General features: G+C 38.1%; 2 protein-coding genes and 1 long non-coding RNA gene across 5 annotated transcripts; 2 read left to right on the forward strand and 1 right to left on the reverse strand.

The window, feature by feature from the left end:
- Nucleotides 1-2,462: 2,462 nt before the first annotated feature.
- LOC100492274 (Y+L amino acid transporter 2-like) lies at nt 2,463-25,944 on the forward strand. 2 transcript variants are annotated; one of them, XM_018094903.2, is made up of 10 exons: nt 2,463-2,959; nt 7,613-8,166; nt 9,035-9,160; nt 10,696-10,840; nt 12,405-12,528; nt 13,209-13,312; nt 14,026-14,122; nt 17,743-17,892; nt 21,372-21,555; nt 25,413-25,944. In XM_018094903.2, the coding sequence occupies exons 2-10, from the start codon at nt 7,659-7,661 to the stop codon at nt 25,484-25,486; spliced, it is 1,512 nt and encodes a 503-aa protein (XP_017950392.2). In that variant the 5' UTR covers nt 2,463-2,959; nt 7,613-7,658; the 3' UTR covers nt 25,487-25,944. The 2 variants fall into 2 exon arrangements, with proteins under 2 accessions (XP_017950392.2, XP_031760337.1); XM_031904477.1 differs by lacking the exon at nt 21,372-21,555 and having other exon boundaries at nt 2,464-2,959.
- A 6,329-nt stretch (nt 25,945-32,273) lies between these two features.
- Nucleotides 32,274-48,244, reverse strand: LOC100494106 (cytochrome P450 2D20). Of its 2 annotated transcripts, XM_018095157.2 has the most exons (10): nt 47,856-48,244; nt 45,224-45,386; nt 43,415-43,567; nt 39,302-39,462; nt 39,037-39,210; nt 38,088-38,229; nt 36,599-36,786; nt 35,359-35,500; nt 34,019-34,074; nt 32,274-33,925 (listed from the first exon to the last, which is right to left on the reverse strand). In XM_018095157.2, exons 1-10 carry the CDS (start codon nt 48,060-48,062, stop codon nt 33,896-33,898), a joined length of 1,416 nt encoding a protein of 471 aa, XP_017950646.2. In that variant the 5' UTR covers nt 48,063-48,244; the 3' UTR covers nt 32,274-33,895. The 2 variants fall into 2 exon arrangements, with proteins under 2 accessions (XP_017950646.2, XP_002934472.3); XM_002934426.5 differs by having other exon boundaries at nt 32,274-34,074; nt 47,856-48,241.
- Nucleotides 48,245-50,434: 2,190 nt separating this feature from the next.
- Nucleotides 50,435-60,116, forward strand: LOC116411578. The gene is made up of 2 exons (XR_004223216.1): nt 50,435-50,583; nt 59,565-60,116. It is a non-coding gene; the product is annotated as an uncharacterized LOC116411578 (long non-coding RNA).
- The last annotated feature ends 832 nt before the right edge of the window (nt 60,117-60,948 follow it).

Consider the following 60,948-nt stretch of genomic DNA (forward strand, 5'->3'; position numbering starts at 1 on the left):
CCCATTTTATCACAATGGTCGCTGCAGGGATATCAACCATCATTCATATGTTAAAGAATTATATTATGTCATATTAAGACACACCCTTAAATCCATATACCTCCTCCTCCCCTGTGTATAGCACAGCAACCCCCAGCATATAATTATACACCTTAGGGACCATTTAATAGCTATTTCCAACTGCTAACAAACTCCCAGAACAAACCCCTGCCAGGTCAACCTCCAACAGGCAGCATAGGGTATGCAGAGTATGACACACACAGGCATCACTCTGCCTGTCCTATGTTGCCTGTGTGTGCCATACTCTTCCTGTCCTATGCTTCCTATGTGTGCCATACCCTCCCTGCCCTATGCTGCCTATGTGCCATAATCTGCCTACCCTATGCTGCCTACACACAGACAGAATAGGACAGGCAGTACATACAATGTCTGAGGTGTGAAGAGGTGAACAATGTGGGTGATTACAGCCTGAGCCTGAGGTGTGAACACTGCAGGGGGTGAATAATGCAGAGATTAAAAGGTGTGAACAACACAGGGGATTACATTTTTAAACAATAAAGGGGGATTACAGCCTGAATCTGAGGTGTGAGCAATGCAGGGGGGCAGTTAATCTCAGTATGATACCATTTAAAGCTTACACAAAGTTAAGCCATAAAAGCAGCCAGACAGGTGGGGGGCCACACAGAGGGGGGTCGAGGGCCGCCAGTTGGACAGCACTGTCTTAGAACATGTGACCTTTAAGAGAAGAGAAGTGGAAAGAAGAACAATGAACATGCACCACCAGAAGAAGGTTTTCAGGCAGAAGGAACTGGCATTACAGAAGATGTCTGATTTTATCATGCAACTGGACAAAGAAAAAAGAGGAACTGTTGTACATAGCCAACCCAGGAACTGTCTTGCTCAGAGCAGGAGTGGATCTAACCATGAAGGAAAGTGCGTAGAATAATGCCACAGATGATACTCAGGTCATTGATACAGCAGACCATGATGAGGTTTTTATGGCAGTGACCTTGCAGAAGAATTTAGAGGATATCATGTCTTCCCAAGCTGCAAGAGGTTTGTATGTACAAGAGGCATCAGACTTGCTTCTAGATGAACACACGGCCTCTAATGATATAGCACTTTCCGGTGATATGAAATCTCCCACCTGCTCCCTAATAAACCTGCTCCGTCCAGAATCCACGGCAAGTTTTGTGCATTATCAGGTATTAAGCACCGAGAGTTTTACCTCTGGGCGTTACTACTGGGTATTTAAATGCAATCAGGATAGGTACTGGAGAGTGGGGATAACCTATCCCAGTGTACAAAGAATGGGCTAAGAGTCCTGGGTAGGCGACAATAATAAGTCATGGAGTTTGCGTAGGTTTAACCATAAACTCACAGCATTACAAAGCTGTTGCTTCCCAACTTGCACACCTTCCGAGCCACATTCACTGAGCCCCTTCATGTTGCATGCTGGGTGTGGTGATGGGGGGGGGCTGGATAACAATCCGCAGCTAAGGGGCATTAAAGCAGTGTAGGCAGAGGATGATGGGAAGAAGAATGGGGAAATGGTGCTCATTTAATTATTCAGCCCTCACTTTATCCATGTATGCTCATACTGCATTCCCTAATGTATTTCACTGTGGCAGATGGTTTTAGCCTGAAAATGTACATTTGAGAACAATATATATTTACAAAGAGTTCTTATTCTGATTTTAAAGATGGATTTTTCTTGCTTGATATGGATGGACTTGCCGGGTCTGTGTGTTTAACACTTCAGCTGCATTCTCCTGCCATAGACTCCCTTGGGTTTGGCACTGCTGTTTTTTGTTGAATGATTGGGAGCTCACCTTAGGGATACTCTACCTAACATGTGACTTTTGATGGGTGGTTGTAAGCTGTGCTCTGAGTCTGCTATGTAACCTGTGACTTTTTTCCTTTTTTCAGTTTAATTGGCTGCCCAAATGGCTACACAGCATTGTTGTTTATATAAAATATAGATGTGATTCCAAAGCAAACACACAACTTTTACCAGTGTAGGGCATTAGTACATAATATAATAATTGCTTTGATACAATTTCATTTTTTGGTGTTATTGTTCCTTTAACTTTTAATATGTTATAGAATAGCTAATTTTAAGCACCTTTTGGTCTTCATTTTTTTCTTTTTTATAGTTTATGAATTATTTGCCACCTTCTTCTGCCACTTTCCAGCTTTCAAATGGGTCACTGGCCCCAGGTGCCAAAAACTATTGGCCTGTGAGGCTACAAATTGCATTGTTACCATTAGTTTTTATTGCTTACCTTTCTATTCAGGTCCTCTCCTAATCATACCCAGTCTCTCATTCAAATCAATGCCTGGTTGCTAGGGAAATTTGGACCCTAGCAACTACAAAGCTGCTGAAATTCCAACCTAGAGAGCTGCTACATAAAAAGTATAATAATTCAAAAACCACAAATAAGAAATAAAGACCAGTTGCAACTTGTCTCAGAATATCACTCTCTATATTATTTGAAAAGTTAATTTATGACTTATAATTAAAGAACAAGTAAAACCAAAAGTAAATATAGTAAGAAAAGGGCCACCCATTGCCTAAGTGTCATTGTCAGTGGCCCTTGTGCCTATATTTATTACTATTTATGTTATTTATATATATTTTAATCATTATCCTTGTGTTCCCAGCACCTAGGTCACATGTTTATTACCGACAAATCTTTGTACACAGTAAATTTTGTCGTGCTTAACATACAGTACATCCTGAATGACAGAAACAGATGCTGAATCATCCTGTCCCCGTGGCACCCTGACAAGAAAGTAATAACCATATCAAGTATATCAGCTGCTGGTTCCACTACGTCCCATGTCCCATCAGAACTGACAGCAAGTGTTGCCGTACAGATGGAAAACTAAAGAAACAAGAGAAGAACTTGCGTACAATACCGGCATATAAACCATCCCTTTACATAATAAATAAAGGGTAAGTATTTTTTATAATTTTAAGTGTGTTGTCCTTATAGTTCTAATTGCATAAAGACTGTAATGTACATATTATGCCATCCTAAAATTACTATAATGGTGTCCTGCAGCGTCCATAGGCCCCTCAGGACCGAGATCTGCCTACCTTGGCACAAAGTACCAACTATTTAAACAATGCCATGTGTTAGTGTTCTTATATGCACAGTTACAGTGCAACAAGGCTTTATGGATAGGACATAGATTATATCTTAAAACAGTGCAACATGGTGCAGAGGAGTCCAGCTCACTAGAAGGAAAGTATTTGCAGTAAATCATGCAATTTTATTGCTTTTACCAAACCAAGGAATAAACAGATAATGTATTCCAAATACTCACCAAAGTATGCAATGAAAAGCTCTGTCAAAATGCTTCATAGAATTTACCTGGTTGGTGTTCTCCAGTTCTCTAGATGCTTCTGGGCAATCCATATCCCAGTGTTGTGCTAGCTGAAGCTCAGTATAGGTGTCAAAAAGTATAAATATACTATATACAAATATGACATAAATACAAATATGACATGGTTTGTTAGGTAGCTATTATGACTGTAATTTTAAAGGTTTTAACAGTCATAAGGACCTATTTACTAAGATGTAATTTGCAAATCATGGCAACCTTCACTTGATCTAGTGCAAAGTATATAATGAAAGCAACTCTCTAGTTGCTATGGGTTACTGCAGTGGAACAGTTTACCACCTGGCTGATTAAATAGTTACATAGTTACATAGGGTTGAAAAAAGACCATTGTCCATCAAGTTCAACCCATCCGAGTAAACCCAGCACACAACCTATACTAACCAATCTATACACTCACATACATAAACTATATATATACAACCAGTAATACTAACTGTAGATATTAGTATCACAATAGCCTTGGATATTCTGCTTGTTCAAAAACTCATCCAGGCCCCTCTTAAAGGCATTAACAGAATCTGCCATTACCACATCACTAGGAAGGGCATTCCCCAACTTCACTGCCCTCACCGTGAAAAACCACCTACGCTGCTTCAAATGGAAGCTCCGTTCCTCTAATCTAAAGGGGTGACCTCTGGTGCGCTGATTGTTTTTATGGGAAAAAAGAACATCCCCCATCTGCCTATAATCCCCTCTAATGTACTTGTACAGAGTAATCATGTCCCCTCGCAAATAGCCCCAGTAATTGTTTGTAAAAGGCCAGTTGAAGTCTCTAGCATCCTACAAAATGTCTAGATGCTTATGGCTTGGGTCAATAAGCAAAAGTTACATAAAGGACCACAATTGTGGTTAAAGTGTAGCATTCTAAAGTATGAGTATGTTCAAAATGTGCTATTTGCATCTAATACAGTATTTCAAAAAAACGCTTGCAATATAAAACAGAGAAGCTATTTTGATACTTGGCCAGATCTATGTTTTAGGCTGATGCCACAAGTGGCGTTTTTACGCTGGGTATTTTCTAATTCTCTCAGCGGCTGAAAAACACCTGATATCATCATCCATAGAAATAACTTGAAAAGACTCGAAGCAAACCACACAATGCGGAAATACGCTAGAAAACGCCTTAGCACGGATTTTTCAAGCGTTGGCTGAAATACGCCAGTATTTGCAAAGCAAGCTATTCCTATGTATACACCAAGGCAGCTGTCAGACCTAGCTGAAATACGCAGCGTTTTTTACTATTTTGTACTATTAGCACCATGGAAACGGGATTTGCTACGTCACCAGTACTAGGCTGAAAAACGCCATAGTCAGGGGCTGTGTGGCTTGTGCGGCGTTTTTAGGCTGAGTTAAAACGCCACGTGTGGCATCAGCCTTACTGATATGTATCACTATCTGCCAGATACAGTATACAGCAGTCCTAAATACTGAGTTTACAGTGTTGCAACATCATTGAAACACAGCACTGGAAAATTCAGGTTGGTTTATAAAAGATTAAGATTGTGAGCATGAAAAATCTTGTGTTAATGGGTATTTAAAAAAGGCATTTCTAACGGAGCTCAAGATTTTTGCTCATGTTTTTATGCTAAACGATCATATGTTTTTTCTTCATACACATGTTTACAAAAGTTCCTTGATGCCTTGATGCTCACACTGGGGTGCTAATGTTGCTTAGCTCCAAGTTTGCCAAACCACTTTTTGTGTTTTGTCCATCGCTACCATCTGGCTGCAAAGATGGACGAACACCCCTGTCCACTTGTATTTGCTTCTACTACTGAATGTAATACATCCCACATAATGCATAATTAATTTTAATTCTTTATGTCCATAGTTGTGCAATCAGTCCTGTTCACTAAAAGCTCCAGTACTATGCACCATGTATTTCTGTATTAAATATATATATATATATATATATATCTTACTGTGATACATATAAGTGATATCTTTGAAAGATTTGTTTCAGCTGGGATTCATGTTCTGGTATAAAGATAAAGCACAAACTGGAAGTTATGCTGCTTTTTTTGATATAGCAGGGACCCCACCCCCAAACACACACACTTACACAAGCCTAAAATGTGGCTCTAAAACTAAAAATTCAAATTAAATCAAAATTTTCCAGTCTTATTCAGCCTGCAGTCCAGCATGTACATACCGTACCATACCACAGTGTTATTTAAGAAGCCTGCACATATAATTATAGAAGTGGGATATATGGGTCTGGTTTGTTCAACTCGTATTCCAGGAACTGCAGGGCAGTTTTATTCGAAGAAGCATTAGTTAGAAGTGCTGCCCATTAACAAATATAAAAATAGACACTGACACGCTCAATAAACACTGCACAAAAATGTTAACATATATATTATATTAAAGGTGATATTGTGGTGCTGTAATCTAGGTTTCAGTCAATTAAATAAAGAATAATTATGGGCACCTAACATTTATTTAAAGGAAAACTATACCCCCAAACAATGTAGGGCTTTATAAAAATATATTGCATAAACAACCTGGGATCATAGGATTCACAGTGCACACAAACAAGCCAAGGCACACATACATGCTAGGCCCCATCAGCCAATTAATGGACAGAGTTCACTTTTTGCTCCCACACTACTTCCTGTTACAGTCAGAGCTGCATTATTTCCTGTCAGCTGATCTCTGAGGGAGCACACAGCCCATCACTAAATGGTGGATCAAGGGAAAGGATATAAAAGGGCAATATTTAATGACATATATATATATTCCAGTTTGGCAAGATTCTTTAATAGGCCACTTAACATAATATAAACTTGGTTGGTTAAGTATTCATTCTGGGGGTATAGTTTTCATTTAAATGGAGTGAAACATTGCTCCATTTGTTTATTTATAAAATGATTAACTCATACTGAGAAGCCTAATTAATGCAGACTGAGGGCAAAAAAAAATCCTTCATCCTACATGAAACTCCTGCATTTCTAAAAGGACAGCCCTGCAATGAAGAAAAAAATGTACAGTATGAGCACTTTAATAGACTTAATCAACTGGCTTTTAATAGGTATGGGCCCACCAATTAAGGCAAGAGTAAAATAACTGATAAAATTGGGCACTACAATTGTCTTGTATATGTCAGGGCCACTCAGACTAGTGAGTGAAAGTGAAGGCCAAGGAGGAAAAGAGGCCAAAAGTCCAATAACGCGGCATCCTTGAGACAGGTAACAAGTAGGTTAGTGAGAAACAGGCTATTTATAAGCTATTTATTTTCAGTTTAATTGAGGAACACTACACTACGCTGATGTGATAACACTCACCGGCGAGGTTACCTCACAGGGAAGGTGCTTAACAGTGGCAGCCATATTCTAGTTTTATATATATATATATGGGCACTGTAGCTCTTTTTACTGTTTTTCATTATCTGTTTTTTATACACACATGAATGGAAGAGATTATCTATTGTAGGTCACATAGGCCATGTACATCATACATTTATTCTTGTTAGGACTCCCCCTTTGGATCACATTGATCATTATGGCCTTTCCCCTGATGGAGTATATACTCCAGAGCTGCTGGGATTACAAAAGAATCTGCCATGTTAACTGAGATGTATATAATATAAGACCACTTTTATGTGGAAGTGTAGCTTGTGAAACTTTGCAGTTATTTAAATGTAATTAATAAATGTAATAGCCAGAGCTGAAATCTTTAGTGGCTACTGCTTCTACACAAAGAGAAATCATTGGAGATCCAAAAGGGGCAAATGTCTATGATTCTTAAGATGACATTAATACCCAAAAAACTGAAAATCATCATTATGATAGGGTCGCTAGTTCTTCCGTGGCCCTATATCTCATTGCACTGCATTGCTTCAATTTTGGTGTTATAAATACATAAAATAAAGCAGAAACAGCTGAATTGGATTTTTTTCATCACTAGGTAATCATATTATTACAGTTTCTAGTGCTTTCTGTACTTTTAGAGATCCGAATAACTTCTAAAAAGCATGAATTCAAATTGCTTCTATGTTTACTTTGTAGCCCTACCCAAGGGACCGATATCGTCAGCTACTATCGGCCCGTGTATGGGGACCTTTAGTTGGTTGCACCACTGCAATTATGTTATCTTTATCCTCCCTGGAATTAACTATATTGTGCCATTAACCAATTAGACCCACCAAGCAAGATAACTGCTGTATGAACACTAAAATCCTGTTTATTCTATTCCTCTACAGGTTTATATCTTCAGAGGTCAAGTGAGGCAATGGGCATAATCTGAGGATGTCAACATTGTGGGATTTATTTTGCTCCAGGAAAATGCATACAAAAAGTAAAGAAAAGAGAGCAAATGGAGGACCGGGGAAAAATGAACCTGAAAAAATGCAGATGAAGCAAGAAATCACGCTGTTTAATGGTGTTTCTTTAATTGTTGGAAATATGATTGGCTCTGGGATATTTGTATCCCCCAAAGGAGTTCTTATGTACAGCACCTCATTCGGACTCTCTCTCATTATCTGGGCACTTGGAGGAATGTTTTCCATGTTCGGAGCTTTGTGCTACGCGGAGCTGGGTACCTCTGTTATTAAATCCGGGGCAAGCTATGCATATATCCTTGAAGCCTTTGGCGGTTTCATTGCCTTCATCAGACTCTGGTCTTCCCTGTTAATAATAGAACCCACAACACAGGCCATTATCGCCATTACGTTTGCAAATTATATTGTGCAGCCAATTTTTCTATCCTGTCAACCACCTTATGCAGCTGTTCGACTGATTGCAGCAGCCTGCATTTGTAAGTATGGCTTTGAGTTTGGATAAGATTTCAGTGAAAATGACGTGTATAGATCAGCCTAGTTATATTTCATATAAGTTTATAAAATGTAATTACACTTTATACAGGTATGAGATCTGTAATCCAGAATGCTTGGATCTGGCAATAAGGAGTCTTTCCAAAATTTGGATTGCCTTACCTTTAGTCTGCTAAAAAATCATTTAAATGTTCATTAAACCCAAAAAGATTGTGTTGCTTTCAGTAAGGATTAATTATATCTTGGTTGGGATCCAGTACAAGATACTGTTTTATTATTACCAAAAAAGAAATAATTTTTTAAACTTTTAATTATTTGATAATAATGGAGTCTATGGGAGATGGCCTTACCATAATTCAGAGATTTTTGGATAATGGGTATACATTTGCAGGTAGTATCTTGTCAAACTATTGAGAAGAGCATTTTTCTGCAATTGCTATTAAACTTCCAGGCCTATTTATTGAAATTCAAAATGTTTTTACATTTTTTTTCCACAATCACAATGGAAGCATTTTCCAAACTTTTGTTTGCCAAGCTCATTTTTCTGATATTTATCAATCAAAAAAACTCTTGAAAATTGAATTTTAAAAGTTTAGCATCTGAAACAGACAATCTCCTGTATAATTTATGGGAAGAATAGTTTTTTGAACAGTCACATTTGTAAAAAAGAATGTACCAATGGCAGTTTCATTGGCATCAAGTTTTTTTTTTTGTTTGTAAAGAAAAAAAAAGATGGAAAAAAACTCTTGTAGAAAATGTATAAATAAACCTACTGTTTTTTTTAAGAATTATCTTTCTTTGAATGTTTTTAATACCTGTTATTATTATTCACCTACTTTATGTAATCATTAGGCACCTTAACGTTTATTAACTGTGTCCACGTGAGATGGGGGACGAGAGTACAAGACGTGTTCACCTATGCCAAGATAATGGCTCTCATTATGATTATATCAGTGGGTCTAGCTAAAATTGTGCAAGGTAAGTTTCTTTGACTTTTACACTTTACAATAACTGCATACTCATTTTGCAATTTTCTATATATATTTACCAAGCAGGGAAAAATCCGATCCCTGTTGCCGCTTCCCCTGACACGTTTCACTTACGCTCAGGGGAGGACGTCGGGCAGGGGCCACTGCAGGGTGTTAGGGGGGAACGGCACAGGCCCCTGCGGGGTGCAGGTGACACAGCAGGCGGGGGCACCTTGGGGGGTGTGCGGTCCATGGGGCGTCAGCCCCGGTGGGCTCTGCATCCCCCAGTTCGACCCTGTTACCAAGCACTGGTATAATTTATATTGAATCCATTTTTAGGGTTGATCTTTAGAAGACTTTAATTCATCAATTATACTGAAACAAAAGAAGCTAAGGTTTATAACATATTCATCAAGAAATACATTGTAATTATATTGCTTGCTACTCACAAAAATCTAATAATATATTGTGCAAAATTGTTCCCCAACATGTTTTTTTTTCAGGAAAAGGAGGTTAGTACAGGTATGGGATCTGTTATCTGGAAACCTGTTATCCAAAATACTTTAAATTATGGGAAGGCCATCTCCCATAGACTCCATTATACCCAAATAATTCAAAATTTAGCTTGTACTGGATCCCAGCTAGAATATAATTAATTCTCATTGGAGGCAAAACAATCCTATTGGGTTTATTTCATGTTTAAATAATGATTTTTTTAGCAGACTTTAAGGGGTTGTTCACCTTTAAATTACATTTTAATATGCTGTAGACACTGATATTCTGAGACAATTTGCAATTGGTTTTCATTTTTTATTTTTTTGTGTTTTTTTCAGTTATTTAGCTTTTTGTTCAGCAGCTCTCTAGCAGTTTGGTATTTTTTGGGATACATGTAGAAGTGGAAGAGAAATAGTTTAAAAACTATAAAAAAAATAAATAATGACGACTAATTGCAAAGTTGCTAGAAATTGGATATTCTACAACATACTAAAAGTGATTGCAAAGGTGAACCACCCCTTTAAGGTATGGAGACCCAAAACACAGAAATCACAGCAAACCCCAAGTCATAAGCATTCTGGACAATTGACCCCATTCTGTCTGACTCCTTTTCTTGTGTGTTTTGCCTTTTCTTTCAGATTAACACAATAATATTTCCTGTGTTATTTCTGGAAGATAAGGAATATTATCAAGACCCATGCTTTGATGAACCAAGAAGGGATGGTACCTATTGTAGACTTTTTTTGACTCATGTTGAGACAGTTGTATATTGCCCTCCTAAGAAATAACTATGTGCCAAAGAGCCTTTTTGACTAGCACTTTGCTGAATTTCATGTAAAAGAAGTAAAAATGTTTATCTATTTTTGCTATTTGGAAATGAAGTTATTTAGGCTAATTTCTTAATATTCGTTTATATTTAGGACTCGAGAAAAATGTAAGTTTACAGATGAATCTGCAGAGTTTTAAATTATGAGGAGTGACTGTGAATTGTTTTATAAATAATGAAAGAAAATGTAGACCAAGAAAAGTGATTCTGTTATTATGTTGTAGGTGAAAGTGATAATCTAAAGAATCCATTTGAGGGATCAACTACAAACATAGGCTCTATGGCTCTTTCCCTCTATTCTGCCTTGTATTCCTACTCTGGGTGGGACACTTTGAATTTTGTTACAGAAGAGATGAAACATCCAGAAAGGTTGGATTATGCTCATATTTCTGTTAGTGATTTAAAAAATAAAAACACTGTTTACACTTATTTTGAATGTAAAGTGTTCTATAGGCTTTAAAGGAAAACTATACCCCTAAACAATGTAGGTCTCTATAAAAATACATTGCATAAACAAGCTTATATGTAAAAATATGTGTTTTTAGTAGTATGTGCTATTGGATAATCCTAAATAGAAAATGGCCATTTTAAGAATTAAGGGCCGCTTACTGGGATCATAGGATTCACAGTGCACACAAACAAGCCAAGGGCACACATACTGTACATATTAGGCCAATCAGCCAATTAATGGGCAAGGTTCTGTCTTTTTCTCCCACGCTACTTCCTGTTACAGTTAGAGCTGCATTATTTCTGGTCATGTGATTTCTGAGGGAGCACCCAGTCCATTGCTTAATGGTGGCTCAAGGGAAAAGAAGGAAAAAGGGCAATATTTTATTGAAATATTGAAAATATATATATATATATATATATAAATCTATATATATATATATATAGATATAGATATATATAGATATATATATATAGATATATATAGATATATATATATTCTCCTTCAGAAAGCACTCACGGTATTTGCAAAAACAGCAAGTATGTATTTATACAAAAATGTCTACCCGTTTCGATCCATATAGGATCGTCATCAGGACCTGATGACGATCCTATATGGATCGAAACGCGTAGACATTTTTGTGTAAATAAATACTTGCTGTTTTTGCAAATACTGTGAGTGCTTTCTGAAGGAGAATATGTTTAGTTATAGTTAGCACCCGGTTCTAATTCGCTATTTTGGTGAGTGCCGATTTTGGGACTGACTAGATATATATATATATATATATATATTCCAGTTTGGAGACATTTTTAATAGGTCACTTAACATAATATAAACTTTCTGTTAGTTAAGAATTCATTCTGGGGGTATAGTTGTCCTTTAATATAACCTTATTTGGCATGTACAGTGATACACGGCAATACATAGTGACGCAATGCATATAAGTAAGAATAGTAACATAGTTATATAGTAGTTGACAATAAAAATGATTTATATTTATTAAGTTCACCATTTTTTAACCCTACCTAATTTCTAGAAAAAAAAGTCTATATGAAACTCTGTTACTATGTTGTAGGTCAAAGAATCCATTTGAAGATTAACTTGATACACACATAAATAACAACTAAAGACTATGGACTAAAGTCCACTGGGGTCTGTCGCTCTGGCTAAATACTAGTTGCAACTTTTGTTGTTGTTGGGGTGTGTTATATGTACAGATGGTAGGACAGAGATTGGCTTTAGAGAAGATGATAGTTGTTGGAATTTATCTTTATTTAAATGTTATTTCTTGCCAACTGGGAAGCCAGTTAAGGTATTATTTAGACATAATAGATAAGAGATACTTAGATACTCAAGGGCAGGTATAAGTATAACAGATGTAATTGTCTAAACAGGGAATTTTTGTTGCTTTGTGTTTGCTTTCTTTAGTTTCAAATCATTCAAATGTTGCCCTTGAAATACCTTCTTTTTCTGGATTTTATGCAGGAATCTTCCTCTAGCTATTGCAATTTCAATGCCCGTTGTTACTATAATATACCTTCTAACAAACGTAGCTTATTACGCAGTACTGGATATGCCTGATGTTCTTGCAAGTGATGCTGTGGCAGTGGTAAGAATTTCCTTGGCCGGAACAACTTGCTTTCTGTAATATTGTAAGCTTTATGTGCCAAAATAAAAAATGTTAGTTTGACTTTACATTCCATCAGTACTGACTGGAAAACTAGGACATATCAGTTTAAGTAAAGTGAATGACTTGGGCCACTAGATAAGGATCCAACCAAACTACCTGGGTTAAACCCTTTATAGCCTTATCCATCTACTACACTTTATGCCCTATCCATTTCATACTCTACCTACTTATTGCTAATCCCCTAATCAGTATTGCATTGGAAGGTGTGCACTTTTTCTGTACAGGTATGGGACCTTTTATACAGAATGCTCAGGACCTAGGGTTTTCTGGACAAGGGGCCATCTACCAAGCCTACTAAAAATCATGTAAACATTAAATAAACCCAATAGATTGTTTTTTCTTTCAATAAGGATTAATTATATCTTAGTTGGGATCAAGTACAAGGTACTGTTTTATTATTACAGAGAAAAAAAACAGTTTTTGAAATTTATAGTAAAAAGATACATTTGAAATGACATGAGCACACAGCAATAAGAAAGGTGCAACAGTTATCCAGTAAATGATGGAATATGGCACCAGGTCGTCTCTCATAGAGAAAATAACATCTGCCAGATGAGTATTCTATTAAATATTTTAACTAGCTTCTGTTTTTGCTATAGACATTTGGCAATGAAGTGCTGGGATATGCTAAGTGGCTGATTCCGATAGCAGTTGCAATGTCTTGCTATGGTGGATTAAATTCTTCAATTATTGCTGCTTCAAGGTGAGTAACAAGCTACAGTGAGAATGATGGCATTAATGTAATGTAATGTAATAATGTAAATTATAGCTTCATAACTTTGTCCCCCTTCAACAAAACCTGAAATGATTTAAAGGGGCAGTGTTCCCCCTGCGTAACATAAGTGCAAGGAATAGGGATTATGCTGAACATGCATCTTGCCTTTTGATTTAATCACAAAAAAATCAATGGTTTTTGTTATTTCTTGAGCTGAAAAGGGAAACTGAAGCAACTCCATGTTTGGTCCTTTTGAGGTAGGTCCACACTGCACATATAATACAGCTGCTTAAAGGAGAACTATACACCCAGGTGAAAAAAGCACCCATAACTATCACTGCCTAGACCCCCCCTCACATCTCCCTTATAGCACTGTTTTTAAGTTTAATGTCTGTCCCCCACTCTAACCGCTAAATAAAAATGCAGAGAAGCGCATACCTGCCCGGGTACCCCCCTACCCCGGGGGTATAGTTCTCCTTTAATGGACTTCTGCTTGTCTCTGCACTGGTAATCTACTCACAAGCCTCACAAGCACCAAACATGGACAAACTTCAGTTTTCCTGTTTATGTTTCTATTTATATATTCCATTTTTCCAATAAGCATTATGTTAATCTCAATCCCTGTTTGTTGGATTTATGTTATGTATACTGCCCTAATAATCCTGCAGTGTGATTCCTTACTAATGTTTGAACATTTATAGACTGTTCTATGTTGGAGCAAGACAAGGCCACCTCCCTGCAAGTCTGAGCTTGATTCATGTGGAGAACTTTACACCAGTGCCAGCTCTTCTCTTCAATGTAGGTATGAAGAATAGACCCATTCAAAGACAGTTTTCTAATTACACTTTGCAACTCATATATTTGTCTATCCCAAACATATGTTTGGTTAGTACAGGTGATCCATTATGTGGAAACCCGTTATCCATAAAGCTCCAAATTACAGGAAGGTCATCTCTTATAGACTCCTTTTTAATGAAACAATGACATTTTTAAAAATGATTTTCTTTTTCTCTTTAATAATAAAATAGTAACTTGTACTTAATCCCAACTAAGATATAATTGATTCTTATTGGAGGCAGAACAATCCTATTGGATTGTTCTGCAGTGCATATACATTCATATTTAGAAAATAATATACACTGATTCTTATACTAAACTAACTGTAGACAGTCTTGGATATTATGCTTGGCTAAGAAGCAATCTAAACCATTCTTAAATGCATTCACAGAATCTGCTATCACAACATTAGCTAGCAGGGCATTTCCCAACCTCACTGCCCTCACCAAGAAAACACATTTTATTATTGCTGTATGAAATTTCAGTTTCCTCAAGGCTGATGGGGTGACCTCTTGTTTTTTGCCCTTTTTTTAATGTGGAAAAAGATCTCCCGCTATCTGCCTATAATCCCCTCTAATATTCTTGTACAGAGTAATCATGTCCCCTTGCAAGCGCATTTTACCGAGAAAACAACCCCAACCCTGACAGTCTAACTTCATAGTTTAAATCCCCCCCCACTATCAGTTTAGTTGCAGTCACTGCGCTCTCTCCAGCTCATTAATATCCTTCTTAAGGACTGGAGCCCAAAACTGCACTGCATACTCAAGGTGAGGCCTTACCAGGGACTTATAAAGAGGCAAAATTATGTTTTCAGCCCTTGAGTCAATGCCATTTTTTATACAAGACAGCACTTTATTTAATTTAGTAGCAACTGAGTGACTGCTTAGAGATACACAGTTTGTGATTCACAAAAGTCCCCAAATCTTTCTGAATTAAGGATCCCCCCAACACACTACCATTAAGTGTATGACTAGCATTCATGTTATTTTTACTAAGGTGCATAACCTTGCATTTTACCAACACTGACCTTCATTTCCCATGTTGCAGCCAAGTTCTCCAATTAAGTCAAATTGCCCTGCAAAGTGTCAGCAATGCCAAGCTCAACAGCATTGATAAACAGATTATCTTTATGAAGTACAGAGTACATTATATTTAAATGCATAGAAAACTATTTCATTGTTTTCGTGTTACTGGTCCTTTAATCTCACTTCTTAAGGTTCCACATTAGATGCAAGGTTTCCCGAAGGAACTAGAACATAGTTGATCAAATAAATTGGTAGGGGTTGTGTTTCAAGCACTCAGGATTCTTAGAGAAAAGAAATAGAAAGACTGGGGCCACAATTTGAAGCAGAAGGTTGTTTCAAGGATGGTACACACAAATGCACATTTAATCGCAGAAGCAAAGATGCCCATAGAAGTGAACAGATGAGTTAGTGTTGATCTTAACAAGGCCAAGTGTGAAAAATATGTACCAGAAAGAGCTTAAGAAGCAAGCAGTGAGGTTTTAGTATGAGAAAAGTGTGGCTGCCTCATTGTCTGTTTCTCATTGTGACATCCTACTGCTGTGACTTCATTTCACAATTTGATTTTAGCGAGAGCCTTCTGTCTTACAGACAGCTGACAACAGAGACCATGCTCTTTCAGTCTGGCAGCTGCCCATTATGGCTGCATTTGTTCACTTTAGATAATTGCCACAAGTGACTGTACTTTGTCTTGCTGGTAATTGCTTGCAGAGACTTCATTCTGTCATTCTGGCAGTTGCTGGGACTTTTGGTAAGTGAGCTCCTTGTCATTTTGGCAGCTTGACACATGGAAAAAGAATCAGTTTGAAAAGGAGTTTTTTTCCACAAAATGGTAATCTTACTGTCTGGTTTTAGAATAGTAACAGTGGTGTGAAAAACTATTTGCCCCCTTCCTGATTTCTTGTTCTTTTGCATGTTTGTCACACAAAATGTTTCTGATCATCAAACACATTTAACTATTAGTCAAAGATAACACAGGTAAACACAAAATGCAGTTTTTAAATGAGGGTTTTTATTATTTAGGGAGAAAAAAAATCCAAACCTACATGGCCCTGTGTGAAAAAGTAATTGCCCCCTGAACCTAATAACTGGTTGGGCCACCCTTAGCAGCAATAACTGCAATCAAGCGTTTGCGATAACTTGCAACGAGTCTTTTACAGCTCTCTGGAGGAATTTTGGCCCACTCATCTTTGCAGAATTGTTGTAATTCAGCTTTATTTGAGGGTTTTCTAGCATGAACCGCCTTTTTAAGGTCATGCCACAACATCTCAATAGGATTCAGGTCAGGACTTTGACTAGGCCACTCCAAAGTCTTCATTTTGTTTTTCTTCAGCCATTCAGAGGTGGATTTGCTGGTTTGTTTTGGGTCATTGTCCTGCTGCAGCACCCAAGATCACTTCAGCTTGAGTTGACAAACAGATGGCCGGACATTCTCCTTCAGGATTTTTTGGTAGACAGTAGAATTCATGGTTCCATCTATCACAGCAAGCCTTCCAGGTCCTGAAGCAGCAAAACAACCCCAGACAATCACACTACCGCCACCATATTTTACTGTTGGTATGATGTTCTTTTTCTGAAATGCTGTGTTACTTTTACGCCAGATGTAACGGGACACGCACCTTCCAAAAAGTTCAACTTTTGTCTCGTCGGTCCACAAGATATTTTCCCAAAAGTCTTGGCAATCATTGAGATGTTTTTTAGCAAAATTGAGACGAGCCATAATGTTTCTTTTTGCTTAAAAGTGGTTTGCGCCTTGGAAATCTGCCATGCAGGCTGTTTTTGCCCAGTCTCTTTCTTATGGTGGAGTCGTGAACACTGACCTTAATTGAGGCAAGTGAGGCCTGCAGTTCTTTAGATGTTGTCCTGGGGTCTTTTGTGGCCTCTCGGATGAGTTGTCTCTGCGCTCTTGGGGTAATTTTGGTCGGCCGGCCACTCCTGGGAAGGTTCACCACTGTTCCATGTTTGTGCCATTTGTGGATAATGGCTCTCACTGTAGTTCGCTGGAGTCCCAAAGCTTTAGAAATGGCTTTATAACCTTTACCAGACTGATAGATCTCAATTACTTTTGTTCTCATTTGTTCCTGAATTTCTTTGGATCTTGGCATGATGTCTAGCTTTTGAGGTGCTTTTGGTCTACTTCTCTGTGTCAGGTAGCTCCTATTTAAGTGATTTCTTGATTGAAACAGGTGTGGCAGTAATCAGGCCTGGGGGTGACTACAGAAATTGATATTGAAATTGAAAATTGAAATTGATAAACCACAGTTAAGTTATTTTTTAACAAGGGGGGCAATCACTTTTTCACACAGGGCCATGAAGATTTGGAGTTTTTTTTCTCCCTTAATAACGTAAACCTTCATTTAAAAACTGCATTTTGTGTTCAATTATGTTATCTTTGACTAATAGTTAACGGTTTTTGATGAGCAGAAACATTTTGTGTGACAAACATGCAAAAGAATAAGAAATCAGGAAGGGGGCAAATAGTTTTTCACACCACTGTAAGGTATAGAACTATGCATACTTTGCTTGCCGTACTGATATTACATTCCTTTCCTATTTCAGGGACTAATAGCCATCCTCTATCTACTTGTGGAAGATGTGTTTCTGCTTATAAACTATTATAGTTTCAGTTACTGGCTATTCGTGGGACTCTCTGTCGCCGGGTTAATAGTTTTACGAATCACTCAGCCTCAAAGGGAACGTCCTGTCAAGGTGAGCTATACAAAGCTTGAATAAAAATGCAAATAAATGTGTCTCTAAGAGATTTATAAAAATGTGAGTATAATGCTTAATACATAAAAACTTGCCCATGTTCTATTTATTCTTATGGGATTTTTTAGAAGCACGTTAATTAACAGTTGAAAGTAAGAACTATGGATGCATCAAATCCAGGATTCAGTTCAGCCTTTTTCGGCAGGATTTAGCTAAATCCATGGTCCTGGCCGACCTGAATCTGAAGCCTAAAAATCACGTGACTTTTGTAATTTTTGCTAATTAGGATTCGGTTCGGTATATGGCTGAATCCTTTACTAAGGATTTGGGGGTTTAGTCAAATAAGAAAAAGTGGATTTGGTGCATCCCTAGTAAGAACTCACCATTTGATAAATACCTCTCTAAAAATCCCACAGGAATAAAGAGAAAGTGGGTAAGTTTTTTTGTATTAAGCTCTGAACTCACATTTTAATAAAACTGTGGCTAAGTGTTTAGATGTGATTTTACATAACCACCATCATCTTCAGTGTTCAAGGAACTGTAACTCAATTCTGGATCTTAAAATGTCATTCAAAACTAAAAATATGTTTGTGATGCGCAATTCAGTAAAAAGATGTGTGTTGGGGGTTTTAGCAACAGATATAACAGATTATGGATAGCCATTGTTGTAGGGTTACTAGATCATTTGAAAATTCAAGGACACGTAATAAATGAATGTTGCAGAGTTGCACTGATTTCATTTAAATTAGATTGCAATCAGTGCGGCCCTTCTTGCTGCAGTTTCTGGACATGTCCCTAAATTTTCAAGTTATCTGGTCACCCTACGTTATTTAGCATATGTTATAGACACACATCAAAATATATGTTTAGTCAAATGAGTCACAACGATGAGGAGATAATAATGCACCTTCCTGGGAGAAGGGAAGTTGGTAGGCAGGCAATGTAGGCAAGGAAAGAGTGTGTGTCTGCATGCCCTGGTCATCCATGTGTGCAACACGTATGTACCCTTGCTCTCTATGCTGGGTCAGCTACCCTGTTACTGAGTACTCGGAGTACATGCACCTAATTATGGGCAATGTTGAGTAGCTGTTAAGGGAGCAATACATGTATGGGAGGGGGAACCTGGTGATATGCAGTCTGACTTGGCCCTCTGAAAACAGGTGGTTCACACAATAATAAGATCATTTTATAATTACAACATTTTTATTTAAATGGGAGTCTGATAACAAGGGAGACCTGATTCCACTTATGTTCTCTATCCACATTATGCCCCATAAAGTTGGTTTTAATTGCTTTTAATAATATGGGCTATATACATAAATGGTAATTCTTGTTTACTATAATATGAATACAAGTTAAGTTTTACAAATTCCATTATTGCCGGCAGTCTATTTCACAAATGAAGTATCTACATGAACAATTTTTGCAACCTGATGATTTTATGAGTTATGGAATAAGCGGTGCGGTCTTGTTCCTTTACTTTACCGGTTCCTTGTGGGATTATTCGTTTGGTTTAACAAGTTACAGAAAGCGGGAAAGAATATCAATGTGATTTTTACCTTTGGAAAAATGTTAAACAGAATGCACCACTAAAAACATCTTTCGAATTGATCCTGGTTTTTAAAAATGATTTTAAAAATATTTTTTTACCTCTGTAGCTGCTCTGGTGTTTCTCTGATTCCTACCCCCCAAGCTGAGGAGTCACTGACCCCCTGCTGCTTGTGAGAGTGGACTCTGCCCACTGGATGACAAAGAAATATATATATATATCTTTAAGAAGGGGCTGGATGGATTCTTAGCAAGTGAGGGAATACAGGGTTATGGGAGATAGCTCTCAGTACAAGTGAGGGAATACAGGGGTAGGGGGGATATCTCTCAGTACAAGTGAGGGAATACAGGGGTAGGGGAGATAGCTCTTAGTACAAGTGAGGGAATACAGGGGTAGGTGAGATAGCTCTCAGTACAAGTGAGGGAATACAGGGGTAGGGGAGATAGCTCTCAGTACAAGTGAGGGAATACAGGGGTAGGGGGGATAGCTCTCAGTACAAGTGAGGGAATACAGGGGTAGGGGAGATAGCTCTCAGTACAAGTGAGGGAATACAGGGGTAGGGGAGATAGCTCTCAGTACAAGTGAGGGAATACAGGGGTAGGGGAGATAGCTCTCAGTACAAGTGAGGGAATACAGGGGTATGGGAGATAGCTCTCAGTACAAGTGAGGGAATACAGGGGTAAGGGGGATAGCTCTCAGTACAAGTGAGGGAATACAGGGGTAGGGGAGATAGCTCTTAGTACAAGTGAGGGAATACAGGGGTAGGGGGGATAGCTCTCAGTACAAGTGAGGGAATACAGGGGTAGGGGGATAGCTCTCAGTACAAGTGAGGGAATACAGGGGTATGGGAGATAGCTCTCAGTACAAGTGAGGGAATACAGGGGTAGGGGAGATAGCTCTCAGTACAAGTGAGGGAATACAGGGGTAGGGGAGATAGCTCTCAGTACAAGTGAGGGAATACAGGGGTAGGGGAGATAGCTCTCAGTACAAGTGAGGGAATACAGGGTTATGGGAGATAGCTCTCAGTACAAGTGAGGGAATACAGGGGTATGGGAGATAGCTCTCAGTACAAGTGAGGGAATACAGGGGTAGGGGAGATAGCTCTCAGTACAAGTGAGGGAATACAGGGTTATGGGAGATAGCTCTCAGTACAAGTGAGGGAATACAGGGTTATGGGAGATAGCTCTTAGTACTAGTTGATCCAGGGACTGGTCCGATTGCCATCTTGGAGTCAGGAAGGAATTTTTTCCCCTCTGTGGCAAATTAGAGAGGCTTCAGATGGGGTTTTTTGCCTTCCTCTGGATCAACTAGTAGTTAAGCAGGTTATATATAGGCATTATGGTTGAACTTGATGGACGTATGTCTTTTTTGAATCCAACTTACAAAATAAGTTTGGAGACCCACCGCTACTGTGCATGTTCCTCTTCATGCTCAATTTGCATGTCATTGATGTGATTGCCTGGATCGTGCCAGCCTATCGTATCACGAACATGTAGATCTCCGGAATAAAGGGTATGCTCACAGAAGCATCAGAAAACAGTTCCTGTGTCAGCTCCTGTAACATGCTAATGATATTAGCATTGATAAACTGCTAATATCATAAAGAAACAGAAGGAAAAAAATAATTATATGGATTGCAAATTTGCTCAGAAAAGCAATTTTACATTAAGATGTGGCTGATATATCCTCTAGCTGTATCAGTATATGCTTATCTGTTTAGGGGTACAGCCTCCTCATTATACCTGTTGCTTTATTAACTGAATCCCATTGAGAATAAATGGGTAACTGGGGAGTCAAAAACAAGTTTCCCGTGTAAATTACCTAGCTGCTCTGCTTAGTACTGGAACTTACCTATTTACACAGCAGGCTGTCTAATCCAATGGAATCACAGCATTATATCTTTACTAATTCAATCTATTTCTGGTTTCAGGTAAATCTTTTCTTTCCTGTGGTTTACTGCCTTTGCAGCCTTTTCCTGGTTTTTGTCCCAATATACTGTGATACAACCAATTCACTGATTGGAATTGGGATTGCCCTTTCTGGAATTCCAACATTTTTTTTGGGTGTTTACTTGCCAGAAGAGAAACGACCAAAATGTTTTGCTTGGATCTGCGGTGAGTAAAATTTCAAATAATGCAGCTGAATATAGGCTGGAAAAAGGTTCTAATTTTGGCTGAATATCAGACTTTGGAAATGGCACACCCAGTCCAGGATACAGTTCAGGATGCAGCCGAGTTCTTTCACTATTTGAAGTATTTGGATTCAGAGTGCTTAGCTTAAATTAATTTAAAGTTCCAGGAAACTGATTTGGATCTTTTGCTCACACATAATGCAATTTGAAATTTAATTTTCCAAATTTAATATTGTAATTAAGGTTCTAGTTCTAATCCAAACATTTTCAACAAATAATTTTACATAGGGGGTGTTCAGAAAATATTATGAGATACACAATTTTGCTTGTAATTTTGGTTTAGCAAGCTGATTCTTAACTCCGGTTTAATGCCGGTTTTGTTTGACCCAAGACAAGAGCAGGATTGACTTCACCAGTATCTGTACGAAGATTTGCAATATTGCTTTTATTTTCTAAGCTGTAAGCTAATAAACTCTTATTCAGGTTTTTACTTAGAGCCTGTAAAATTCTGCTTTCTTGTGCTCTTGGTTAATTGGCGAATATTCACAGCTTCGGTTTGGAGAAAATGTGAATATTTGCCAATGCAAAGGGAATGTTCACCAGTGCAAAGTTAATTCACCACAAAACACTCTTCTTTAGATAAATTGGCAATGATGTGGCCAATTTTTTTTTGGTGACTGCAATTCAGCCACATACTGTACATTGATAAGGGAATAACTATTTAGCAAATAAGACAAACAGGCAGATTCCAAACCAGCTTTAGGGGATTGGCTGCTATTACTTACAGCAGTAATCCCCAAACAGTGGCTCAGGAGCAACATGTTGCTCACCGACCCCTTGGATGTTGCTCCTAATGGCCTCATAGCAGGTAGTTATTTTTGAATTCCTGGCTTGGGGGCAAGTTTTGGTTGAATAAAAACAAGATTTCCTACCAAATAAAGCCCCTGTAAGCTGATAGTGTGCATAGAGGCCCCTAATAGCCAATCTTAGCCCTTATTTGGCTCCTCCATGAACTTTTATGGTGTTTGTGTTTCTCCCCAAGTCTTTTTACATTTGACTGTGACTCACGAGTAAGAAAGGTTGGGGGCTCTTGACTTACTGGGTGCCAGGGAATTTCCCACACCACAATAATGCAATATACTCTGATCAGGATCATATGATGAGATAGTTGATCAAGAGAAGCCAGTGAGAGGCTGTAAAAGACTGAATTTTGCTAAATTTTGTGTTTAAACAACATTAGTTGCTCTCAGCACCACGGGACTCCAGGGGATCAATAAGGAATTATTGCCCACTATGACAGGGTGGGTCTCCAGGCTACAAAAGTTTAAAATTGTGCTTTGTCATTTGAGAATTTGACTTTTACCTCTGATTATGTACCAGAAATGCTCCTTTCTACTGTTATTTATATATATTATAGAAATATTCAAATATAAATGTTAAAAAAAGGTTTTATCTCAAGGACAAAATAAATTTTGTACATATAATTAAAAAAAATGGTACTGTTTGTGAGATAATCAAGTTACCCTTCGCTCTCCCCCTATTACCAATCTGTCTCTCTATTTGTTCTCTCTTCATGCAGGAGTTAGAGTCAGATTTTGATTGCCAGTTAGGTCTAACACATCCTTTGCTGGGTTGCACTCTTTGCTTCAAAAATGTATTAGAACTCTCTCTTTCAAAATAGCTAGAAATTCTATTTCTTTACATACAGGATTTGTGCCAGAGTCAGTTTTTTTGGTTTAATTTTGTTTGTGCTAGAGTTGGTTATTTTTGTTAACTAACAAATCTGCTAGGAATGGGAGCCCCCCAAAAAATTTATTAGTCCCACCTGTCAATCAAAACCTGACCAGGACTTCTACATGAAGAGAGAATAAAGAGATATAAGTTGCTGGGGGGGGTGAAGATTAACTTGATTATTTCAGAAATGGTATAGATTTTTTAATTGATTGTACAGTTTTTAAAAGATTTTCATTTCAGTGAAATGAAGCCCATATCAAATTTTCATTTTTGCAATAATTACCATTTAAACGGAACCTGCTCATTCTCTTTGTCAGTACAGTTATTGGACCCCTTACCCGGAAACCCATTATCCGGAAAGCTCTGAATTATGGAAAGCCCATCTCCTATAAACTCCATTTTAATCAAATAATTCCCATTCACAAAATGGTTTCCCTTTTCTCTGTAATAATAAAACAGTACCTGTACTTGATCCCAACTAAGATATAATTACCCCTTATTGGGGGCAGAACAACCCTATTGGGTTTATTTAATGGTTAAATGATTCCCTTTTCTCTGTAATAAAACAGTACCTGTACTTGATCCCAACTAAGATATAATTACCCCTTATTGGGGGCAGAACAGCCCTATTGGGTTTATTTAATGGTTAAATGATTCCCTTTTCTCTGTAATAATAAAACAGTACCTGTACTTGATCCCAACTAAGATATAATTAATCCTTATTGGGGGCAGAACAGCCCTATTGGGTTTATTTAATGGTTAAATGATTCCCTTTTCTCTGTAATAATAAAACAGTACCTGTACTTGATCCCAACTAAGATATAATTACCCCTTATTGGGGGCAGAACAGCCCTATTGGGTGTATTTAATGGTTAAATGATTCCCTTTTCTCTGTAATAATAAAACAGTACCTGTACTTGATCCCAACTAAGATATAATTACCCCTTATTGGGGGCAGAACAGCCCTATTGGGTTTATTTAATGGTTAAATGATTCCCTTTTCTCTGTAATAATTAAAACAGTACCTGTACTTGATCCCAACTAAGATATAATTACCCCTTATTGGGGGCAGAACAGCCCTATTGGGTTTATTTAATGGTTAAATGATTCCCTTTTCTCTGTAATAATAAAACAGTACCTGTACTTGATCCCAACTAAGATATAATTACCCCTTATTGGGGGCAGAACAGCCCTATTGGGTTTATTTAATGGTTAAATGATTCCCTTTTCTCTGTAATAATAAAACAGTACCTGTACTTGATCCCAACTAAGATATAATTACCCCTTATTGGGGGCAGAACAGCCCTATTGGGTTTATTTAATGGTTAAATGATTCCCTTTTCTCTGTAATAATTAAAACAGTACCTGTACTTGATCCCAACTAAGATATAATTAATCCTTATTGGGGCAGAACAGCCCTATTGGGTTTATTTAATGGTTAAATGATTCCCTTTTCTCTGTAATAATAAAACAGTACCTGTACTTGATCCCAACTAATATATAATTAATCCTTATTGGAGCTAAAACAATCCTATTGGGTTTTATTTCTGTTTAAATAATATTCGTTGACTTAAAATAGGAGCTATGAATTATTGAAAGACCCCTTATCCGGAAAACCCCAGGTCCCAAGCATTCTGGATAATAGGTCCCATACCTGTATAAAACAACCTATGGAAATTAAATTTTCTAAAACAGGAAAGCAGTAAAAAAAAGTCTTGGATTTGTGTAATTTTGAATCATCATAAATAGAATTTATTTATCATACAACAAAGTCTGTAATTAGGGATGAGTGAATCTGTTCTGTTTCACTTCGCTGTAAAATTCGAGAAATGTCAAGAAAATTCACGAAACGGCAGAAAAACCGTGAAACGCATTTGTCGCACAACTTTTTTGGCACCCGTGTCTTTTCTTTGTCACCCGTGCCTATTTTGCCATGACTTTTATTGACATGCAACAGATTTTTCTGCAGAAATTTTTCGTGGAAGTTTCGCATAACAATTCACCAATGGTGAAATGCGGACATTCTCTGCAAATCCATGCCTGCACAAATAATTCACTCATCACTATCTGTAATGCTTAAAACTTCATGTTTTTTGTATTCTGCAGCATCAATAACAAAATATGTACAGCTCTTGTGCAATTGCTGCCTGACTGATCTCGATGAAGAAAAGAAAAGTTAAGGTTACGACGATTAAAGAAATATGAATGCACTTACTCTAAGCGGGATTTCTAAACTGCATTTCAGACATCGAGAAATTGCACTATATATAAGGCATGATGTATTTAATCATTTCATTCTGTGTATATATATAATACATATCTTTTATTTACTCTATTTTGCATTGGGTTGATGTATATATGGTACGTCTCAGCATAGTTATGATCAAAAGCAGAGAACTGTAATGTAAATATAGCACTGCTGTTCCTTTAAACTGAAATGTTTTATGAAATGCATTGCTCAGCATTACCGTTATTATTCTGATCCCATTGTTCTGACTTTGAGCTCTTGGTTTCAGAACCAATAGTTCTTGTTTTCTCACTAATTGTTGTCTGCAGGCAGCCTGGTGATGTATACTTACACATAGTAAATATATTGTATGTACCAAGTTTAATATAATAAAGTATTTCCGCCATCTGAGATAAACAGAAGTTAGATTTTTTTCTGCCAGTTTTGATCGAATATGTGATGTGTATGGTACAGATATGGGATCCCTTATCCAGAAACCCGTTTTCCAGAAAGTTCCGAATTACAGAGAGGCCATCTCCCATAGACTCCATTATAAGCAAATAATTCTAATTTTTAAAAATGATTTCCTTTTTCTATGTAATAATAAAACAGTACCTTGTACTTGATCCCAACTAAGATATAATTACCCCTTATTGGGGGCAGAACAGCCCTATTGGGTTTATTTAATGGTTAAATGATTCCCTTTTCTCTGTAATAATAAAACAGTACCTGTACTTGATCCCAACTAAGATATAATTACCCCTTATTGGGGGCAGAACAGCCCTATTGGGTTTATTTAATGGTTAAATGATTCCCTTTTCTCTGTAATAATAAAACAGTACCTGTACTTGATCCCAACTAAGATATAATTACCCCTTATTGGGGCAGAACAGCCCTATTGGGTTTATTTAATGGTTAAATGATTCCCTTTTCTCTGTAATAATAAAACAGTACCTGTACTTGATCCCAACTAAGATATAATTACCCCTTATTGGGGCAGAACAGCCCTATTGGGTTTATTTAATGGTTAAATGATTCCCTTTTCTATGTAATAATAAAACAGTACCTGTACTTGATCCCAACTAAGATATAATTACCCCTTATTGGGGGCAGAACAGCCCTATTGGGTTTATTTAATGGTTAAATGATTCCCTTTTCTCTGTAATAATAAAACAGTACCTTGTACTTGATCCCAACTAAAATATAATTAATTATTGGAGGCAGAAATCTTAATGAATTAAAAAATGCATAACTTGTTAAAACTATTATTCATCAATTTTAAGACAATATATATATATCCAAAAAAGACCAGCAACACCGAGTTATATTCCAAAAACAATCAATTGTGTATAAAAAACGCATGAACAGCCATGCGTTTTTTATACACAATTGATTGTTTTTGGAATATAACTCAGTGTTGCTGGTCTTTTTTGGATATTTAAATCATTTACCTTGCACCCGAGCTAAGAGCTGAAGCAGAGTGCCACCCTGGGTTCGCTATATATATATATATATATATATATATAAATATATAATCAAGAGGAAAGTGACAACACTATATTTACACAGTCTAATGGACAAAGACAAAAATTCATAATATACAGTTTGTCAGTAATACTTTAAGGAAATAGTTGCCATATGCTCACAGGGTATGATTTTTCAGCATCTTATCTACCATGCTAAATTTTTCAGGATATACAGTATAATGCTATGGCAAAGCCTTGTTCTTGACACATTGGGGCTCATTTATTAACCCTGGGCAAATTTGCTTATGAGCAGTAACCCATAACAACCAATGAAATTGTTGCATTTGTTGTTCTACCTGCAGCTGGCTGTAAATAAACAATCACTGATTAGTTGATATGGGTTACAGGCAAATTTGCCTGTGTTGTTAAATGGGCCCCAATATGTCAATATGTCCAGAAATGTGAACTATCTATTCATATGCACCATGTCCATGCCCTACCATGCTCCCAACTGCATCCCCAGCCCCACTCAGTGCTACCTCAAGTGAAGGCCCATGATGGAGGCTTCAAAGTGGCCTCACAGCAAAATCCTTTTACTATCCCTCCCATCCAACAAACTTTGGGAAACATGATCTGTTTTTTAACGCCTAACTCTAAAATGTTGCAATAACGTTAACAAATGTTACTCTCGCTTCAGAGACACAATGATTCAATATGAGATTACATCACACGCTGTGATATTGCCGTATTTGTGTCACAGACGTTTATGGCAGGACCCCAGAAATGTGCTGATTTGGCTAAGGGAACAAGTAAACAAGCACATCAGCCCCATGACTCAAACAGCGGCACAGAGATCATTTGTAGACGGCAAACACAAAGCTCTTATGTAGCGTGCAGCTCCTATCTGACAGCTCCAGTCTTTGGTATTAACTTGGTTTTGTTCAGAACTGAACCAGATATTTAGTGATTAGCTGCCATTGTTCTCTAGCTGGCTACTGGGAATAACGCCCTGTTTGAGTGAAGAAAAGATTTATTGCTTGGACGACTTGCTTTCCATTTAGTTTTGCTCCCAGTGTCATTCTTAGTTCTTATCTGTAAAAGTGATAGGGTTTCAAGTAAAAGTCACAAATTTGCAGGTGTCTTCAATACAGCATGGAAAATCTATTATGTAGAGCCGCTGTACCAAGCCAAAGTGTCCTTAGTGGCACTCCCAGGTAAAATGGTTAATAGTGATGTTGGGCCTGCTTAAAAGTCCACCAGGTTAATCAGTAGATGGAGTTTTTTTTGCACAGCTTTACATAGCATTGGATGAATAAATATACCCCCTCATATGAATACATATATTTTTGTATCAGGTTTATATATATAAGTAAAGATATCAGAGATATCCAGAGAAACAGAAAGACTAGTAAAGAACTGAAAGTAACCAGAGAGGCTGTGGTGTGCTCAGCTTGGGACAGCTTTGAGCTCCAGCCCTAGGGAGAGATTGTTCTGCCTCCTGTGTGTGCCTGTTACCATTCTTGTGTATCCCCTGTGTGAGAACAGGTGTATTTTGATGTTTTTTGGGAAGGGAGCGCTACCTGGGGTTAAAAGAGCTCTTGGAAAAGGGACATACTGCCAGGGACTGAACTGAGCAATTGCTGTGTCCTTCAGGAGTGGAGTGTGGAACTGTGGCACCTTGAGAGACTGTGCCAGGGATTGATAGACCACATGGGTTCCCCAGGGCAAGAATTCTGTTTATAATAAATGTTGTTTTATGCATTGTTCTGTTTTAGATAAAATTCACCTTTGTTACTGCAAATCTGTATGTGACTTATTTTCCAAGTGGAATTCCCCTGAGGTGCACTCCTCGGTGCCCACTAGGTGGAGGCACTGTGCTGCAAATCCCAGTTCCCCAGTATCTTTCATGCAAAGAGGTTCAGGCTACTCAATTCCAAACGCAGGTACAACACAGAGAAGTGTGATTCTATTTTTCAGTAGTGTTCCAAAAAAGGGTTAAAATGATGTAGCCTACTTCTTTAGTTAGACTTAGTTACCCATTGAAAACATGATATTGGATTGAAGTGTTGATTACATTTTCTTTACTTTATTTTTGGGTTGCAATGCCTTAAGCATATAAGGTATTTCCTCCTACAGGGTGTCTGACAAATGGGTGTCAGCTCTAAGTTTCCTTGACCTCCCAGTGGGTAGAAGAGCTTGCAGCTCATTGCTCTGCACTGTATGAAGGGTATTTCTCCTACTCTGCGCTCCTGCCGGCTCAGCCACATCTCCAGATGTCACAGTCAGTGGCTGAGATCTTGCTTTGCAGGCAGCATTGGGAAAGAGAAGCACGGAGGAACTACAAGTGCAGTAAAACATGCATATAGTTTATTTTTTTGCTTTTTTTATTACATTGCCAGCAGGATCCCATTCTTCCTTTCTGTTCACGTGAACTTTCAGAGCATGAAAGCAATACTGAGAATGGGCGCATGGGATAAATACGCATAATTGATTTCATTCACTGTGTCAGCTATTTATTTAGCATTTAGATTCCTCCTTTTCTACTACATATTTTCCCACTATAGAAGTATAAATACATTGTAAATTATCATTATTTTCTTTATCAACTGTTTTTTCAACTATGTTTTAGTTATTAGCCATATTATTGAGATACCACAGTTTGCCATTGTGGAGAGGAAAGGCAATCCGTGCCACAGAAGAAAAGGCGCATTCATTTTTTGTAATGTCTAGTATAAATAAATTTGAAGCAACTGGACTTGTTTAGTAATCATTGAAGACGTTTCACTACTCATCCGAGCAGCTTCTTCAGTTCAACTGACTGGTATGGGAAGTCCTCAGCATATATACTCTTCCACTAATCCAATCACAATGGCACTATGTAACTCTTCAGAAAGGTGACATCTGAAACTCACAGAGGTGTGAATGCTGTGGAGTTACTTTGAAAGGATTACCCAAGTATCATGCAACTCTTCAAACAGGTGTTACTTGTTAGAGTTGCATGAATGGATGTGTGAAGAGTTCTGAAACTGCCGGAGTACAGATGTTAGAACAGCATTGTATGTAGCAGACAGATGGTGTCGAAGTCCCCCGCCTCTGTTAAGGGATGGTTTCTCCACTTTGACATGAATGGTCTCTTTTACACCTCTTTCAAACCAGCGGGCTTCTTTGTCCAAAATTTGGACATTGCTATTTTCAAAGGAGTGTCCCTTGTCTTTTAGGTGTAGAAAGACAGCAGAGTCCTGGCCTGTAGTGTTCGCCCTCCTATGCTGAGCCATTCGCTTAGAGAGCAGTTGCTTTGTCTCACCAATGTAAAGGTCTGTGCACTCCTCGCTACACTGGACTGCGTATACAACATTGCTTTGTTTTTCCTTTGGTGTTGGATCCTTTGGGTGTACAAGTTTTTGTCTCAGTGTGTTGCTAGGTTTGAAAAACACAGGGATGTGGTGTTTGTTGAAAATTCTCCTGAGTTTCTCCGACACTCCTGCTACATAGGGGATGACTATATTGCGCCTTCTCTCTGCCTCAGGACGGTTATTCCTTTTGGTGTTCCTGTTGGGCTTAGTTGCTCTTGTTTTGACAAAGGCCCAGTCTGGGTAGCCACAAGCTTTCAGTGCTCCTCTGAGATGTTTACATTCCTTGTCCTTGGACTCTGTATCAGTTGTTACACTTTCCGCCCCGTGGTGTAGAGTTCTAATGACACCCAGTTTGTGTTCCAGCGGATGGTGGGAATCGAACAACAGATATTGATCCGTGTGAGTGGGTTTCCTGTATACTTCTGTTTTCAAGATACCCCCCTCTTGAATGGATATCAAACAGTCCAAAAAAGCAAGTTTGTTCTCATGGACATCCTCCCTTGTGAACTTGATGTTGTTGTCCACTGAGTTAATGTGTTCTGAAAAGGCCGCCACTTCGTTGGATCTGATTTTAACCCACGTGTCATCTACATACCTGAACCAGTGACTTGGTGTAGTTCCATTGAATGTGAGTAGGGCCTTCCTTTCCACTTCTTCCATATACAAGTTTGCTACAATGGGAGAAACTGGTGAACCCATTGCACAGCCATGTTTTTGCCTGTAAAATTGGTCCTTGTATTTGAAGTATGTGGTGTTCAGGCACAAATCTAACAATAAACATACTTGGTTGGGACTGAGTTTCATTCTGCTGCTGAGGGTGTCATCTTTCTGCAGTCGATTTCTTACAGTCTCAGTAGCCTCTGTGGTAGGTATACATGTGAACAGTGAAGTGACATCATATGATACCATAGTTTCTTCTGCCTCTAGTTTGACTCCTTGAATCTTGGTGACAAACTCTTTGGCATTTTGGATATGATGCACTGTTTTACCTACCAATGGGGCTAAGATGTTGGCCAAGTATTTTGCAATGCTGTAAGTCACTGAATTGATGCTGCTGACAATAGGCCTGAGTGGTGCTCCATCTTTATGTATCTTGGGGAGTCCATATAAGCATGGTGTAGCTTCTCTGGGGTACAGGCGGTGGTATAAAGCTCGATCAATGGCTTCAATGTTGTGATCAATGTTGCTTCAAATTTATTTATACTAGATATACCATGACCTGGATGAATGAAAATCTTCATAGACATTTTTTGTAATGGTTTTATAATGCAGTGGGACTAAGGTATAATTTTTTGTGGGATCCATCCCTTACCCATTTGTAGTCACAACCCTAAATGTAATGCTTACTAATAGCACCAATGTGCAATGTGCATCTTGGCAGAGGAAGTGTGGGAGCCAATCAATGCATTTCTATCTAAATTTGTAGTATGTATGAACAGTTTGTGGTGTATTAATTTACATTGAGACAAACATCACTGATGATGTTGTTCATAGCAACTAATCAGATCTTTGGTTATGTTTTCTAACTTGTAGGTGAACGTACAAATCAAATTGCTGATTGGTTGCTATGGGCAACATCACCGGTGATGTTTGTCTCCAATGTTAATAAATACGCTCCTTCATGTACAGTTATATTTCCAAAGTTCCATGATGGCCATACTTTGCAAGCAGTGCAGTGGTTATTGCAAGCTCAGGACACCAGGTGTTCCTTATCTGTAGATTTTACAGATATTTGGCAATAACTAAACTTAAAACTGCACAATTACTTCTTTGGACATAGACACAAACAATCTAATGTTCATCTGTTTTAGGAATTCATTTTGTACATATGTAAGTATATATAATCCATTATTAGGAAAGCTGATGCACAGAATTCAGTTATGTTTGAGACCAGTAGATGGCATACAAGCATCAACAGAAATAAGGTATTTGATATTTTTTATTGTGAATCTGAACCAAAAAGTCTACTGGATACACAAAGTTGTAATTGCGGAACAGGAACAATCGGGTTACTGTGATATTTGTGCTATAGAAATAAGCTGGTCTAGGTATAACTACTGTACATGCAAGGTAGAGGGTCTCCAATCTGAATTAAGAGAGGGAATTAATAAAACCTGACATTTTCTCATTTTTATTTTTTTGAAACCATGAATAAACCTATTTTCACAATTTCAAGACATTTATCCAAAAAGTTTTGAAAACCTTGACTGTTTTAAGTTGTTGCACAATAAGCGTGACTTTTTCGAGTTGTCACACAAAAACCAGCATCAAAGCACCTGAAAAGCATGAAGCAAAGAACGATCTTGCAATTGTAAAAAGGGACATCTGCCATTGACTTCTACAAGATTTAGACAGGCTTCTGGGAAAAATTGAGGGGGGAGGTTTGCACGAAAAATCGAGTTTCGGCGTCAAAAACAACCGAACCAATAAAATCGAGCTTTAGTAAATGTCCTCCCTAACTTTCACACACATTTTCAGAAGAAATCGTGGGCACAATTTTAGGATAAGTACATTTTTTAAATAAGTGAATGTAAAATTAATAAGTGCTATTCTAAGCTCTTTTGCAATTTACATTCATTATTTTTTCCTCAACATTGGGAGATGTGCTGCTATTATGAATGAATTTTGTTACAAAAGCACCACCTGCTGGTCAGTTTGCAACTGTCACGTACAGTAGTAGAGGAAATTGTCAGGAGAAAGATAGAGGGCTGCTCTGATGTTCTTACAAACTTAGAAACTTCATTTTTACTAAGCAGAAGAACCCGAGCAGCCCTCTTTCTTCAATCTGACAAATTCCTTGACTACCTCAGTCTAAACAGACCAGTGGGTGGTGCTCATACTAACAGTGCATATTCCTCAAAAAATCTTTGAATCTTGAACTCTTTGAATCTTCAAATGTACATTCACGTGTCAGCAATTGCAGTGATGACGACCAAATATGATACAACATTTCACCTGACAACCAGGGTGAGTCCCCGGTGATGTGGGTTGGGAGTGGGGAAGGAGGTCTGTGGAGAGGGCTTGGATTGTTAGCAGGATTTGCTTCTCCTTTAACTATTTTTTGGCACATTTGCTTCTCTTTGACTGTTGATGCCACTGTCCAGGTACTGCTTAGCGGGTATGTGCACAATGATAGAGCTTGGTTTCTTTTCCCTTTTTAATGGCCAATTTGCTTTTGTTTTCTAAATTGATTTTGCTATAGGCAAATGCACTGCTGCCATTAAGCACTTATTTCAATAAACCAGGCCAAATGAAATTAGAACTCGATCCCACTCTGCCTCTTACCTACAAACTCTTCAAATGCCCGGGACACAGACAACCCAATGCTCTCTCATTCACTTCCAACATCCAACTACTAATTGCTATTGATCCTGAAAAAAGAACTTTAACATGTGGCCGATTAAATTTGTGACACAGGTTTCGGGTTCAAAATTTGATTTACAAACCTTCTCATGACATTGATCACCAGTTCTAACTAACTTGTCACATTAAATCCAGCAAATGCAAAAGATGGATGAAATGATGTATTTCTCCTCTTCTGGATCAGCGCACACAAGCACATACTTGGAAGGGCTGAGGAATATAGGAGAATATGTAAACGGGATCATCTCGAGGCCGAGGCTGATCACAAGGAATTTGGAAATCGAAACGTTGGAAAAGGCTTACAAAAAAGAGAAACAGCTCCGTCTTGGCCAATGCCTCCCCTGAGCACATGCGTTTCCCTATTACGATATAAACAGAAAATAAAGGATAAAATAGTTATTTGATAGTTACTTATTGTTCCAAAAGTCCCTAGCATTGAGTACTGCCTGAATTGCATAGATTCCCAGTTTGATGCCACTTTTCCTGCCTAGAACTACTTTCAGCCAGACTGGAACTCCTGCCTTCAAAAATATATAGTTTAAAATCATTGGCCTTAAGTCATTTAACCCTTTAAATCATTAGTTACTTATTCATCGGACCAAATACGAAACAAATGTCACTTTGGTGCCACTTTTTCTGACCAGAATCACTTTGGGCCAGGCTGCAACAAGCTGTAATTTATGTAGGAGAACCCTGACGATGAATGTGTTCTTTTAGATCTGTGGTCCAAAGTCATTTAACATTGGTTTCTTAATCATTAAAGTGGACCTGTCACCCAGACATAAAAAGCTGAATAATAAAAGTCCTTTTCAAGTTTAACATGAAACCCAAATTCCTTTTTTTAAATAACACATCCAAACCCATTATAAAGACATTTAAAAATCCCAGCTGTCAATCATATATTGCCTGCCCCGCCTCTATGCCTTAGGCGGGGCAGACAATACCTTTAGCTTTCCATTCAGCACTTCCTAGATGTCACTGCACTTCTCACTTTATGTAGCCAGTGCATGGGTATGGGCATGTGGTCCTCCAACAAGATTTTGGGGTTATGCAAAGCTTGCCTTACTAACAGTGTTTACAAAATGGCAGCTGCCTGCTTCCTGTGATTGTTCCAAGACTAAAGGAAACAAGATTAATACTATCTATATAGTGTAAATGAAGTTTATTTTGCTCAACTAACATGATAGAAAAGAATTTGGTTATTTCTTAGGGTGACAGGTCTCCTTTAACTGAATAAGAAACCAACTTCAATGCACAAATAAGAAACCAACTTCAATGCCATGAAAAACGCCATTGTTCAGCATTACAAACAGTAGCAGAGTAATTTTGGGTAATCTGGATAATGTAATTGACCACATGGAAGAGTCTATGCTGGACATTGCAGCCTTAAGACACCTTTGTGGTTTCCAGAACAGAGAAAAGATTACGTCGCTGTAAGTATGCTTGTCACACCAATTAAGACTGGTTGGATTCACATCATCTCTTCTAAATGTGATTTAAAAAACAATGTTAGAAAAGGCAATTTACCATTGTTCTTTTAGGGTTTTTTCAGTGAAATATATTTATGACTTGTCTTCTGCAAAGTGGGATACTGTATATTTAAATAAAATGATGGGGTTTTGGCCTTGTAAATATGTATTTACCTGCAGAAAATGGTATAAACGCTTCTCTTTTCACAAACTTTCCCTCTGAATCCAAAAAGTGTTCTGGATAAAACTGATAAGGGCGCTCCCAGATAGTCTCATCCTTTAACACAGATGTTAAGTTTGGGATGATTGTTGTACCCTATAAAAAGATTAAAGAAACAGATCTGCCGACCTTTTCCATTGAGCAATCTGTTCTATTAACATATATAGAATGCATGGATCATGAAGAGCTGAAGGATGACACTCTTAGAATTTAATGGGCTTCCCTGGTAGAAATGGTGAAAACTTTTACATGTCTTGGTCCCTTTTTTGAATGGCTATAGCATGAGCCTGGGTATAACCTATATCATACAAGACAGTTTATGGGGCTACATTTACAAACTAGCGGGAGATGGGATTTTTTGGTAACTTTGTAAATATTCTTACTGATTTTATTGGTCTGCTATGAAAATTGGCAAACATTTTTATAAATAGTTCTAGTAAGTTCTGTTTTGGAAGCACCCCCTTTGTCCTTTTACCCCTCAAATTAATAATAAATGAATAAGGTCAATGGAACCATTGTGATTGGATGTCTGTGACTGTATTACCCTTAAGCGTTTAAATGCTGGGAAATTCCCTACCAGTCATTTGAACTGAAAAAGCCACTCAGATGAGTGGTAAAACATTTTCAAGAAATAACTCAGAAAAAAGTCCAGTTGTTTTAGACTTAATTCTGCTAGAAAACAGCCAAATGTACTTCTGTTAACTATACTATTCTTGAACTTAATACTAGCACAATAGGTCATTACACTGGCACTGTATAGGTTTCCAATGTAGACGCCCTTAGGGCCTACAAAAAGTGCCTGCTTTCTGTACATGGCTGAAGTGTTCTTCTGTGTCTTCAACAAGATAACATGTCATGGTGTCTAACAGACTCTTCTCTCTCATTGAAATACAAGCAGGAACAAAACTCACCATTCGACTTTATCTGATGGGGATCAGACTCTGTAGGATCCTACAAAATCTCGCACTGTTGTGTGGTGTTGCACAACAAGATCAGATCAAATCTGACCCAGAAAATCTGATCAAAGCCCTTAGCCCTTTAGCAATCTACCCTACTCAGCCAGTAAGCCAAATCTCATTACTACTGGTGTCATCACTTTATCCAAATGAGTCTTTATTCCAAGACTATACTGTATATATCACCCCTACACCTGCTTGTTTTGCATTGTAAGACTATTTTCTTACATGAACATACCTTGGGGATGTTAAAGCCTTGTATATTAGTGTCCCTGTATGCCATGTGAAAGAGAGCAGTCGGCAGAATATTTCCATAACGCTGGGTTTCATGGATAACTGCATTAGTGTAAGGCATGTTCCGCTGGTCTTCCATCTTTGGTATCCTATTCCGGCCAATAACCTGATCAATTTCTTGGTGAACCTTATCTATACCATACAACAAGTAAAATATCAATTAGGCAAGATACTAATTAAACAGAATGCTTTGAGCTAGCACAACTGTTATCATAAGTACTTAGTGCCAATCTACTGCAATGCCAAAAGTTTGTAATGGAAATGAACACAAGACCTTTATATGAGGCACATACCATAAGAACATTGACAGTTTTGAAACAGGGAGAATCACAGGCTTATCTTTCAGTAGTTTAAAGTGGACCTGTCACCCAAACATAAAAAGCCAAATAATAAAAGTCCTCTTCAAGTTAAACATGATACCCCAATTCCTTTTTTTTAATAACACATCTATACCCATTATAAAGGCATTTAAAAATCCCAGCTGTCAATCATATATTGCAGACAATACCTTTAGCTTTCCATTCAGGATAAAATGAAAAAACAGCAGCACTCCGGAAATGTTGTAGAAAAAAGTGACTTTACTCAAGTGCACACAGCAACGTTTTGGGCTTAAACCAGCCCTTTATCAAGCCTATCAAGGTTCTCAAGGCTTGATAAAGGGCTGGTTTAAGCCCAAAACGTTGCTGTGTGCACTTGAGTAAAGTCACTTTTTTCTACAACATTTCCGGAGTGCTGCTGTTTTTTCATTTTATCCTGGATATTATTTTACCCTGGCTGAGGGTTCAGCTTGCACCTGGGGCTACAACTAGCCGGTTTGTCCATTGTGTAGCACACCTTAATCAATTTGTTTAGCTTTCCATTCAGCACTTCCTAGATGTCACTGTACTTCTCACTTTTCCCCTTCCTCCTCATTACCTAATTATGTAACCAGTGCATGGGTATGGGCATCTGGTCATCCAACAAGATTTTGGGGTAATGCAAAGCTTGCCTTACTAACAGTGTCCACAAAATGGCAGCTGCCTGCTTACTGGGATTGTGTAATTCCAAGACTAAAGGAAACAAGATTTATACTATCTATATAATTAAGTGACGTTTATTTTGCTCAATGAGCATGATAGAAAAGAATTTGGAGTTATTTCTTAGGGTGATAGGTCCCCTTTAAAGGGGATGCAAACTGAAACATAAACTTTTGAAAATGTAATTCACAAGAAATATAATTGTAAGCAACCATCTGATATACATCAAGCATACATTGAGTTATAATTTATTTGTAATTTGCTATTTAAAGCAATATCTGTCTGTTCTTTGCTATTCATTGCACTGCTGGTTGCAACTACATGTACTGAGACCCTGTTGGTTAGAAAAAAAAGTCAGGAAAAATGATCAAAGCAGATCCACTTGCCTTCCTGGAATGATATAGGCCCAGTACTTACCTTGTATGTGAGGATTGCGGAGCATCATCAGGATGGACCATCTTAGGGTATTGGATGTCGTTTCTGATCCAGCAACAAAGAGATCGGCAATTGTGAACAAAAGTGAAGTCTCAGTAAAACTGCTCTGGGGGTTATCTTTAGTCTGAGGCACAGAGAGCCAGCATTATTGGTAAAACATTTTATTTCATTTAAAAGATATAAGAATATTAAGAAAATTAAATGGACAGTTGGGTTTATTTACTAGAGATGTTTCATAGTACGGGTGTGGGATCAGTTATCCAGAACCCCATTATCAAGAAAGCTCCCGATTTATGGGAAGGCCATTGCCCATAGCCTCTGTTTTAATCAAATGATTCAAATTGTTAAAATTATTTCCTTTTTTCTATAATAATAAAAGAGTAATCTAATGGAAATGACATTGGTAAATTTTGGGGCTCTCTGGATTTTTGATAATCCTACACCTGATAGAATAAATTTATATTTTCTTGTATTTTATGTAATACAGGTATGGGACCCATTATCCAGGATGCTCAGGACCTGGGGTTTTCTGGATAAGGGGTCTTTCCGTAATTCAAATCCGCTACCTTAAATCTAGTAAAAAAATGATTTAAACAGTAATTAAGCCCAATAGGATTGTTTTGGCTTCAATAAGGATTAATTATATTTTAGTTGGGATCAAGTACAAGGTACTGTTTTATTATTACAGAGAAAAAGGAAATGATGTTGAAATATTGGAATTATTTGCTTATAATGGAGTCTATGGGAGATGGCCTTTCCGTAATTTGGAACTTTCTGGATAATGGGTTTCCAGATAAGGGGTCCAATACCTGTATATACTAATGAAACAACAAGTCAGACCCAAACACAATACAGGTGTATATTAAAATATATTGTACAAATGAAAACTTGAATTCATATATATTTTGTGAAAAAAACAAACTTTATTTACCTTCTCTATCTCCTCAAAAAATGCATCAACATAGTCCCGCGTGACTGCTGGATCCCATGTATCCTTATGCTCCTTGATTTTTGCCTTCAGGTAGTTCAGATAATCATTTTGGACTTTAAATAACTTCAGATGTGGACCAGCAATTTTTATGAGCCGAGGGAAATTGTTTAATATCTAAAAAAGTCCCCGGGTCCAAAATAGTTAATCAAAAGCACAAGAGAACTGGATCTGAAACCAAGAAAGCAGAGAATAATGTAAATATTACCTGAGAAATGACTCCAGTCTCCAGGTGAAATCTCTCTTGTAAAAGAAACAGAAGTCTCTGGATTGCTGCGTCGCTGTAATCATAGCGTTCTCCAAAGATAATTGAGCAGTTAAGATTGCTAACCGCTTGATTCAACAAGAGGAATGGGTCAAAGGGACGTCCTGAGCAGGCAAGAACATCAAGGTCATACTGTGCTAATAACTCATGTATAAGCAAACACAAGCAGAAATTTAAATTGTTCACCTTTTAAATAACTTTTAGTATGATGTAGATTGTGCTGAGACAATTTGCAATTGGTATTCATTTTATATTATTTGTGGTTTTTACATTTTTAAGCATTTTGTCCAGCAGTTAGGGTCCAAATTATCTTAGCAACCAGTCAGTGACTTAAATGAGAGACTGGAATATAAATAGGAGAAGGCTTGAAAAGAAAGATAAGTAATGATAATATTGTAGTCCCAAGAGCAATAGGTTTTTGGCTGCCCAATAGTGACCCCTATTTTAAAGCTGAAGAGAGTAAAAGAAGAAAAAAAATATTTGAAAACCATAAGGTCATAAGACAGGGAGGAAAAACAATGGAGATTTCTATTGCTAGATAGTACAGCATTAAGTTGAATTATGTGCAGAATTGAGTTTAAACCCCAGGCAAACTATATTTGGATGCCTCATTTCAGAAATTTAAGGGTGTATCAGTCATTTCTGCAATGGAACAGGAGGATGCTTGTAGCACCGAATTCCTGAACAGCCCTGTGCAGTGTGGGTAGTGGGTACGAGCATATTGATTGGGGGCTAAAGTATACATAAAGTGGGTGCAGTTAAGAAGATATAAGGGGAAATCTGTATTCTGGCCTTTTGCAATTTACTTTTGTGCATGCTCATACTAATTATCATCTGTAAGCAGGACTGTATGATTTAATTTATTACCCCCTTGACATTTCTAAAACACATCGGAGAACATATGGGAGATAAGATGCCATAAAATGGAAATGTTGACTGATTTTTTGTTTTGGAAATCTGGTAAAAAAAAAAAAAGTGGTTAGAAAATTGAAAGGAGAAAACTAATTTGCAAAGTTGGTTTCTCAAAAAGGTATGATTTTCTGTGTGATTTGTTTGCAGTGGCTAAAATATACAAGAAACATAGGCAGTTTATTAAACATACACATGATAACATGACTTGCTGCTGTTACATCAGGGAGTTCTCACTAACCGGACAGTGATACCAATTATATCAGTTCCAAGATTTGGAGAACATAAAGAAAAAAAAAATATGAGTAAGTAAAGACAACAAAACCGTTAACAAAGGAAGAATAATGAAGAACAGTAAACCCGACCCTACTCTCGTAAGAAGGTTAAGTAAATAGTAAGTGTGGGGTTTCCTCTCAACCTGTAATTGATCCAGGGTTTCCAGTGATTATACAGTGAGTATCTATATAGTGTCATACCGGTCAACTTTTCATTTGCAAAAATCCAGTCATTCTTAAGTTTGTGTAAGTTATAGTTTCTAGAAGGAAACTTCAAGGAGCTTGCCAAAGCCAGTCTAGAAGCTTAAAACTGTGATTCATTGATTGTCTCGAGTATTAGTGCTCCATCAGTGCTGTGTAAGGATCTCTCTGTATGATCTCTTTGTAGGTTACCATTCAAGACAGCATAGATAAAACGGTAATCTTTTATCCAAAATCATGTTGCTTGATAGCAAGTCCCCCATATGTGGGCAGTAGTTCCAGGTGTTGAACACACTCTAAAACATCTGTTGTTAAAGTTTGTATACTGAAATGCAAGTCTGTGAGGGAATAAGTACCAGTGCCACTTAACAGGCTGCTTCAAGAAGTATTGTATTCTTTGAGTTTCTCTTTATGTTATCCCAGAGTTTGCACCATTCTGCATCAGTTTTCCCGAGTTCCCTTTCCCAGGATTTAATGTATTGAAGATCTGTAAGCTGCTTAGGAAAATAAACGTGTATATTATCATGTTAGCATTTGGGGCTTAGTGCCATTTATACACCATCTGTCTAACCTATCAGCACAGGGCTCCAGCATTGCGTTATAAAGTGATATCGTTCAGAAATATTCAATTTCTGGGATATAAAAGTGTCACATACAGTGGATATCAAAAGTCTACACACCCCTGGTAAAATGTCAGGTTCCTGTGCTGTATAAAATGAGACAAAGATAAATCATTTTAGAATTTTTTCCACCTTTAATGTGACCTATAAACTGTACCACTCAATTGAAAAACAAACTGAAATCTTTTAGGTGGAGGGAAGAAAACCAAAAAAATGAAAATAATGTGGTTGCATAAGTGTGCACACGCTCTTCTATCTGGGGATGTAGCTGTGTTCAGAATTAAGCAATCACATTCAAATAATGTTAAATAGGAATCAGCATACACCTGCCATCATTTAAAGTGCCTCCGATTAACCCCAAATAAAGTTCAGCTGCTCTAGTTGGTCTTTCCTGACATTTTTTAAGTCACATCCCACAGCAAAAGCCATGGTCCACAGAGAGCTTCCAAAGCATCAGAGGGATCTCATTGTTAAAAGATATCAGTCAGGAGTAGGGTACAAAAGAATTTCCAAGGCATTAGATATACCATGGAACACAGTGAAGACAGTCATCATCAAGTGGAGAAAATATGGCACAACAGTGACATTACCAAGAACTGGACATCCCTCCAAAATTGATGAAAAGATGAGACAAAAACTGGTCAGGGAGGCTACCAAGAGGCCTACAGCAACATTAAAGGAGCTGCAGGAATATCTGGCAAGTACTGGCTGTGTGGTACATGTGACAACAATCTCCCGTATTCTTCATATGTCTGGGCTATGGGGTAGAGTGGCAAGACGAAAGCCTTTTCTTACGAAGAAAAACATCCAAGCCAGGCTACATTTTGCAAAAACACATCTGAAGTCTCCCAAAAGCATGTGGGAAAAGGTGTTATGGTCTGATGAAACCAAGGTTGAACTTTTTGGCCATAATTCCAAAAAATATGTTTGGCGCAAAAACAATACTGCACATCACCAAAAGAACACCATACCCACAGTGAAGCATGGTGGGGGCAGCATCATGCTTTGGGGCTGTTTTTCTTAGTTAAGATAGAGAGAATTATGAACAGTTCCAAATACCAGTCAATATTGGCACAAAACCTTCAGGCTTCTGCTAGAAAGCTGAACATAAGGAGGAACTTCATCTTTCAGCATGACAACGACCCAAAGCATACATCCAAATCAACAAAGGAATGGCTTCACCGGAAGAAGATTAAAGTTTTGGAATGGCCCAGCCAGAGCCCAGACCTGAATCCAATTGAAAATCTGTGGGGTGATCTGAAGAGGGCTGTGCACAGGAGATGCCCTCGCAATCTGACAGATTTGGAGCGTTTCTGCAAAGAAGAGTGGGCAAATCTTGCAAAGTCAAAATGTGCCATGCTGATAGACTCATACCCAAAAAGACTGAGTGCTGTAATAAAATCAAAAGGTGCTTCAACAAAGTATTAGTTTAAGGGTGTGCACACTTATGCAACCACATTATTTTAGTTTTTTTGGTTTTCTTCCCTCCGCCTAAAAGATTTCAGTTTGTTTTTCAATTGAGTGGTAGTTTATAGGTCACATTAAAGGTGGAAAAAAATGAGAAAAAATTATTTATCTTTGTCTCATTTTTGTGCAGCACAGGAACCTGACATTTTACCAGGGGTGTGTAGACTTTTTATATCCACTGTAAATAATCAAGGGTTAACCAGAGCTACTCTGGTCTATCTACCATTAAAAAGAGCAAGTCCTGGTATCAACATGGAACTATAAAGTATGGAGGCTCCTGGAATATGAGGAAAACAAAGCATAGGTATCTGCATTATATAAATTATATTTATTATGTATGTTTTTTTTTTTTCTATGGATAAACAAACCATCTTCATAGTTTGTAAAGGATGGCCCTGGACTGGCAATATGTGGATTGAGGAAATGCCAAAGGGGCTGCTGTAAGATGCCATAGACAGTCACTATTTATTGGGCTGGTGGGGGACAGTTTTGGCCTCTGTGTACTTGAAACGCCAGGGTCTATTTTGAATCCCAGTCCAGACCTGCCTTTAAGGTGATAACAGTTTATTTCTGAGGGATCTTACCTTCCTTAGCCTGAATAGCAGTACAGAGATAACCGGCTTCTTCTCTCACAGGCTCTTCAATAGTTTTTTTCCCCATACCAAAGTCTCTGAAAGTTGAAATGGAAAATCTTCTTAGGTCTTTCCAGCTCTGCCCATAATTTGTAAAAGCAAAACCTGAATAAGAGAAATATTATGTCCAGAGCTTTAAAAGTATGTAATTTTTTTTCTATGAGAGTAAAATTACTCTAAACAGCCTCCAGAATTACCTACCTTTGTCCCAGCATTCTCTCTGACCTAGTTCCTCAGTCAGAAGGTATTCTTTTTCTTTGCTTCCTTGTGCAGAGTGAAACCCCGCCCCCACTTCCTGTTCATTTCTCGCTTCAATTCAACATGGTTGTCGGATTGGAGAGCCTTCTGTGCATGCCTGGAGGCTGCAGGAGCCAGTCTGTGCATTAGCAGGGTTCTTTTTTTTTTGATGAGAGACCTGAACAGGAAAAGGGGGCGGGGCTTCACTCTGCACAAGGAAGCAACGATAAAGAATACCTTCCGACTGAGGAACCAGGTCAGAGGGAATGCTGGGACAAAGGTAGGTAATTCTGGAGGCTGTTTAGAGTAATTTTACTAATAGAAAAAAAAAGGTTTACTTATTTTTTAAAATAGATAGGAAAGTCACCCAGACTGAAATCAATAGGCTTTTGTAGGACCTGCTATTTGTATAGAAGATTAACATTTAGCATAATGTCCATGTGGTGAGCGGCAGGGGGGAAATAAATCCACAGAATTGAAGTGTAACATGGTACATAGACAGGGTACTAGACTAGACTTAACATCGTCCACTGGAACCCTACCTGGGGTGGTACCGAAAAATTACTGCCCTCTATCTCCTCTTTGGAGCTTAAGCTACTCAACCAACAGTGAGCTCCATGCAACTAACCCATCGTTATGTAATTACTTGCCAAGTACCTCTCTGAGGTGGCAAGAGTCCGGCTCCCTGCCATCATTTACTAATTTTCTTACCAGTCAAAGAGGAAGTCCCTGGCTCCTGTATGAGAATTCCCTTACATGCCAACCTTAACAGTTGTGCCACCTGCTGGCTGACAGGAATATTGTCTATTTATATTTCTATAAAAATATATATATATATATATATTTCACCTGTTTGCAAGCGTTTGCAAAACATTTAAAAATTACCAATGAAGTAATATCTCATTAGCAAATAACTAAGCTCAAAATCATGAATCTGGATTTTTTCTTTTTTAGCCCAAAATTGCCATTTTATTTCTTTGGACGCTTGCACAGTTTTTAAACCAATACTGACAATGACCTAAATCATGAGACATCAGAAATGGAAAGTGAGTTAAAAGTGAAATGAAGTAACTTTAAGCAGTCAAATTGGTGAATTGCAGTTGGTCTTTTTATTTAAGACTGTTTCTTTCACTTCTGCCTTTCTTCAGGTATAAAAATGCTATCACTGACTCAGCAATCAATAAGTAAATAGAGACTAGTTTTAATTATTACATTTAGACTTTTAGCAAGACCACTTCCTGATTGCTAGGTTTAGGGGGACCCTAGCAACAAGATAACGGCTTAAATTCCAGAATGGAGAGCTTCAAACAAGTTGATGTTTCAAAACCGGTGTAAAACGGACTGTAAAACAAGACCAGTGTAAAACTGACAGAATAAAGGGTCAGGAAGATAGCATACAATTTCACAAGTCTGTACTGAAATAACAATTCTAATAAGCATGATGCATCCATACATGCTTCTCTGAAAAACTGCAGTGAGCGCCAATGCTGTTCTATTGCATTATGTGTAAGTGTCAGTACTTACCTTTATGAAAGCCAAGATATTCAAAGATGGGGATTGGACTTCTGTCAGCAGTGTCCTCCGATTTAGTGATAAATGCCTCTTTTACTGTTTCAAACCCATTCAGTACCACTGCCTTTTCCCAGAACATCTGCAGGCTGTATACATTGCCATATCTCTTCCTCAGCTGGAACATAAAAACACATACTCTGCAATACACTGACATGCTGCAAATGAAATGTAGTCATTTAGCCTATGTGTGGTCCAACGGGTAATGGGCTGGCAGCAATACCCCTTGCCACTCGTATTGTAAACAAATTCTATTAGTTCTTGAGAACTAAAATACAAGTCATGGATGCATAACCAATGCCCTCTACACAGCAGATAAAGATGACTAAGGATGCAGGTAATGCTCTGCCGTTACTAAGCTCTTCTTCTCCATAGCAAAACCAAAACTACAGTTGAACACAACTCTGAAAAGATTAGAGTTCTGACCAGCTCCAAATTGCAAAGCCGGTAACCAGTCACCTTTCCATGTACCATCGTTGGCAAACGTGCCCATGCCAACACTTCCTACTACTTTAGTAAGGAGCTGGGCCTCTTTGTTTCATTTGATAAACATCAGCAGAGAAAATATCCTGCATGCCTTGCTACTAAGCTCACAAACTTATTAATAACATGTCAAAACTGTGTCTGACAAATTGTGGGGGGATTATGGTTAATGCCAAATGATCTTGGCCTGTGGAAAAGCACCGACATTATACACTGACATTAGCTTTCATCTGCTCTGTACCTAGAACTACTGTGTTGGCCTGGGTGCAGGCACACGCTGCAGATATTGTTGCTCGCGCAGAAGAGTTGGCATTTTGGAGGGGATATCCATGTGGCATTAGCCCAAGGGCTAAACTCCGCGGGAGATTTTGAAGGATGGTATTGGATTGACAGAATGCATTCTACAAGTCAGATGTAGTTGCATTAGTTAAAATATAATGGGACTGATAGAAAAATCTGATGTGTAAACTACTTGTAACTTTTGCCATCTGACATGAAACGCCTGATGGAAGGGGACACTCCACGCTATGTCTCAGTTCCGACGAGATAAATTCTTATGGTGTCTCACTGACTTTTTTTTCTCATTAAAATACACTGACTGTCGGATAGAGATGCAGGAACAAAACTCACCATCTGATCAGATTTTGTAGGATCTTACAAAACCTTTTGCTATTCGTTCTGTTGCGTGACAAGATCAGATAACATCTGACCCACAAAATCTCATAAAAATCTCCTGAGGAGTCTAGCCCTAAAAGAAGTGCATAAGCAGGTTATTTACAGCATAAACTTGCAGTTAGCTCCCTGAATGGCAAAGCTAATCACCTTTATTCTAATTTCACTTCACTCCAGCTTTGTGAATGTCTATTTAGCACCGCAAAGACTGTTTTTTCATTAAAGTAGCATTTTAAAAATACAATTTAATTCCAAAATGTACAAAACTCCTGTAATCACGAAAAGGATTAAAGGAAAATTAAAGTTAAATTCATCGGGGGTTGGGTGGCAGTTTCTTAATTAAAGTTTAGCTTTTCACTCTACTTCTTATGTGCATTGGGCCAGATGAAGAAAGAAGATTGCCCCTTGGTGCTCACAGAAGTACCCGGTACAGTTTTCTGCAGGAGCAACGACACTTAACATTTGGCACCCCCCAGTGATTATAACTTACCTTTTCTTTTAAAGATTTTATGAATTTCACTGTCTTTTAACATTAATTTAATCAGTATAATCAGTATTATTTTTTACTCCAATTCCAACCCCCAGCATGTATATGTGTTATAGTTATGCAGTAAGTGCTACTTATGTACGCAGCGCTGTACAGTAGAATATTCTCTGCTGGCATTAAGACAACTGCCCATAGCTCTTTATTACATGGACAACTGAACATTTTTTGGCTTAAAAAAAAAATACACCTGTAAGATTCACTGCCTAAAGGAGTGATGATCTAACTCTAATCATATTAAAGGGTTTCATTTTGAGTTGTTTTCATTTTCTTCCTGAAGCTACAGAAAAGCAGCTTGTGCAGATTAAAAAGGCTTCCATACTCCTTTAAAACAGGGAACATACAGTGTAATAGATGATTTGACGTAATTGGCCATCTTAAATATATTGCAATATATGGACAAATAATCCCTGTTTTGTTTAAAGGGGAGGGCATTTTTTGTTAGCTCTATGGGTAAAATGTCTGAATGTCCTTAGCATAGTGATTATAGGTAAGGGCCCAGGATCTCTTGCCTTTGCCAGTATAATATAATCATCCTGCTTGTTATTAATTAGTATCATTCCTTTTGTATATCTGCTCTAAAACCAGTGCAGTCTGAGGCTAAATCAAAGATAACTATACCTTTAAGATTTCCATTTAACATGCTCAGGTTTAAAGGGGTGAAGTGATAACTCTAATGCAAATGGTAATTACTTTTAGAGTGAAGCTATAAAATACTCTGGATGTAGCTAAGTTGCTTAGCTATTAAATGTTATACAATCATGTTCTAATAACTGGAGGGCATAAGAAAAATGTTAGTTGCCGGCCACGTTTTATTGTGCTTTGATTTCTATGGCATCTGATCAGAATGTTTTGCAATGAATTTACTAAGAAGTCAGGCCAATTTACCTGTGAAAGACTGGCAGGTATGTCCTTGGGATCCAGAAGGAATATATTCCCCACAAATGGCAGAGGGAAAGGTCCGGGTGGATAACCACTTTCTCTTGTTCTGTACTTGATGAAATCATATAAGAGAGCTAATATGAGGAAAGCCAAACCTATAATCACTGTGCTGGAGAAGGAAAACAAGGAGCATGGGGCTGAGAAATACTCCATGTCTGTAACAACGACAATCCTACAGCATTCCCTTGGAAATGTACTGTTTAGGGTGTGGTGTTAATAGGAATGTTTCTGCTGTTCAGATAAAGGCTGGCTGTTAAACTTTGTGCCTGCAGTGCATTATGGGGTTTCTTATGTTTCTGCCAAGACTGCAGCTGTGTGTGCAGCTCAGTAATATTATACCTCTGGCTTTTGTTTCTTGTTTTCTCTTCTACAAATAAACCATTTGTGCCCTAGGGCACTAGCACATAGGCAGATCTGTGATGCTTTGCACTCTGATTGGGCACACACTGGGACTTGCCATGATTCCCACCTAGAAAAGCCCCCTCGAAAAGCCCCCTGCCTCTGTATGGGCACAGGAAGGCCCTTTCTGTATAATAGGCTGACCAAATCACCCCTCAAACTATGCAACTATCATTTAAATAGATCCCTGTATATTTCCTCATAACTCTTCATGCCATTCTTGTTGTGGTCAAGTGCCCCCTCCCCCGACGCTTAATCCATACAAAAATATTTGTCATTTCCACCTTCCTACATATCAGTCCCAGTGTGGCCTTGTACACTTTGGCATTAAATTGTCTTTCCAGAAAGCTACTTTTATAATGTGAAGCAAAACATTAAACCTCTAATCAAGAGAAGCTCTAGGATATAATAATAGTTATATTGTACCCTTAGGACAAAACGCATTTGACAAGTCAGATGTAATCGTATGAGTCAAAATATGATGGGACTGATGGAGAAATCTGATGTGTAAACTACATGCAACTTTTGCCATCTGACACAATGTGTCCGACAGAAGGGAACACTGCATTCTGCACCTTAATCTGATGAGATAAAGTCTAATGGTGTCTAACAGGCCTATGAGTTACAGCTCAGGGGGGTGGGGTGGCACTGTCGGTAGGTGGGATATCGGGGTTGCAAGATTGAAGAGGGCAGACTGGACAGGCAGTATTATCTTGGGCAGAAATACCACTTGGACCGGTTCTGCATCTCCATCTTACTACTGAGATGTCAGCAGCTTTATACACTCTCAGTTACAGCACATACACCCACCAAACCGAAACAGAGGCTTATTCACCAAATAAAATATGAAATGCTTGTACAGGTATGGGATCCATTATCCAGAAAAGCTCTGACTTATGGGTAGGCCATCTCCCATAGACTCCATTTTAATCAAATAATTCAGATTTTATTTTATTCAGGGTTTATTTCATGGTTAAATTATTCCCTTTTCTCTGTAATAATAAAACAGTACCTGTACTTGATCCCAACTAAGATATAATTACCCCTTATTGGGGGCAGAACAGCCCTATTGGGTTTATTTAATGGTTAAATGATTCCCTTTTCTCTGTAATAATAAAACAGTACCTGTACTTGATCCCAACTAAGTTATAATTACCCCTTACTGGGGGCAGAACAGCCCTATTGGGTTTATTTAATGGTTAAATGATTCCCTTTTCTCTGTAATAATAAAACAGTACCTGTACTTGATCCCAACTAAGATATAATTACCCCTTATTGGGGGCAGAACAGCCCTATTGGGTTTATTTAATGGTTAAATGATTCCCTTTTCTCTGTAATAATAAAACAGTACCTGTACTTGATCCCAACTAAGATATAATTACCCCTTATTGGGGGCAGAACAGTCCTATTGGGTTTATTTAATGGTTAAATGATTCCCTTTTCTCTGTAATAATAAAACAGTACCTGTACTTGATCCCAACTAAGATATAATTAATCCTTATTGGAGGCAAAACAATCCTGTTCAGTTGGAATAATATTTAGATCCCAATGGAGAACCCCAGGTCCTGAGCATTCTGGATAACAGGTCTCATACCTGTATTATAATTTGTGGCAGTGTATATGCAATTATACTTACTGAAAAAAGGCCATTTTTAAGAAAAGGGGTAGCTTACATTAAAATGAACTTTCAGCATTTAATTTTTTAACCTACATTTTTTAATGGAATAGAAACCGTATATACTCGAGTATAAGCCGATCCGAATATAAGCCGAGGTACCTAATTTTACCTAAAAAAAACTGGAAAAACCTATTGACTCGAGTATAAGCCTAGGATGGGAAATGCAGCAGCTTCTAAGTTTCAATAATCAAAATAAATTCCAATAAAATTAGGATCTATCAATCTTACTGAACAAATACGTGCAGGGAATGAGTATGCGAGATGCCAGGCTCCCCCCTACTGCCTCCTCTAGCAGGGTCACCTGGAGAAGTAATCACTCATTAATGCCTTGCTCCTCCACCTATCAAAAGGAATACATCATAAACTGAGAGGATTCAGCTTGAGGTTTACTTCAAGGAGCTCCCTCCTTCTCCCTCCCTCCTCACCTCAATAGCATGCAGGCTTGATGTTCCGTTGCCTGCCTGCTTCAAACAGTTCCATTCCTGCCTGCTTGTAAAGGCTCTCCCTCCCCCTCAGACACAGACACTGGAGCTGAGAGCAGGGGCGTGACAAGGAACTAGGAAGCAGCGGAGCACAGAAGAGCACACAGGGAATCAGGTAGCAGAGGGTGTTAGTTGGAGGGACTCGAGTATAAGCGGAGGGGTACTTTAAGGTATAAGGTACATCCATCTAAACTATGTGTAACTATTGTCTAATGAATAATATAATATTTTAATAGATGGGAGTGTACAGAGTATATATCTTTGTCTGACTGTATTATTTGGTCACTACACTTAAAAGTGTTGGTCACTGAAGTTCCCTTTCATTCTCTGTCTAAAGGAATGAAGGCATCATGTATATTATACATCACACAGGTTTGGATTGGCCTGCTGGGATGCTAGGGTATATGCTGGTGGGTTTTAGTGTCAGTGGGCCATTCGTACTCTGCTTGCCATGGCTTCATCCAGTGCTGCAACCTTGCCTTTATGATAACTGACTGATATGCCGTGCTATAAGCTTGGCTAGAAGTTCAGACATTTTTGAGCTGATGAACAAAAAAATTATTTTCAGGGCACAATTTCAGTCCTTATAAATAATAATTTATAATACAAAAATAATTGTAAAACATTAGGTGTTTGTACCACACTTTGGGCAAAATATGCAAGCATGCATGCCATATCAAGACCCCTCATTTGAAATGGGTGAGTCCTACCCTTCTTATTGGTGTATTAAATCTATTATCCATTTAAAATCATAAACCCTCACCAAAAATTTGATTAGCCAGGTCATGTTGCACTTGCCCTTTACTCAGGAGCTCTACTGAGAAAGGTAGAGAGCTTTTAAGTCTCAGCTAAATAAAACCAGAAATTCTTGTTCTAAAACCTAAATGGCAGCTAGAAGCAATTTTAGGCTACAATGTGTACATAAAACAAAAAGAAGAATCGCAGTGTTCAGTATAATCCACACTGTTGTATTGACTATAAGCATCCATTTGCCAGTGCTTGGTCCAACCTAGATTCTGGAATTGACTGGCTACTATAAAAATAAAATAAAAATTAGTTGTACGCAAGGCGAAGGCGAACTATTCAAAACACATAGTTTCAACCTTGTTACACAAAATGAGGTGTTAATACCACATTTTGGCCAAAAAGCTCACGTGCCACGTCAAGGCTCCTTCATTGTACAAGACACCTACACTGCCTATTGGTGTATTATATGTATGAATATATGTATAACTTTATTGCTACTAATATAAACTGTGCTGTACGTTTATACAATACGGAAAAGTACAAACAGTACAAAAGTACAATAGTGCAACACATTTATATAAATATAGAGTGATTAAGTGTCATGTTGTAAGAGACATAGGAGGACAGAGGTCCCTGCCCTGTGGAGCTTACAATCAAAATGTTATTTCACCATCATTTTTTATCATTTTTAACCCTATCCCTAATAATAATAAATCCTGTAAATTTGCAACAAACAAGATGAACATTTGTTCTTTTATTTATATATATATATATGAAGTAGTGTCTGTTGTTGCCACATGGTGGTGCTACAATCCAAAATTATTAGAGACATATGTTTATCAGTAGGTTTACCAGAACTGGAAATTAAAAATTACTACCAACAAAGCAATATGGCTCATTTAGGGTTTAGTGAGCAAAGTGTCATTTTGAATGCAATTGCCATGTTTTTTTCCTAGAATTACAGTGACATTTCAGTCTTGGTGCATTTGCATTGCATCACAATTGGTGCGATTCAGGCAATTCAGGAAAATTAATGCAATATTAGATTGTAAGCTCTACAGGGCAGGGGCTTTTTTCCTAATTCTTACCACTAAATCTTAAATGTAAATATATTTTTGCATTTATTTATATGCTGCTATGTATTGATCCCTGTCCTATTATTTTATTGTTTTATAGTACAGTATATAAATACAAATATACATATTGTATGTACATGAATATGAATCTGGATCTAAGGGAATATGTTTCCCCCATAACAGATACAAAACTATATGTAACATAATGGCATAACGCTTCAAACACTTGTTAGATAGAGAACAGAATTTATTATATCACAGAAAATATTGCTTCCCAACATGCAAGGCAGCCTTTCATCAGTATTCAGAGTGTATGTTTTTGTGCATAAATAAAAAATTGTAATATTTGCACATTTACAACAGTAAGGATTTAACATTATCACTGATGTTTTCCTTTTACAAACTGGAACATGTAACTTCAGTGGGGAAGGTATGCCATGTATAGATATATTTGTAACTTTAGTGTATGCCTCACTAAAATAATCTGGAATGATAGATACAGGGGAATAAGTAAATTAGCCCCTTATTTAGGAAGCGCTGAGCGCACTCCCACCGGCACAATGTGCCTCCTACCGCACTGTACCTTGCCCCTCTGAATGAAACGCATGGTACAGGGCAGAGGGTGGACACCTAGATGCCCATCTCTATTAAATCTTTTAATTCAAGAAACATTCTGCAGGTCTCTGTGCACTGAAATGGAACGCAGAGGCCATTGGCGTAACTAGAAATCATGCCCCCCCTGAAAAAACCCAAGTGATGTATATGAGTTCCACCTGAATGTCATATGAGAGCTATGTCAACCTTACAACAGACTAATATCATTGCTACACAATATCCTAGTAAAGGCCAACAGATGTAAACCTTAATAAAGACATACAGTATGTAAAGCTGCAATCCAATTGAAAAACACAAAAATTTTACAGTCTTGCGCGTGTGCCGCACAGGCGGGATACCCCCTCCCACACAGCTTCACAAAGTTAAGCTGCAAGTATCCACCAATGGGCTGGGGGTTTCAAGTCCTTTTTTTATTTACTGTATAGGCACCTGAGGGCTGTCCCCCTAAAGCTGCCCCCCCTAGGCTGATATAAAGGAGAAGTCACTACTTCAAAGAAAACTCTGTGTATATATACAGGGGAGACATCCTATAACATTTGTTACTCAGTTACAATATATTAAGGACAGCAAAGCTTTTAGATAAATTATTTCCCCAATGAAAGGAACAGTAACACCAAAAAATGAAAGTGTATAAAAGTAACTAAAATATAATGTGCTGCTGCCCTGCACTGGTAAAAGTTGTGTGTTTACTTCAGAAAGTCTACTATAATTTATATAAATAAGCTGCTATGTAGCCATGGAGGCAGCCATTCAAAGGAGAAAAGGCACAGGCACATAGCAGATAACAGATAAAACACTATTGTATTCTACAGAACTTGTCTGTTATCTGCTATGTAACCTGTGCCTTTTCTCCATTCTTCCAGCTTGAATGGCTGCCCCCGTGGCTACACAGCAGCTTATTATATAAATTATAGTAGTGTTACTGTAGCAAACACACTAGTTTTACCAGTGCAGGGCAACAGTGCATTATATTTTTATTACTTTAAAGCTCTTTTATTTTTTGGTGTTACTGTTCCTTTAAAATAAAGGAACAAAAAATGTGTGTCATTTGGCTTCCTCTTATTGTCAGTGGTAAGCAACTGATTTTTATGGATTTCATAGTCAGTGTAATTCCATTGCTAGATCACTAATTAGCATTAGCTACCCAGAGGATTTATGTGAAATGGAAAATTAGCCACTGAAAAAGTAAAAATAACATCACATTTTTTCACATCAGCCATCAAAATATTGTTGGCAATGACAAGGTGAGACAGTTTTTTCCAACCTGGGCCCCTTCATTTGCTTAAATGGTCAGAATGAAGTGTGAACAGCCTGAATAGTATATATTATACTATTATAGTATATATTATTTATTAAAAAATAACCATGAGAATCACAGACAATCTGCTTGTAATAGTCATTAACTCTGGAAACAAGATGGCATATCATTTGGGGTGTAGCTAAAAATATTAAAATGATGATAATTATATGATATATTTTAGATGATAAGTGTATCTATTAAGGCTTTGGCCACACATAGTTACAATCTCCACTTGTAAGTAGTGTCAGTCAGTACACTGAGGATGGCTCAGGGATGCTTTCCATCAATGACAATAGAAAGAAAGCACAAGAAGCCCATAGCTGTCCCAGATAGCATGCCAGCGCCTAGCTGTTCTACTTTCTGCTTTCCCAAAGTGCTTGGCTTCTGGGTAAGGACACATCCACCACTTGAAATTATTACTTTTTGGCATTTCTCGGAATATTTTGCCATATTTCTTGCAGTATTTATTACCTATCCAATAATGGTGGTGCTGGGACAACACTGTCAGTGGTCCATGATGTAAGGTGATATCAAGTGATTTATATTTATGTAATACCATTGCTTTATCTCTGATTTTACATGTTACAACCTTACACTTGGTTAATCAGTTTTTGTCTTTATTGTGTACAATGGAACATGTTCATAAATACATGGGTATTTTATTAATAAAATTGCGGTTGGGATAAAATCAGATGTTTCTGAAGACAACTTAAAGGGCAAGTTCAGCGTTATATAATAAACCTCTAGTAACTAGATTGCAGCAGCAAAAAAAGAAAAATGTTGACCAACCGCAAATGTTTTTTTATGTAGTGCAAAATGCTTTAACATCTTCTTTTTGCTGGACCCCCATGGAATTAGGTCACAATTGCTGTGCAATGAAAATTGCTGTTTGTGTCACAGGCCAGACGTTTATGGCAGGACCCCAGAAATGTGCTGATTTGGCTAAGGGAACAAGTAAACAAGCACATCAGCCCCATGACTCAAACAGCGGCACAGAGATCATTTGTAGACGGCAAACACAAAGCTCTTATGTAGCGTGCAGCTCCTATCTGACAGCTCCAGTCTTTGGTATTAACTTGGTTTTGTTCAGAACTGAACCAGATATTTAGTGATTAGCTGCCATTATTTTCTCCAGCTTGTTTCTTGGAATAATGCCCTGTTTGAGTAAAGAAAACATTTATTGCTTGGATGACTTGCTTTCCATTCAGTTTTGCTCTTTGTTCAGATTTTAGTGTTATTATCTGTAAAACTGAAAAATTGGGTTTAAAGTAAAAGTCACATATTTGCAGGTATTTGCCTTTAGTAAGCAAAGGGACAGAGGGGAATAGTGAGAGAATGGGTCCTAGGCCCAGATTATAACAAAATATAGCACTGGAGGTCTATTATGTAGAACCGCCATATAACATAGTGCTGCCCTTAGTGGCAGAAGGGCCCGGGGCTCTCACTGGATGCTGGGAGTTTTTCTTGTACAACAAATTAGGGACCTCAGTTAAACTTTTCACAGCTTCCATGGATCCCACATAATGAAATCTCCACTGCACATCTGCCCACTTTTTAAAATAAAGTTGTTTTTTATACTTTATATCACCTTACTAGTACTACATGTATGGGAACTAATCCAGCATGCTTGGGGCCTGAGGGTTTATGGATAAGCGGTCTTTCTGTAATTTGGATCTCCATATTTTAAGTTTACAAAAAAAATTATTTAAACATTATTTAAACCCGATAGGACCTTTTTTCCACTAATAAGGATTCATTCTCTTAGCTGGGATAAAGTAAAAGGCACTATCTTATTATTACAGAGAAAATGGAAAAGGTTTCAACATTTTTTAATTATTTGATTAAAATGAAGTCTACGAGAGATGACCTTTCCATAATTCTGAGCTTGATAATGGGTTGCTGGATAACGGCTCCAATAACTGTACTACTTTTATATATAAATAAGCTATTCAATAACGGAGCTAGTGCTGTCAGGACCTGGTGCGGACACAGATGTGATTGTGCATGGACCCCATGTAGTTCAGCCACTGAAGTTATTTATTCTTTATCTTCAATATTCCCTCAGACTCTTTGCTGGTTATATTTATAGCAAGAACATGTAAATGAGCTAAGTGGGAGTTAAAATGTATAATCACCGCCCACGCCAGTCTGCCACTACTTGAAATGAGCAAATCATTGTACAAGGTAAAGCGTTTGGTGCATCTCACGCAGTCGTATTCTTGCACCATGAGTATTTATATCTAGACTAGAAACATTAGTGAGGGCTCCTGCCAGCAAATTTATTTTTGTTAACCAGGGATCGTAATATTCCTGTGTCTGTCTATACAAAATCTGTACACATCTCCTTGCTAGGACTGCAGCCATTCATACTCACTCACTACTTGGACCTAAATGTAAGAATTGACCTTAATGAACATCATCATAGGGGCATGTTCCCCATCCCCGCAGTTTTTTTAATTCCAGCCTATCTGTTCAGCCATGTTCCTCTTGCCTCTGGGAGTGACCCCTTTGCCCTACATATATCAATACTGCTAATGAAACCCTGACAAAAATGTCTCAAATTTCCAGAAATAAATGAAGCAAAGATGGGTGAAAATGGTAGTTCGATCAGTATGTATGTAAATGGAGAAAGGTATTGTACTGCACTTGCTATAAAACTTTGATTCTTTCATATAGGCCCCTAGTCATAGGGCTCAGAAGCACTTGCAGCCTTTGCACCCTCCAAAGTCACAGATCAAGATTGATGGGGTGCTTTGGGTAGAACATTGCAGGGATTGCTGCAGAATGGTGATGGCCTTTGAATGGGACAAGATTGAGTTTGTGAGATGTGATTAAATGAACTAGGCAGAAACTGAAAACCCTGAATTCTTGACAATCAGATCACGATTGGACAGGCATTTGATCTCCAAGGGGCGGCCAACCTGGGCAAAGGAGAAGGAAAATCATTTTGGCATTTTACTGACAATAGATTTGCTACATTAATGCCACCTAGAACACTATATTTATTCAGCAGAAAGCTTTATTATACCTGAGTAAAGAGACCTAGAAGCTCCCTCTGACAGCAGCTGCCATTTTAGCTTGATCTTGGTAGCTTCCTGCTGCAGTTATAGACTTGGAACCCAGATCACACATTCCTAAGGGAAGGGGGGAATGAGTTCTTATGCATTTTTATGAGAGGGGGGAGCAGGAGAAGGGAGGGGAAGAGGTAGAGAGGAGAGAACTGAGCAGACTCGTGCCCCGAACCTGAAGGAGCCCTAAAAGAGAGGAAGTCTGATACCAAACAACATTGTGCAGCGTTTCTGTGAGTGCTTATGGCTGTATTTACATAGACCTTTCTGATAAAGCTTACTTAGTTTTTACCTTTACTTCTCCTTTAATGTCTCCTCAAGGCAGGTATTAGTGCCAGGCCTCCTCCTGTCCATGCACCATGTATGGTACTTTGGATCTTGTGAAAAAATAGGAAAAGTCCTATGTTTTGGTGTAAGGGGCAAGGCATATGTATTAATACTTATATTGAAGCATTTATGGATTTAATATGCAGGAACATGTATGTTTGTAAGTGAGCCTTCCAATTTCTGAAGGCTGCCTATCTCAGCTTTCTAGTATCCTTGTTTATCCTGCAATTCAGACACAAAATGTACAAAGTATTTTCTGAATCAGTAACTGGTAAGAATAATGTTGCTTTTGAATGGGTGCTTTGTGAGTGATAGAGGAATGTGACGTGGCTGTTTATAAGTAAAGTTACAGGAAAAGGTGATGTACCGTGTTAGCCAGTCAAAAATGTAAATAATTGTATGGGCACGATACGAGAATGCAAACAGCACTCTGCCTGCAGGGGAAAAGCATGAAAGGGGGTGAAAGAGACTATCATTCACATGGTAACACTGTGCTTCTCTGTAATAACATGGGAAAAGTATGCATGACTATGCATGATTTTTTAAAAAAAAATATTCAGTATAACTTGACAGATTTTTGCACATACTACAGTTCCCCTTTATTACTTATATTAATCCAAGAACAACAGAGTCACTATGCACTCGCCTGTGAAACAGATATTTTGTTTTTGTCGTCCTGCATTTGTGTTCCATTTAGACCAGACTGTTGAACTAAGCCCCAGTAAGCCATGAATATTTTCTTTTCAGCATAATTAGGCTCGGATTATGAAGAGAACTATTGAGCAAAGCTGGGCACATTTCTAGTTAACGGCCTTTAAAAAACAGGTTGCTGTAAACAGAGCACAGTTCAGTAGTTTGGCAAAAGAACAAATGTTAGGACAGAAAGGTGTAAATAGTGAAACCTCAATTTTACATAAAAAATGTGTCCTACTGTTCCCAAAAATGGCTGTCTATTGATGTTACTATTAGTGAAAGAAAGAGTTTTAAAATACTAACCAGATGAATACTTTGCCATGGTTATGTCTGTAAATAGTCTATTCCAATTAGTCTGCACCACATGCACAAACCACTTACTGCTTTAGGTCAGTGATCCCCAACCAGTGGCTCACGAGCAGCATGTTGCTCCCAGTGGCCTCTAAGCTGGTGCCCATTTTTATATTCCTGGTTTGAAAACAAGTTTTGGAAGCACAGACACACAGTTTTACTCCAAGCAGAGCCTCCTGCAGGCCAGCAGCCCAGCAGCCAGAGACTATCAAACAGCCCTTATTTGGCACCCCAAAGAACTTGTTTATGCTTGTGTGGCTCACCAACACTTATTACATCAGTGTGGGGTTTATGGGTATAGATCCCTGTTTTAGGTGGTGCAAGGATGTAAAATGTTAATAGTTAAAACAAATTAGTTTAGCCACTGGGTAACAGCATGTTCTAATGTGAAATAATAATGTTGCGTGAGATAGTAAAGTGAATAAAGGAAGAGCAACAGGAAATAGAGCGCCATTTTTGGCAGTGAGAAGGTAAGGGAGAGAAGTCTTTGTCAGGGGAAATGTAGGAAGGAGAAGAGAGCCAAAACACTGCTGTATTGAAGTTACGAAAATAAAGTTGAACTGGTTTACAGAAGAGTCTTCCACCATTCGTGTCTCAAGGTTACAAGAGAGGTTTTACAAATGCTGTCCCATAGGGTAACATTAATGCTGAAATACATAACCCTTGTTAATAATGTAGTAAATAATGTATTTCAAAATAAAACTGACTCATGTGCTTATATCCTTTGAATACTTGAAGAATAAGTTGTTTTAACACATTTCCCTGATTTTACATTTTCCCAGATTTACACTCTCCGTTGGGACCTTGAACTTTTTGTGCTATTTTTCCTGCATTGTATGTAGATCACCTTTAAGTATGTTTTGTATTTTATAGAATGTCCCATTCTTAGTAAGTTTTGTAATTTTGTTTTATTGTTTAGGGGATCAAAGGACTCTGTCCCATTTTTCTGTCTGTGCCATCATACAGAGTGGAGAAAAATCCGATTGGCTGGGAGCCCCAGTGCACTTCTAGGAGAAAAGAAGGATCCAGGCAGTGTCCAGCTTTGGAGCCAGAGAGAGTAAAAGAACTGCCAGTAACCAGAGAGTGCTCTGGGGCTCCCTAGTGCTCAGCTAGAGACAGTCTTCGAGCTCCATCCTAAAGGAAGAGAGCGTTCTGCATCTTGTTCAACTGCCTGTGGGTGCCTGTTGCCATCCTTGTTTGTCCCCTGTGTAAGGACAGGTGTTTCTTGTGAGTCTGCTACGTGTGAGCAACTGCCTATCCTGGGGGAACTAAAGGGTTCTTGGGAAAGGGAATGAACTGAGCAAGTCTGCATTTGTCCATCTGCAGTGGCGTATGTGACGGTAGCACTGTGAGAGACTGTGTCAGGGGTTGATATACCACACGGGTTCCTGAGTGCTGGGTTTATACTGTGTTGCATTTAACAGTTATTACTTATTTCATCTTTTATATAAAGTTTATCTTTGCTGCAAAATTGTGTGTGGATTATTTTCCTAGTGGAATTCCCTCAGTGCCCATTAGGTGGAGGCACTGCGCTGTAAATTCCAGTTCTCCAGTACCTTTCACAAAATACGCAAAGAGATGTTGAGGGTCTGCTGGACTGCAAGAAAAGTGAGTGTAATCCACTTCTACAAGGGTGTGCCAAGAAAGAGTTACAATTGTTTCTGAATGATTCCCAATTCTTTTTCTAGCTTCCAGTTTAAAAGGCTAATTGTTGGGGACCACAGACCCCAGCAACCAAAGAACTATTGCCCTGTGAGGCAACTGTTGAATTGTTATTGCTACTTTGAATTACACATCATTCTTTGTAGGCCCTTTTCTAATGCAAACAGAAGGCCTAATTTAGGGCTGTAGGTAGAGATGTAGCGAACTGTTCACCGGCGAACTAATTCGCGCGAACAACGGGTGTTCGCGTTCGCGCAAATTCGCGGACTTTTGCCGATGTTCGCCACTTTGGGTTCGCCGTGTTTTTTTTTGGCGCCGCATTTTTTCACCTTGGTTTTTCCGCCGCGTTTTTTCGCTTCGTTTTATCGCCTATGCATATACATAGGAATAGCTTGTGGTTTTTTTTTTAGTTATTTTTTGGCGTTTTTTTTTGGCGTTTTTTTTTTTGGCGTTTTTTTTACAAGTTTTTTACAAGTTTTTGCCCTTGATCCCCCTCCTGCATGCCACTGTCCAGGTCGTGGCACCCTTTAAAGTGGACCTGTCACCCAGACATGAAAATCTGTATAATTAAAGTCCTGTTCAAATTAAACATGAAACCCAAATTCATTTTTATATTAACACATCCAAACCCATTATAAAGG

The sequence above is a fragment of the Xenopus tropicalis genome, chromosome 6 (genome assembly GCF_000004195.4).
Source record: "Xenopus tropicalis strain Nigerian chromosome 6, UCB_Xtro_10.0, whole genome shotgun sequence".
NCBI classification, from domain to species: domain Eukaryota; kingdom Metazoa; phylum Chordata; class Amphibia; order Anura; family Pipidae; genus Xenopus; species Xenopus tropicalis.

What these genes read in the sequence shown, in the direction of transcription:
- LOC100492274 (XM_018094903.2), top strand. Translation starts at nt 7,659, where the DNA reads ATGTCAACATTGTGGGATTTATTTTGCTCCAGGAAAATGCATACAAAA. An exon ending in GAGATGAAACATCCAGAAAG is followed by an intron (nt 10,841 to 12,404) that starts GTTGGATTATGC and finishes GATTTTATGCAG; the next exon opens with GAATCTTCCTCTAGCTATTG. An exon ending in TCAATTATTGCTGCTTCAAG is followed by an intron (nt 13,313 to 14,025) that starts GTGAGTAACAAG and finishes GAACATTTATAG; the next exon opens with ACTGTTCTATGTTGGAGCAA.
- LOC100494106 (XM_002934426.5), bottom strand. Translation starts at nt 48,062, where the DNA reads ATGGAGTATTTCTCAGCCCCATGCTCCTTGTTTTCCTTCTCCAGCACA. An exon ending in AGACTGGAGTCATTTCTCAG is followed by an intron (nt 39,211 to 39,301) that starts GTAATATTTACA and finishes GGACTTTTTTAG; the next exon opens with ATATTAAACAATTTCCCTCG. An exon ending in TTTTTGAGGAGATAGAGAAG is followed by an intron (nt 38,230 to 39,036) that starts GTAAATAAAGTT and finishes TCTGTGCCTCAG; the next exon opens with ACTAAAGATAACCCCCAGAG.